The sequence below is a fragment of the Nicotiana tabacum genome, chromosome 13 (genome assembly GCF_000715075.1).
Source record: "Nicotiana tabacum cultivar K326 chromosome 13, ASM71507v2, whole genome shotgun sequence".
NCBI classification, from domain to species: domain Eukaryota; kingdom Viridiplantae; phylum Streptophyta; class Magnoliopsida; order Solanales; family Solanaceae; genus Nicotiana; species Nicotiana tabacum.
In genome coordinates, this window is record NC_134092.1 from 64,542,400 (window position 1) to 64,614,488 (window position 72,089).

Genomic DNA, 72,089 nt, shown 5'->3' on the forward strand with positions numbered 1-72,089 from the left:
AACTCTGACGCACTGAGATTCCTGGGTCCTACTGTTCGTTTTGCTATTGACATTGCAGTGTTGCTGAAATTATTCCTCTTGTTTACTTTTTTATTCATCTGTAACTGGTAAGCATCTATGACTCTTGTAATTTCATTTCTTTTCGTTTGAATTCCCTCTCTGCATATCTATGTCTCTGAGAATATTTATGAACCAACATGCCATTGCATGCTCTGAAGCTCTTCTTGAGGCTCTATACCTTCTAGTAGTCCAACTTGGCTATTTGTTGCCTTGATTCTACCTTCTTAAGCCTGCTTTCTAATGTATGTGCTCGAATGCTTATTATCGTTACTCATTCTGAGTTTGGTTTCTAGCCTTGTTCTGTACTCTTGTGATGAGTCGAGTCATGCCCAGAACTTGTTTTAATTCTCGAGTCATTCATGCGCAACTTAATACTAGAATCAACTCCTTATCATGTTATTAGCCCAGGCATGCTTGTTTACTGCCTTGTCTTATACCTTGTGATGAACCCATGTATGTGTTTCAGACCTTGTAAAGTCATTCTTGTCCAACCAGCTAAGTTCTTGATGTTGTACTGATTAGCTAGTGCCTGCTTTTCATGTCATTTAAGTTATGATGTATGCTTTGACTTATGCAATCCTGTTTGAGACCTTAGGGTAAACCTCATGTCTAGCCTCTTCCCCCATATGTGATTAAGCCTAGTGCAGGATAGTCCTGTTAACCTATATTAGACATATCCTTGCCCATTGTAAGACCTAGTAATATTTAAACCTTTGTGTATAATGTTAAAGTCTTCATGCCCGGCTGAGTGGATTGTTACAGGCTATGTTCATTAGCCTATTTTTATTGATCATATTTGCACCAGACCTTCATGCTAGAAATCTTACATGTCTGTCTGTGATTCTGTAAGATTCCCCTGTCAAGATTGTATTTAATTTGATCTTAGATCATATTATGTCTTGAAAGTCTATTTGGGATTGTCTGGTAGTTTTTGATGTTCCATCCTGTTTTTGAAATTTTAGCATATTATGTATAAAACTCCGTGTGATCCCATCTACATGCTCTGGTTCAAACAACTATTAGTTGTGGTCCTAAGAACTAAGTGTATGGACTTCAAGTAGTCTGATTAACATATGTACAATTTGTTATGTATGTGGTTAAGTTTGGCATTATCAGGTAAGTTAGTTTCCCCCTTCAGACTTGGTATGGGCCTGTGTTTGAGTCATGCAGCTGATACACTCTAATATCCTGGGGTGTCCTTATACCTGGGTTTACTATTTTGTGTGAAGAATGAGATCATTGAAGACCTCGAAGTTGCTGGGTTATTCCTCTTTGGGCCTTCTCTACTTATTGGGCTTGTACTCATTTTAGCTTGTAGTATTCAAGCATGTATTCTTTATTTTAGACCTCTAATAACTTGTAAAAGAATATTTGGGGTGTTAGTGAAATTGGGGAATGGGTGTTCTTTATTCTTACATAAGGGGTAGAGAACATGCCTATAGGGCTACATGCTTTATTTGCTATCTTGTTTAATTTGCTCTACTTCTGCACGCTAGTAGAAATCATGTCTATAGGAACTGTACATATCTTACCTAATTTGACCAATACTCACTACCTCAAACATGTTGGTAGTCACTATATTTGATTTCTATGTTATTAATGTGCATTTAGACAACATGCCTATAGGATGTATAACATATGCTTTGTCCACCTAGAAACCTTGCTTATAGGACTTCAAATAATCAATTGGTCAATTGCTTCTGTTACTTTTAGTGTACTGCCCTGCCTAGATGGCATGCCTATAGGATTAAAGTGTTTTAAAATCAAAAATAGTTGTCAATTATTAGAAATCCTGCCTATAGGATGCCGTTACTCGCATAAGAACTGCTATGGGATCAATGTTGTTAATACTAGACTCTCAAAGCTGTTTCATTGCCGAAGTTATGCCACTTCTAGAAATCATGCCTATAGGATAGTCTCACTCGCCTAAGACGCCTATTTATAAAATCAAAGATAATAATCCTGAGCCTGCAAACAGTTTACTGCCTCCTCGCCTAAGCCATTTAGAACAATAACGATGCATATACGATACTGGAAATTAGCATCACCTAAAAATTATGCCTATAGGACTTAACGGCTATAATGTCTCTTAATTCTAAAACTGTCCAGTTTTGCCCGCGTGCATTCCTTGCTTATGTGTGGAGGTGAACTTGAGCCGTTTGTTGTCTTTATGTGTAGTCCTATATATTTTTAATGTGCGATTAGTTTTATCATTTTGAGCAACCTAGGTAAAGGCTAGAACCACCCAAATAGAGGTCCAAAGCCTCCTGGACCACAGGTATGGGATGAGTATTGCACACATAGGATACGATTTAGAATTGAATCGGAGCGCCTTTTAGTAACAACTTCAACATAGTAATTGGGTAGCAGGAGATGATAGTCTATGCCCGCTGAATAATATGAGCAACCCCTAACTTAAGGGAGTTGCGAAGTATTATTTATGTTGCACGGGGTGATCCTTTAGGCTTAAAAACATAGGACCCCTCTTTCTTTATATACTTGTTATTTACGTTTAGTTACCTAAAGCATGCCCTACATCATACTCCAATCATACCTATTATAAATATAGAGGCTCTTGATGAGTGTCCGCGCTTTCCTGAAATCACCTTTTTTAATCGAAAAGGTTTATTTGCGGTAGACTAGTCGATCAGCGGTGCGGTCGATGGTCCTGTGCCTTTCCCTCTCAAGTTGTCCACTTGGGATTACTAGTCTAGACCCTTCTAGAAACCCCACTCCAATTTGAAATGTACATGCATCATGCTAAACCTAGTACGGTCGAAGTGTGATTGACGTAACAACCCGCTTAGATAAACCTTGTCCAAAGTCCGACGGAATTTCCACAATTCCAATGGACACTAAGCATATTATGTGCATTACTTGGAGAAAATGTGCCAACATGTGATTATTATTGCGTAAGTAGTCGAATTTGGAGGGGGAAAGGGCTAACTCTTATTTGTTTGCAGAAATGAAGCATGAAATCCCCAAGTTCGGTATGGTCCAGAACATCTCGCCTTTGCTACTTGACTGGTGGAAAGACCTTGCACCTTGTGACAAAAATCATGTGAGGAGAGTAGTTGGTGACCTGCCATCTTTGTTGAACATTCAACCAAATAGGGAACTAATCGAGGCTGCTACCATGTTCTGGGATGAGAAAAGAGCTACTTTTCGATTTAGCAATATAGAAATGACTCCTCTCCTAGAATAAATAGGTGGTTTCGCCAAGTTACCATGGGATAGTGCGGGACTACTGATGCCATAAAATCGTACTCCCCCCGATTTTCTAAAAATGTTGGGTTTTAAGAAGAATGATAAACTGCTCTATCTAAAGAAATCATACATCCCTTTTGATTTTCTCTACGAGCGTTATGGGCATAGTAAATCATATCGCCATCATCATGACAAACTAGTCATTACCTCTTTAGGATGGGTGCATCGCCTGGTTTATGTGTTCATTGTCTTCTTCTTGGGGTTGTTGATATTTTCAATGCAAGGAGGAAGGATTCATACTTGCTTAGCCATGGTCGCCAGGACCATATTGGATGGTATCGAAGGACAAACTTACACTATCATCCCCATGATCTTAGATGAGATGTATCGTACTCTAGATTGGTGCAAGCATGGGTTCGGACACTTTGAGGGTTGTAATATATCCATATGTACTACTATCTATCATGGTTAGAAGACGATGTAGCTGGGGACGTCAAAACAGGAGTCAATCTGAATGATAGGATCATAGATGAAGTAGCTAAGGCATAGGTGAAGTACAAAAGGCTACGCAAAAGGGTGTTCGAGTCCGAAGCTAAGCATCTGGAGCAGCACAAAGTAAATATGGAGGCAATAAGGGAATGGAAAGAGATTGCCACTAAATCAATAGAGAAGTTAGAATACTTGGAGCAAGGATTGATGGACTTAGAAAGGAAGATGAGGAAGAGACTATGGGATTGTCAGGGCATGGACGACGACGAAGGAGGAAAGCTGGCAAAAGCTTACTTATTGCCGGGCATGCGCAATCTAGGGAACATGATTGATGGGGTCAAGAGAGCCAAGCATGGAGAAGGTCCTTCAGGTACGAAGTAGATTAGGAGATGATGTTCTTTACTGCTTTCTAGCTTAGATCAGATTTCGATGCAATAAGGCCTAATGCCATTAGTGACTTCATTACTATTGTTGATTTAGTGAAAGTTTGTTTTTGCTTATTTTAGCATTAATGAAATGAAGGAAAGTTGGCATCAATTTTCTCCAAATCTATGTGTATCTTAGGCTTACCTCAAGCACAATGAGGTCCCCCAAATTAGGACGTGGATTATTGCATGACTTTGTGAAACATGTTTAAATATTGCAAATACTCTTTTATTTCACCTTACTAACTTGGTTACCTTTTATTTTTTTCTTTCTTTTGATTATTCCCATTCCCAAATGTTGGTTCATGCATACTAGCATCATCAAAATACCACACTAGATCCAGAGGTCCTCCACCTCCTCCTCCACCTAGCGACCAGAAAAGCAAACGCAAAGGGAAAATGGATGATTTAAGTGGTATCCAGAAAGATAATGCTGCTGTGGCAGAAAATGTTAAAACTTCAGTGGTAGAAGCACTTTGGGGCAGAATGATTTGGTCTTACGTTTCGAGCAGAAAATCCTAGAACTACAGGGCGAGTTTGAGCAAGTCCGAAATCTACAAAACCTTTTCCTTACCCTCAATGTTCCCGACATCAACCAGCAAAACCCGACTACCCAGAACCAAACACCGCCACAAAACACACAAAACCAGAATCCACCACCCATAGCTCCAAATCCTCCCGCACCACACCAGTATCATAATCTCGCACCTCCCCAAAACCTTAACCCACCACTAGTGCAAACCCCTCAACAACATCGCCATTATCAAACTCAATACCCGCAAACCATTACTTATCACACTCCCCAAAATGCAGGGCAACCTACTCCTAATCCACAAAACTCAACCAACGACCACACATATACCCAAGTTCCAGGAACTCATCAGAGCAATCCGATATATGTGGAAACCTTACACCATACCCTGCAGCAAACCCCATACATACCCGAACTGACTGAGAAGGAACTGCTCATTAAAAATATGACGGAGGAACTCAAGAAACTCACAGAAAGAGTCCAGAGCGTTGAAGGTGGGAAAGGCGTTGAAGGCTTGAATTACGAATCTGTGTATTCAGCCAGATGTTGAACTGCCAGAGGGTTACAAACCTCTAAAGTTCAAAATGTTCGAGGGCACTGGTATTCCGAAGGTGCATTTAAGAACATACTGTGACAAGCTTCTAGGAGTGGGTAAGAATGAACAAATCCGCATGAAACTGTTCATGTGAAGTCTTACAGGAGACGCCTAGTCTTGGTATATCAGTCAAAACCCGAAGAAGTGGGCAAATTAGGTAAGTATGGCATCAGACTTCATGGACAGATTCAGGTTCAACACAGAAAATGTACCAAATGTTTTCTATATTCAAAACCTCAAGAAGAAGCTGACAGAAACCTTCTGCGAGTATGATATTCGTTGGAGATGAGAGGCCACAAAGGTAAGGCCAGCACTCAAAGAAGAATAAATGAACAAGTTCTTTGTTAGAGCTCAAGATCCGAAGTATTATGAAAGATTGATGGTCATCGAGAATCACATGTTCTCAGACATTATCAAGTTTGGAAAGAGAATAGAAGAAGGAATCAAGAGCGGGATGGTGACTAATTTTGATGCGCTGCAAGCCATAAATAAAGCCTTGCAATCAGGAGGTATTTCAAAAAAGATAGAAGTGGGTGTCATGATGGTAGCCAAGGGCCCTAAGTCTCCCCTCACATACCAAACACCTCCACCTACATATCAACCCTCACTCCCAAAATACCAATACCCTACCACCGCCTACCCTACCTACAACATTCAACCTGCACATTACCATTCACCTCCACCCGCCCGCCAAAACTACCCAAAGCCACATCCAAATTTCGACAGCAGATCTCCTAGACATTACACCCTAATTGCTGAACCCATATCCAACCTATATGAGAGACCGAAGGCCGCTGGTTATGTCACCCCTATTCCTGCTGTTGTTGCGAAAAATCCTTCCCAATTGATCAACCCTAACAAAACTTGTGCTTATCATTCAGGAATGAAGGGTCATACCATTGAGGAATGACGCTCATTGAAAGACAAGATTCAGACGCTGATCGACACTACGGTTATACAAGCAAAGAAAGCTCCACCGAATGTCTGCAACAACCCTCTCCCAGATCATAGAGGTAAGGGAGTGAACGTGATAGAAATTGATGAGGAGTGGGATGAGGAAGGGACCATCGAACTCATTCGAGAGGGAGACGCTCCTAAAACATCTCTGGTCACCATCACGCCAGTTGTGGCACAAACTCAGGCGCCATTTGAAGTTGAGGTAGCTACACCCTTCACTGTAATGGTAGCTCCCACATTATCTTACAAGTCTGATATCGTCTCGTAGGATTATGTTGCGGAAGAAAGAAGAAAGGGAAAAGCCAAAATGGAAGAAACAGGTGCCACACAAGGTATGTCTAGAACTGGCAGAGTTTACACACCCAAGAATCTGGGAGGAACGAGCAAAGAAGCTTTACCTAAGATGTCCATTGTTGAGACTGGCACTGACGGCCTTTGGAAGAAGATACAAGCAAGGGAATACTCCGTTGTTGACCACTTGAACAAGACTCTCGCTCAGATATTTATCTTATCATTATTGCAAAACCCAGTCGCACACAAGAATGCCTTGATGAAAGTGTTGAGTGAAGCTTATGTACCCTCTGGCATTACTAGTGGAGAGATGGCTAACATGGTCGGACAGGTACTGGAGAGTCACAAAATTACTTTCCACGAAGATGAGTTACCACTAGAAGGGTTGAGTCACAACAAGGCGTTGCACATCATAGTGCAATTTGGGGACATGTTCATTGCCAGGGTCCTGATAGATGGAGGTTCAAGTCTAAGCATATGTCCACTAACAACTCTGAAGAGATTAGGTAAGGGTCTACACGAGATACGAATGGGAAGCATGAACGTGAAGTCATTTGACGGATCTCAGAGAGCCATTATTGGGGAAATCGACCTTGATCTGCAGATGGGTCTGACCTGGTTTGATGTTGAGTTCCAAATGCTAGATATATCTAAGACTTACAACCTGTTGTTGGGATGACCATGGATACATGCAGCTAGGGCAGTGAATTCTACTATGCACCAAGCTGTGAAGTTCGAATGGAATCATCAGGAGGTGATCATTCATAGAGATGGAAGCAACCCTATCTACACCAACCAAACCGTTCAAGTCATCGAAAATAGGAGGAAGTTGTGTGGAGAAACATATCACTGCATTGAGCGGGTGAACACAATTAAAGATGATCGATGGTGGAGCAAGAAGATAGAAAGCATATTGTTGTGGACGGGATATGAGCCGGGAAAGTGTCTTGGCAAAAAGCTTCAGGGGATCACTAAACCCGTACAACCACATTATCATGGCACGACCTTTGGACTCGGATATGAATATACCGTGCAATAGTATCAGAACTGGATACCACCATGGCGCACCCATTATTATCCACTGGAACAACCCGTACCACCTATGCACCAGACATTCTGTCAAGATGACATGATGTGGAGATTTGAAGAAGATGAGATTTTAGCCTGTATGAGGAAGCTATTTCTGGATAAAGAAGACATGGACTGCAGTGAGATTATTAAGGAGGAGGAGGAGGAGGAGGAAGACCTTACCATTCAGACAATAGAGGAGGGAGTTATTCCCAAGAACTGGACCGCGGCACCATCCCGGGCTCGCCGAGTTCCTGGGTAGCCTGGCAAATTAGCATGACTTATTTTCAAATTGTTTTGAGCATGTAAGACATTTTCAGTATTTTGTTTTGAAATAATTACTCGAGCCATCGAGTCGTACTTGTTGACATTTTAAAGTTTTATTAATGCATTATTGCTTTTCATATTTATTATTATCTTTGTACATTCTTTTCAGCATAATTATTACATATCCTGATGAACCTATGACTGTGACATGTAATGAGACAACGCAACATAAGAACAGTTATTCAAAAGATCTGGAAGATGATGTAATACCTGAGGAAATTATCAAAGAAGTAGAGAATTTTGAAAACAAACTGAAGTCTAATTTGGAGGAAACTGAGGCCATTAACTTAGGGGATTCTGAAAGGGTCAAGGAAACTCGTATAAGCATTCATCTATCACCGTCAGAGAAAGAAGAGTATATCAGGTTCCTAAAGGAATATGAGGATATCTTCGCATGGTCCTACGATGATATGACTGGGTTAAGCACATCCATAGTAGCTCATAAGCTACCCACCAATCCCATGTGTCCACTGGTGAAGCAGAAGCTCAGAAAGTTCAAGCCAGATATGAGTTTGAAGATAAACGAGGAGGTCACCAAACAAATTAAAGCCAAGGTTCTCTGAGTGGTCGAATACCAGACCTGGTTAACCAACATTGTGTAGGTCCCAAAGAAAGATGGGAAAGTTAGAGCGTGTGTCGATTATCGAGATCTGAACAGAGCAAGTCCTAAGGATGATTTTCCATTTCCTAACATACACATACTAATCGACAACTGCGCCAAGCATGAACTCCAATCCTTTGTGGATTGCATCGCAGGATATCATCAGATATGGATGGACGAAGAGGATGCTAAAAAGACTGCCTTTATCACACCATGGGGGGTATATTGTTACAAAATGATGCTATTTGGATTGAAGAATGCTGGGGCCACCTACATGAGAGCCATGACTACTATCTTACATGACATGATACACAAGGAAATAGAAGTGTACGTGGATGATCTTATCATCATGTCTAAAAGGAGTTCGGATTACATAGCATACCTGAAGAAATTTTTCGATCGGCTTCAAAAATACAATTTGAAGTTTAACCCTGCAAAATATGCCTTCGAAGTCCCTGCTGGAAAGTTGTTAGGTTTCATCGTCAACCGTCGAGGTACTGAGTTAGACCCGTCAAAAATCAAAGCTATCCAGGACTTCCATCGCCAAAGAATAAGAAAGATGTGATGAGTTTTCTAGCCGTTTTATAGAACAATCAACGGTGATATGTGAGCCAATCTTCAAAATGCTGAGGAAAGATGCTGCAACAAGCTGGACTGAAGAATGCCAGAAAGCCTTCAACAAAATCAAGGAGTATTTATCGAAACCGCCCGTGTTGGTGCCGCCATAACTAGAATGACCTCTGCTGCTTTATCTGCCTGTGTTGGATGGGGCCTTTGGCTGTGTTCTAGGGAAACATGATGAAACTGGGAGGAAAGAGCAGGCAATATATTATCTGACCAAGAAGTTCACGCCTTACGAGGCCTGATATTCTCTGTCGGAACGCACCTGCTGTGCTTTGACATGGATAGCACAGAAGTTGAGACGTTATTTCTGTGCATACACTACATATCTCATATCAAGGTTGGATCCACTAAAATACATCTTTCAGAAACCCGTGCCTATGGGTAAGTTAGCAAAGTGGCAGATACTACTGAGTGAGTTCGACATCATATACGTAACTCAGAAGGCAGTCAAAGGGCAAGCGTTGGCTATTCACTTGGCAGAAAATCCCGTAGACGGAGAATACGGACCATTGAAGAAATATTTTCCCGATGAAGAGGTTTCATTTGTAGGAGAAGACATTATCGAAGCATACGACAATTGGAGGATGTTCTTCGACGGAGCAGCAAACTTCAAGGAATTGGGCATCGGAGATGTCTTAATATCATAAACTGATCAACATTACCCGGTATCCGGAAAACTCAAGTTCTCGTGCACCAATAATATGGAAGAATACAAAGCCTGCATTTTGGGACTCAGGTTGGCCGTCGATATGAACATTCAGGAGTTGCTGGTAATCGAAGATTCTGATTTATTGGTGCATCAGGTTCTAGGAGAATGGGCTACCAAGAACACCAAAATATTACCATACTTGCATTGTGTACAAGAGTTGATCAAGAGGTTCACAGAGATAGAATTCAAACATGTTCCAAGGACTCAGGATGAGTTTGCAGATGCATTAGCCACCTTGTCTTCCATGATACAACATCCATACAAGAATTTCATCGATCCTATCCCAATAGGAATTTATAAGCAGCTAGCTTATTATGCTCATATTGAAGAAGAGTTTGACGGAAATCCATGGTTCCATGACATCAAGGAATACTTGGAAAAGGGAGAATATCCAAAGAATGCTACACACAATCAGAAGCGCACGCTCCGAAGATTGGCGAATCATTTCTTTCAAAGCGGAGGAATTTTGTATATAAGAACTCCTGATTTGGTATTATTGCGATGTGTCGATGCCAAAGAGGCATCTAGATTGCTCGAAGAAATACATACCGGAACTTGCGGAATCCACATGAAAGGTTTTGTTTTGGCCAAGAAGATATTAAGAGCAGGGTATTTTTGGATGACTATGGAAACAAACTGCATCAAATATGTTCAAAAGTGTCACCAATGCCAGATACATGCTGATATGATACGAGTACTGCCCAACGAACTCAATGCAATGAGTTCACCCTTGCCTTTCTCTGCTTGGAGCATGGATGTCATCGGACCAATCCAACCTACTGCTTCAAACGGACATAGGTTCATTTTGGTGGCTATAGACTACTTCACAAAATGGGTTGAAGCCATATCTTATAAGGCTGTAACTAAGAAGATCGTAGCAGATTTTGTTTGGGATCGCATTGTTTGTCGATTTGGGGTACCTAAATCAATCATTACTGACAACGTCGCCAATCTTAACAGTGACCTGATGAAAGCTATGTGTGAAACATTCAAGATTAAGCATCGGAACTCTATAGCATACAAGTCGCAAATGAATGGAGCCGTAGAGGCTACCACCAAGAACATAAAGAAGATATTAAGGAAAATGGTGGACAACTATAAGCAATGGTACAAAAAGCTACCGTTTCCTTTGCTCGGGTATCACACCACTGTTCGCACATCCACGGGGGCAACCCCCTACCTACTGGTCTATGGTACCGAGGCCGCTATCCCTATCAAAATGGAAATTCCTTCCTTAAGGATCATATAAGAGGCCGAGCTCAGTGACGCGGAATGGATACGGAATAGGTATAAACAACTAGCTCTCATTGATGGTAAAAGAATGAATGTAGTGTGTCACCTTCAACTCTACCAGAACAGAATGGCAAGAGCTTTCAATAAAAAGGTTAGGTCAGGGCAATTCACACCGGGGCAATTGGTGCTGAAACAAATCTTCCCACATCAGGATAAAGCAAAAGGGAAGTTCTCACCCAACTAGCAAGGCCCTTATATGGTTCATCGAGTACTGATAGGAAGAGCGCTTATACTTGCAGATATGGATAGAGAAATATGGCCAAGACATATCAATTCAGATGCAGTCAAGTGATATTATGTTTAAGAATATGTTTACACATTCTATTTAATGTAACCTGAACTACGCTTGACCTAATTCCCGTTTAAGAGGGGATACGTAGGCAGTCCTGTGGGTTCGTTCACATCATAATAAAAATACTCATTCCCCCTATGGTCAGAAACTGGGGCAAGATCTCGAGTTTGCCCGATCTCATCGTATTTAGGAGCACCAAGGAATGTATCGCAAAAAGTATGCATTTAAACTGGGGCAGAATTTTGAGGAGGATCCTCAAAATCCTAAGTTAAGGACGTTGCAATGTCTCAAAAGCGTGTCACTCATCGATTCGACAAAATTATTTGCTTTCATGCATTATCACATATTTTGAACAACTAAATTTTTATATATACGATTTATCACTAATGCATGTTTTTCAAAAATTTCATTTTTATAGTAGCCAGACATTACCCGGGGTGACTCAAATAGGACATCGAAACAGAAACAAATGCAAAGCAAGGAATCGAGAGCACAAACCAACCTTTCCCCTTCCAAATTCACAATTTTCCTTTGGATACAGGCACATGAAATATAACAAGGACGTCCGCAAATATATGCACATAACAAGATCACTATCTTCATATCGACAAAAGCCGCCAAGGACAAACGCGCCAAGCTAAGAAATACTTTGCCCTCTCACATTTAATCATTGCACTTCTTGCACAGGGCTAAGCACTACCCTCATTCCTTGCTTAAGGCTAAGAACTGCCTTTCTTTGCATGAGATCAAGCACCGTCTCCATTCTCCACATGAGGCTAAGCATTTCCTCCATACTGCACAAGGCTAAACATTGTCTTTCCTTGCATGAGACTAAGCACTATCTCCATTCCTTGCAGGAGGGTAAATGCTACCTCCATATTGCATAAGGCCAAGCACTACCTTTCCTTGCATGAGACTAAGCATTGTCTCCACTCTTTGCATCAGGCTAAGCATTGCCCTCATTTCATGCAAGACTAAGCCTTGCCTCCTCTCATTCTCGCATATAACTAAGCATTACCTGTTTCCTCTATCAAACAATCGATATCATCGCATACTTGCATTTCATAGGCTGAAACATCGCCACATTTTTTGAAGGCGTCATAGTTTGAAGGCACCATCCTCATAGCCTGAAGACACCATTCCATGGCCTGAGGATCTCTCGAAACTGCACATCATTATTCAAAGGCATCATAGTCCAAAGGCATCATCCTCATAGCCCAAGGATACCATTTCATGGCCTGCAAATCCCTTATAATACGCTTCATGGCCCAGGACGTCATGGTCTAAGGACATCATCCTCATCGTCCAAAGACAACTCTCATGGTCCGAAGGGAATTTGCATCATGTTCCAATTTTCACAATAACCCATATATACTCAGGTGCATCATGTTTTAATTTTTGTAGGTAACTCGGGAGGTAGCCGTTCTTCAAACAGGAGCAATTCTCGCTCTGGTTTCCATCCACAACGTTCACATCCTTCGATCACCTCAAACATAACCGATGATCAGCAATTGATTACCCTTTGTTCTATAACCATTCAAATATCTGCCTTATACATCTGTAACGTTAAATTTGCATTGATAGCCCCACCTGAAATTATCCGTTACTCACGACACTATCCTACTCAAAAGATCCTTTTTCGAAACACCCGACCACTCTTATAACAACTCCATTGGTTTATTTTGCTGTTGGATCCAGAACTACATACGACCTGATTTCCGTAACACCAGGGATATGTAGGCAACTCAAGAACCAAGGTTCGGCTCCCATTTTCTTAAAACACATCATTCCTCACTCACTTCGAACAAAATTGATCATCATTTTCTTTACCCGGAACACTTTCATCATTCCCGGATAAAGAGGGACAGCTGTTAATACCCAATTTTTCCCTTATATTTTTATAAATGTCATATATGCTTTAAAAATATCATTCCTGCATCATCACCAATTCACAAGAGTCATACAAATATTTTCTATAATTTTTAAAGCTTTAAAATTAATTTTCTTGCATTTAAATTATTTAAATATGTATCAATTACCCCTTTAAATTATTTATGTGATGCCTTAATCATCCTAATTTATTATTTGCATCTACATATGTGTTTCATAATATTTTTACTTCATTTATATAATTACATTTGTATTTTTAGCTATTTACACAATTTTTGCAAACAATAGCCTATATTCTATAAATAGTTGCATTTATTATATCAGTTATGCCAAAAATAGCATTCTATATTTTTGTAATTCTGAGTTATTAATTTTAAACGTTTATTTCATAAACAATAATTTTTTTTTATTATTAGACGTTTTAATAATTTTGTTTTAATTAATTTTATGTATTTTAAAATGTGGCCAAAATCAGGCCATTTTCTGACCGAATTAGCGGCCCAAACACCCACACCTTAGCCCAATAACCCCCAGAACCCAATCCAAACGACCCCCAAAGCCTCTTCGCCTAAGCCATTTAGAACAATAACGATGCATATACGATACTGGAAATCAGCATCACCTAGAAATTATGCCTATAGGACTTAACGACTATAATGTCTCTTAATTCTAATATTGTCCAGTTTTGCCCGCGTGCATTCCTTGCTTATGTGTGGAGGTGAACTTGAGCTATTTGCTGTCTTTATGTGAAGTCCCATATGTTTTGAATGCGCGATTAGTTTTATCATTTTGAGCAACCTAGGTAAAGTCTAGAACCACCCAAATAGAGGTCCAAAGCCTCCTGGACTATAGGTGTGGGACGGATAGAGCACACATAGGATATGATTTAGAATTGAATTAGAGCACCTTTAAGTAACAACTTCAACATAGTAATTGGGTAGCATGAGATGATAGTTTGTGCCCGCTGAATAATATGAGCAACCCCTACCTTAAGGGAGTTGCGAAGTATTATTTATGTTGCACAGGGTGATCCTTTAGGCTAAAAAATATAGGACCCCTTTCCATATATACTTGTTATTTACGTTTAGTTACCTAACATAGACCATTGTAGTTGTGTCCTTGCAATCATTAAAGATTTGTACCGATTCTCATATATTATGATAAGACTCTTCGACTTCTATATTTTCCTTTGTTTATTCGATCACCTAGCCTAATCACATAATCCACATAGTTTAAAATTCGGCCAGGACCCACAGTTGTGGACCTCGAAGAGTGCCTAACACCTTCTCTTTGAGGTAGTTTGAGCCCTTAAAAATCGTTAGGTGGCGGCTCTTCTCTTTTAAATACCTCCCTTTAAAAGAGTTGTCACATGTCAAAGCCCGCTTTCGCGAGAAAACGGGGCGTGACATCTGTTATGTTCGTTCATTGAATTTGCTCTCTTCCCAAGTTCCCTCGATTGACCTCTTTAGGAGTGTAGCATCTCCCAGACCTAGTCATACCATGGGCTGTAGCAGAGTCACTCATATTTGCCTTCTACTTTTACAGGTACGTCCATGGGATGGTTTTGTATTCTCGACTTTCTTCGTCTTTTATAACAATGCAGGTTGTCGTTAATAGGTCTGAACAGTCACTGTAGGTCTCACTTGTACTGTAATCATTGGAGCTCTTTGAGGAGGGATCCTGGTAGCTTCTGCATTTCCTATAGTGTCAATCGTTCCCTTTAGGTCATACTCTTCGTCCAATGTGATAATGTAACTCCCTGGTTTCGATGATTTGGCAGCGGATTGCGATTCACATTGGACGGCCCCAGAGTGCATTGGATGGTGCCGCTCTTGATCAGCATTTTAATCTCATTTTCAGCTTAAAACAATCTTCAATATCATGCCCAGGCACGTTGGAGAGGAACACACATCTTTTAGTTGCATCAAAATACTTGGAGGGGTATTTAGGAACCCTTCCTTCAACTGGATGTATCAATCCTGCTCTTCTCAATCTCTCCAACAATTGGGCCAGAGGCTCAGCAATCGGGGTATAATTTTTAGGACCCCTTTCTTTAAAGTTGGGACGAGGGCATAGTGCATAAGATGGTTAGCTTTAGTGAGTAGTGGTTTGGACAGGAGCATAAGGTCGTTGTGGGTTCGCGTTGTTGTTGGCTCGAGGAGGGTTGTATTGTCGTTGAGGATGATAATATGGCTGGGTGTTATATATTGTAGCGTAAGTTAGTGGTGGTGAATGATTGTTTGGGGAATAGGAAGTGTTTCCATGATTTGGGTTGGGTTGATAGTAAGGGACGATTGCTGAGACATCCTCTTTCTTCTTTTTTCCAATACTGATTGACCCTAATTGGATGGCTTTGCTGGCCACTTACAGTGCTGCCATAGATTGTACTTTACCAGATTTTATGCCATCTTCTAAGAAATCTCCCATCTTAACCAGCTCGGGGAATTTCTGTTCCATAATTCCCATCATCTTTTCAAAGTATATTCCTTCTAGGGCTCTGATGAAATACTTGGTTAATTCATTGTCGTCCTGCGAAGGTTGCGCCCTAGCGGCCTCTGACCTCCACCGACATGCATATTCTTGGAATGGATCGAATGGTTTTTTTTGCAGGTTCACTAGTGTAAATCGATCGGGGGTGATCTCTGTGTTGAATCGAAAATGATTCATGAAGTCCTCCGCCATATCTTGCCAAGTTCTCCAATTTCATGGATCATGTCGGGTATACCAGGTGATTGTTTTTCCCCTCAAGCTCCTTATAAATAACTTCATTCTTAGCTTCTCATTCCTCCCCAATCCGACCAGCTTGTCATAGTCTGCCCTCAAATGTGCATGGGGATCACCCAACGAATATATCGAACTTTGGGGGTTTATACCCTGCCGGCATATCCACATTCGGATGAATACACAAATCCTCGTAGTCCAAACTTGCACTTCCTCAGGCAACTTGGAGGTTCTTCATTTGCTTTCTCAAGACTTGCAATTGTTCAGATACTGACTCCACTTCCTTACACCTAGCCTCTCTTTCCATCTCGGCGCATTGGTTAATCTTATAAGGCACCCTGACCATGACAGGCACTGTAAAGGTAGGTTCAGAAATGGCATATACAGGGGGAACGTACCGCTCATAAGCGGCAGCGTGTGCGACAAGTATGTGCTGGTTAGTGGTAAAAGTGACTCCGTCACAAGGAGGGGTGTGAGTTGCATTGGTGGTGATAGGTGTGTTTTGTGGTGTTTAAACATATTATGGTACGTAGGGAATGTGGATAGGGGGATTTGGTGGGTTTGCGGAGGTTACTGGGGGTATGAATCGAGTGGTAGTAATTGAAGTTGGGGTGTTGTTGTTTTGGTGTGATGTGGAAGGAAAGTGGTCAGGAATCAAATCCAAAGAAGATAATCGAGGTGGTTGATGAAGCGTTATCACGGCCAAGTGCGCTAGTTCCCCGATATGCCATACTTCTTCCCTTAGAGATTCCATTTCCTGAGCCATCCTGGCCATGTTTTCATCATTCCTGGTGTCGTCCTTTTTCCCCGATCACCCTGAGCTGTCGTCTATGACCAGAGCATTTTCAGTTGGGTTTTCTGTAGCTGACATCTTTCCCTTTAACCTTGGATTATATGGTGGTTGTGCCAGTTTTGGTCGACACAAACCAACTTTCTTTTCTTTTCGGGGGTAATAATAAAGCAAAAGAAAAATAAAAAGAAACAAAAGAAAAAGGAACAAGAGTCAGTTTCTTCATTTATACAAGCATGAAATCACATAGAGCAATTAATTCATGCATTAAGGCTAGAGTATTTCCTAGAATTCGCAGGGACCTCTCATTGCTGGAGGTAGGCCTGAATCGCAGATATTTGATAGACATTTAGACTTAACAGATTTAGATCTGAAGCAATTTTGTTTTCATTGATAATTTGGACTGATATAAGTGGGAACAAAGATTACATCACTGTTTCACAGAACTGCTAGGGCTTGGACAACTTGCCCTTTTGGAAAGTAAAGAGAGAACTAGGGATAAAGGTACAAAGTGAGAAAGAAAGGTAAATAAACCAACTCTAATAACCATCCCCTGAGTCGTTTCCCATATCCTTCTCTTCTTCTTCTAGCTCTTCTTCCGGAGCCTCCTCCGGGTCTTCTTCAAACCCCTCCTCATCATCGTTGAACTCTGACCCATCCTCTGGATATTCTTCTAGCTCTGTGCTAGACTCTATTTGGATGCACTCCACTACTCAGTCATCGTCTTTAGTAGGTGGCAATATATCATCGACGAATCCTGGGACCACTTGGCGGTGCATCAAATTAGTCACAAGGTAATGTGGCAGGTTCTCATGATAAATTTGCAAAGCAATCACTGTGTCCTCCAACAGGCAATACCCTCTCTTCTTGCCGGGCCAACTCTTCTTCCTAGTTGTTTCAGACGTAATACTCAGGAGTGCACCACGAGTTTTGACCCATCGGCATTGTGACTAGGTCGTTCCGCTTTTCTTGGAAACTTCTTATCCTAGGGATTGGAATCTATCTGTTATACTCATCCTTGTATAATGTTGTCCTTGTCCACAGGGGCATATCTTGGATCATCCCAAACTACCTGAGGACCCGCAGGGGTGAATATGGTTGAATACCTTCAATTCCGATCAACTCAATGAAGTATTTCTAAGGAGAACTCAAAATTGCTCTTCTACCTAACCAGGATAGCTTCTAGTTGATCCACTCCCCACTCATATTGGTCAGCATTTCCCTCCACTCTTCTTGCCCATTTGGTGAGACCCAATGTTTCATTCTTTCGCTGTGGCTGCGGATCATATTGCTGACGCCTACAAAGTAGTCGATGGTGGCCTCTCGCTGGAAGAAATGTTCAACAGCCCAGATCTAAAGCAGCAAGTTACAACCTTTAAAGAAATCATACCCTTTTGCACAAGCGAACAAGCCCTCAGTATCTTAGCTAACACTATCGACATTAAAGTAGCTTGAAGATTGCCACGGAAGGTTGCCATAACCACAGGTAATAGGTTGATGTTGATTCGACCTCTTCTCTGCGGGAAGACCAATAGTCCCAATTGTGCCATGGTGAGCCCCACTTCATTTCGGGGTCATGTATCTTTTGTTTCTCATGTACTGTGTTTTGAGGTATAGCTGGGGCCTTGTTGCCGGTATTTTCATATTACTCTTCTATTGTACTTAGAGGCTCCGTAGACAGGTTGTGGGTTATGGTTGATATTGGGAATTGAACTAGAAATGTAGGTACTTGGAAATTATGATTTTCATTAATTCTATAAACTTGTAATATTTTGGAAATTATGAATAAAGCTGCTAATGTGAATGAAAAGGAAGTTGTTAATAAAATCTTTTTAGTGATTGATTAATGGAGTACATCTCCTCTTTATTCATGGATGAGTTTGGGTAGAAGAAAGTCTAATAGGCTTGCTCGGCCGGGTTCTCTCGGTTGAGCATCGATCGTGCTCCCTGAGTTTGGGGCGTGACAATTAGGCCTAGTGTATCGTCTTGGGGTGCACCTATTCTGTTTGTGAAGAAGAAGGATGGTACTATTCGGATGTGCATCGACTATAAGCAATCGAACAAAGTTACAATCAAGAACAAGTATCCTTTGCCGCATATTGATGATCTATTTGACAAGCTTCAGGGAGCGAGGGTGTTCTCTAAGATTGATTTGAGGTCTGGGTATCACCAGTTGAAGATTCGGGACTCGGATATTCTAAAGACGGCATTCAGAACCCGCTATGGTCACTATGAGTTCCTTGTGATGTCTTTCGGCTGACCAACGCCCCAGCAACATTCATGTATCTGATGAGCAGTGTATTTCAGTCGTATCTCGACTCGTTTGTCATAGTATTCATTGATGAGATATCCTGGTGTACTCACGTAGCTAGGAGGAGCATGCCCAACATTTGAGGATTGTACTACAGTGGTTGATGGAGGAGAAGCTTTATGCCAAGTTCTCCAAGTGTGAGTTTTGGCTTAGTCGGTGGCGTTCTTGGGGCACGTGATGTCCAATGAGGGAATTAAGGTGGATCCAAAGAAGATAGAGGCGGTTTAGAGTTTGCCCAGACCGTCTTCAGCTACTAAGATTCAGAGCTTTCTCGGCTTGATCGGATATTATTGCCGCTTTGTGGAGGGATTCTCATCTATTGCAGCGCCTTTGACCAAATTGACCCAGAAGGGTGCTCCATTCAGGTGGTCAGATGAGTGTGAGGAGAACTTTCAGAAGCTCAAGACTGCCTTGACTACAACTCCAGTTCTAATTTTGCCTTCACCTTCTGGCTTTTATACAGTGTATTGTGATGCTTCACGGAATGGTATTGGGTGTATCTTGATACAGGAGGATAGAGTGATTGCTTATGCTTTGCGCCAGTTGAAGCCCTATGAGAAGAACTACCATGTTCATGATTTGGAGTTGGTAGCCATCGTTCATGCATTAAAGATTTGGAGGCATTATCTCTATGGTGTGTCTTGTGAGGTATTTACGGGTTATCGAAGTCTCCAGCACTTGTTCAAACAGAAGGATTTAAATTTGAGGAAGCGGAGATGGTTGGAGCTGCTAAAGGACTATGATATCACCATTTTGTATCATCTCGGGAAGGCCAATGTGGTGCCTGATGCCTTGAGTAGAAAGGCGGTGAGTATGGGTAGCCTTGTATTTATTCCTGTTAGTGAGAGACCGCTTGCAGTTGATGTTCAGGCCTTGGCCAACCAGTTCGTGAGATTAGATGTTTCGGAGCCTAATCGGGTTCTAGCTTGTGTGGTTTTTTGGTCTTCCTTATATAATCGCATTAGAGAGCGCCAGTATGATGATCCCCATTTGCTTGTCCTTAAGGACACAGTTCAACACGGTGATGCTAAGAAGGTTATTGTTGACACTCAATTTTGACCCTCTGTATTTAAAAATTAAGCTCTACAAGCTTCCTTGTCAAAAAAAATAAAAATAAAAATATAGTTTTTGCACATTATTTAGCACTAATGTAATTTATTGATAATTACAACTATTTTTACAAAATATGGTAATTTTTATCGTTTTATTGCAATTAGTTAAATACTACACTTTTTGTGCGTTTTCCAAATTTTAAGCGATTTATTGATAATAGTCCTATTTTTCAAACATTAGGATATTCTATTAATTTATTGTCTTTGCAAAAATAAAATAATAATTACTACAATACCATTGTAGTAGTTACATTTTAAATAAATACTATGAGATTTTTTAATTAAAAAATTATATTTTATTTCGTAGCCAATCTATTTAATTACATCGAAGTCAGTAGAATTAATTTCAAAATACGGATCAAGTTCGGTTAAATTCAATATCCTGTTAACATCTGACGCGATAAGATATTGACACGACATGACACTGATGTAACATGACATTGATGTGATATGACGTGACATGACTTCCTTCACATTTTGACCACATATTTTTCTTTTACATTTTTACATTTTTTCTTTTCAAACTTAGTCACTAAGTTTTGCACCTAACCCCACATATTATATCTACCTATTGTACCCACTTACCACACACCCCATCATATTTTTGTCTCTTAAAAACCCTTAGCACTTTTATCTTTATCTCACCTCTCACTATGGAGAGAACTCAGCTGCCTGCCCTCTTCTCTCTATACTCGGGCGATTTTCGGCCACCACGCTGCCGTCAAATTTCATCACCGACGGCCAGCGACTCCTCCTTCCCCGCTTCCTGTTTCCCCGCTTCTCTTTATCTTTTTCTCTACTCGCTTAGGTTCTGCCGTCAATCATCACCGGTCGTTGCCGCTGGAGGTGGTGACCAGCCAGGCGGCGACCACTGTTTCTCTCACCTCCCTGTCAAACGCCGGTGACCCCATTAAAACTGGTCGATTTGAAGTTTGAGGCTTAAGATGTGTGCAGATCTGGCCGGATTTATTCCATCTCCGACGACTCGTGTTCCTTATCATTTTCTTGTGCTTATTCGATGGTTATTAGCTCAGATCCGGTTTCGTTTTGGAGAAATATGGATAGAACAGATTTTTCGGCGACCTTCGTGTACTGTTGTAGACCGTTTTGTTTTACTGGACTGGTCATCTTCATTTTAAATCTGCTATAGCTTTGATGTTTTTGTTATGTTCTTCTGATGACCTCTACTATTGTCTCTCGTTATTGTCAGATTTTCGATTTGAGGGATGTTGACTCTGTTACTGTTTTATTTTTAGCTTAATCTTGTGCCTATCACATTTTCTGGCTGCCTGCATATTTCCAGTGGATAACTTCGTTCCTTTACTGCGTTATGCTACTGCTGCTCTGTTGCTTGTATGCGTACTGTTGTTGCTATTTTGGGGACTGTTAATGTTGTCCAAAAGATAATTGGCTTAAGGCCATGGTCTCGTCTTGTTTGCTGCATCGTCGGAAATACGGTTCTGGTACTATCTTGAGGCCGTTTCTTGGAGTTGTTTTTAACTATGGGACTTTTCAATATTTCTTGCTCATTTGCTATAGCTTGCTGCTGCTTTTATTTCAGTTATTTTACAACACTACTAAAATTAACCATGGGCAGGCTTTGAATTTGGAAAAAGGAAAATACTTACCTTTGGCCTCATTGTTATACGGGAAAAGACATATGTTTAAGGCCCGTAAATGATATTCTGGTGGGGAATATTTCGTGATGGTAAACAATGTTGCAATGACTGGCCAATGAGAATTATTATTTTTGAGGTCAGGACGCCCCGAATGACCCTCCGGAATGAGCCCAAAATAACGAAAATAACGAAGTGATAATGATAAATGTCAGAAAAGAAAATTGACGAGAACACGAGCCAACCTATGGGAGGCAACACGGTTGGCCACCGAGGTTTCTACCGAGGCAGTTTTTACTCTCATATCTAGATGGATATCGGATATTACATGTATTTGAGCCTTTTATATTATTTGTTAAAACTATTTTCCCAAATTATTTTCCAAAAAAAAAAAAAAAATTTAAAGTAATCTTTCAAAAACCAAAAAATATTTTCTTAAATCATTTTCTAAAACAAATTCCAAAAACATTTTAAAATTATTTTCTAAAACAATTCCAAAAAACATTTCAATTTATTTCCAAAAAATAAAAACAATTTTTTACAAAAGTATTTTCAAGTAAAATCATTTCAAAAAAAATAAGTTTATTGTTTACTTTATGTTTTACTAACAATTTTATTTCTTTTCTCTTGCGAGGTACTATCACATGGAATCGCTTTCGGAATATGACACTGGAAGCCAAAAAGGACAAATGTTAAGCTTCTCGCTTCGTAACTTCAGTTCTTGGATGTACAAAATGCAAGTATAGTGAAATTATAGATATCGTATTTGTTAGTTTACTTTGATATTGTTTATTTGCTAAACACTTAGGGAATTGTATCTAGTTAATAATCAGAGTAACTAGCAATATTGTATGTCAAATAATTCTTGAAGTGTGTATGAGATGTTGAATATAATTTTATAATGTGATTAACTAATTTAGAATCGGTGTATACCTAACTAATTAGATTAGTCATATCCATAAAAATAAAAATATGTCATTTTCTTGCAAAAATAAAATAAATAATCTTGTCTTTGTCTTAAATTATATGAGTACCTTTCCGAGCCACTTTATATGTAAATTGTTCTTTAATTGATACACTTTCAATGACCATAATTGTAAAGAAATTGTAATTGAATTATTGCACTTCTGTTGAAAGACTTAGGCCTTGTAGTCATTTATGTTTGGCTCGTATGAGTTGCGTTTCAATACCTTGTGTGATGGCCCGAACGGTCGTTTTGAGAGAATTAGCCCAGAACCCCTATTTATTGCTTCCTCCATTTCATTTTTGGGTTTTGTGACTTGCCGAGAGGATTTGATTTTGGTTTCGGAGTGAAATGGGACACATAGTCCCTAAAATGGAAGCTTAAGTCATAAGGATTGACCGTAATTCAAACTCTGTGAAGACGACTCCGGAATGGAGTTTTGGCGGTTCCTATAGCTCAGTAGGGTGATTTTGGTCTTAGGAGCATGTTCGGATGTTGAATTTGAGGTCCGTCGTCAATTAGCGAAAGTTGAAAAATTGGATGATTTTTAGAAAGTTTGACCGGGAGTGGACTTTTTGATTTCGGGGTCGGATTCCAATTTCGAAAGTTGGAGTAAGTCTGTAATGTCAAAAGGGACTTGGTGCATGGCTGAAGCAGGACTCTGCTGGTGTAACCGCACCTGCGGAGCTTTGATCGCAGGTGCGGGCCGGGTTGCATAGATGCGAATGTTTGGACAGGCGGTTGTGGAGCGTAGGTGCGGAGGGTGTTCCACAGGTGTGTACTCGCACTTGCTCTTGGAGGGTCGCAGAAGCGGACACGGGAGTTTGAGGCTGGCCCGCGGAAGCGAGTTTTGTTGCGCAGAAGCGCGCCCGCAGATTGAAGGTTATGTAAGGCCTCATAAAATTTTTTCCTAAAAACTCGGGTTCCATGATGCCAAAGTATGCGTAAAGGTTAATAATAGTAGAAATTCTTCACGGCGAGCAAGCTCGCCATGGTTCGGACTTTTTGGATTGAACAGTGCGCTGGGAGTTGAAGGAAAATGTTGGGCAGAAGTACGCATTTTTGCGGCTGCAGAACTACTCTGTAGACCGCAGACTGGTCGCAGAGTGAGGCAGCTTTCTGGGGCATTTTTGATGCCCAATTTCGCGGCCATTATGCGACCGCATATCCGTTTCGCGGGCCGCATTCTTGTTGCATATCTCGCCTTGGGATTTTTCGGAGGAAGGTTCTGCGGTGCACTATGCGACCGCAGATCCGTTCTGCAGTGCATTATGCGACCACAGAACAGGTCTGCGAGCCGCATAATGACCGCATACCAGATTAGTTCCTTTCCAGTTCTGGTCCTCATTTTCGCGGTCATTTCACGAATCGCATAACTATTATGCGGTCGCATATACGATCGCAGAATCCGTTCCGGAGCTTCATTTATGAAAATTTTAAATCCGACCCTATTCCGTTAAAACACACCCCATAGACCATTTTGAGCACATTTCTGATATTTTAGAGTAAGAGGGAGAGTTCTTAGAGTGGGGGAGCAATCTTTAACCATTATCCATCAATATTTGCTCAATCATTGAGGATTAACAAAGGGAGTCTTCACCCTAAAGGTAAGAATCTATGTCCTAGTTCTCAATTTCGAAATTTTGCAAAAAATGGGTTAATTAGAGGAAATTATTGGGTGTGGAGGTTGTTATCTTGCATGCATGTATCCTTGAAGTATGTGGGAAGATTGTGAGCTAAAAATGGCAGAGAGTGGGTTGGGAAATGATGGAATCTTTCACAAGAAGGGGCTTAAAACATTGATGCACACCTAGTGTTTGCTAATATGCTCGAATGAGCTAAAACAATGTCCATCTTTCTTATTTTGGTCCAACTTGTTATATTTCTAAAATAGATTGAAGTAGCTAAGAATTCCGGATCATTTTAGAGTTTGAGAAGCTCAATTGAGGTATGTTGGCTAAACCCCCTTCTTCTTAGAATCGAACCCCACCATGTTCATGTAATTGGAGTAAGCCCTTGATTGTTATAGAATTGGCAATTTCTATGTGTTTGTGTTGAAGGATGTAAGTTTAATCTTTGTTCTAAATGCGTCATCATGTTATATTATTATGTGAGGATATGTTCAAAATGTGAAATATGTTCTAGCAAAGTTAAGACTTCATGTCATGACCAAAATAAAGGTTGTTATGCCAAACTGTATGAAAACCCTCTATGTGCCTAAGACTCCTAAATTGCTCATATGTGAATTTAACATCTTGAATGGTAAGCCTTATTGTCATTGATAATAATAATTTTGGAATGCGGAAAAGAACTTGAATTATGAAATACTGTCTAGCTCCAAGAATAACTTTATAATTGGGGCCACTCGCGCCATTGTATTGAAAGTATGGGAAAGAAATATGAATTGAGATGACTAATCGAATATGGGTGATGTCTCAAACGAGATGGCCTAGTCGATCGGGCCGAGATCGGACTCCGTGTAGTAACACGGTGGTATTGTAGATGAAATTGTGAAAATGGTTGATGTCTCAAATGAGATAGCCTAGCCGATCGGGCCGTGATCGGATGCCATGCCGCACACATAGTAGAACTGTGCTGAAAATTATAATAAAATTGTGGTAATGTCTCAAATGAGATGGCCCAGCCGATCGGGCCGAGATCGGACTCAGTGTAAGAATACAGAGGTATTGTGAATTGTGGAATATCGGTACTAAAGGTCACCCAACCTAATAATATGAAAATTGTCTTGAAAACGAATATGATCCTTAACTTATTGTTTTACTATTATTTGAAGCCCTTATTGAATTCTTGACTGTTCCTCTTGTATTATTATTCGTTCTATTGAGTTGGTGTTTAGCTTTACATACTAGTGCTATTCGACGGTACTAACGTCCCTTTTGCCGGGGACGCTGTATCTTTAAATAGATGCAGGTGGTTACATAGCAGATATCTCTAATCACAGATAGTGCTGCATCCTCTTCTCAGCGGACTAGGTGAGCCCCATTTCATTTCGGGGTTTGTATTGTACCTTTTGGTTATATTATGGTCACTTTTTGAGGTATAGCCGGGGCCTTGTTGTCGGCACCATCTTTACTCTCTTTTATATCTTTAGAGGCTCCGTAGACACTATGTGGGTTGTATATGGGTATTGGGAATATTAAACAAGTATATGTTGTATTGATCACTTGTTCCTCTCAGACTTTAAGAAATGTGTATTTTGAGACTTAAAGGCGCAATGACTAATGAAACGATTTAGGATTGTATGAATGAGCTTCCTACGATATAATTAATGAAATCACATCTTTTCTTGATCATGGGTTAATTGGGTAGAAAGTATCTAACAGGCTCATTCGGTTGAGCGTCGGTCGTGCCTCCTGAGGATGAGGCGTGACAAACTTGGTATCAGAGCCTAAAGTTTTTAAGTGTCCTAGGATGTCTCGGAGCCATGTCTGGTAGAGTCCTTCTTATCGGTGTGTTGTCGACCACATCTATAAGTTGGAGGCTACTTGGACATTTAGGAATAATACCCTTGTTTGATATTCTGGATCGTGCGATGAAACTAATTGTGCAACTGTTCCTTTCCTTTAAGTTTCAGTATATGGCACCTAAGAAAAGAGAAAGAACTGGCCATGGAGCCAACGCCGCCTTAGGAGTGGCAGTTGACCCTTTATTTGATGATGCGGGTGAACACCCGAGGGGTAAGGATAATACCCCGACTGTTACACTACTTGATTCTACTACACCGGCCCAGGCCATACCAGTTCCTACACCTACTGAAGGTGTGACGGTTCCTACACCTGATATTCCGATTCCACCTCCAGCCCTAGCTTCCGGCTCTGGTATTTTTGATGGGGATCTTAGGGGAGCTATTCAGATGCTGACTCAAATAGTGGCTTTTCATGCCTAAAGGTCGAATGTTGCACCACATTTTCTAGCCAAAAAGGGGATTCTAGTGGTTCCAGGGTGAACATGTTTCTGCAGTTGGATCCTTCGGTGTTCACGGGTACTAATCCCGAGGAGGACCAACAGGACTTCAGTGATGAGATGCATAAGACTCTCCGGGTTATGCGCGCTACTAAGACGGAGGGAATGGAGTTGGCCGCCTACCGCCTGAAAGGGGTTGCCTATTCTTGGTTTGAGCTGTGGAAGGACTCTCGGGAGGAGGGGAGCCCTCCAGCGAGATGGAGTGAGTTTTCTGATGCCTTTATAGACTATTTCTTGCCTGCCGATACTAGGGTAGCCCATGCCGCAGAGTTTGAGAATCTTAAGAAAGGGAGTAGGAGTGTGTGAGAGTATCACATAGAGTTCGTGCTCCTGTCAAAATATGCTATTCACATGTTTCCTACTATGGAGGCTAGAGTGCGCCGGTTTGTGCAGGGCCTTAACCCCTTAGTTATCAATGAGACCGCTACAGCTGCCTTGAATTCAGACATGAACTATGGGAAAATGGAAGCATTTGCTCAAGCTACAGAGGACCGCAAGTTGAAGAAAAGGAGGGAGAGAGGGTACCAGCAAGGCCCGGTCCGCGGGCAACTTTGGGGAGTCATTTGGTGGGGGGAGATCAGCTTCAGGGGAGGGTCATCAGGGCCAACCCACTCTCATGCTCAGTCTTCAGCTAGTGCAGCGCCAGCGGGGCACAGTCAGCAGCAGGGGAGTCATTTCAGGCCCAATCATGGCAGCAGGGGACCCCACCATTAGGGCCGATCAGTGGGAAGATGCACTCGGGGATTTGCTACATGGACTTATCTATATGTTACGGATGCGGATTGAGGGGTCATATTCAGAGGGAGTGCCGTTCATCCCGCCAGGGTGCGGACAGGGGCACAACACATCCATCCAGTTCTGCGGCTGCTACATCTTTAGCACCCCCTCCAGCTCGAGGCCCTCCGGCCCAAGCATGGCGTAGTGCAGCTAGGGGTGGTGCGCAGAGTTCAGGAGGACCCAGCCGATTCTATGCTATGAGCGGTCGCCAGAATGCAGAGGCTTCTCTAGATGTTGTCACGGGTACATTGACTGTCCAAACTCATGATGTATATACTCTTATTTATCCCGTTTCCACCTTGTCTTATGTTACCCCTTATGTTGCTATGGAATTTGGGATAGAACCGGAATAACTTCCTTAGCCGTTCTCTGTATCTACTCTGGTTGGCAAGTCTATTGTGGTCGCACAAGTTTATAGGAGTTGTGTTATCACGGTGCGTGGTCGGGACATCGTGGCCGATCTCATTAAATTGGGGATGGTTGATTTTGATGTAATTGTGGGAATGGATTGGCTTTATTCATGTTTTGCTAAGCTCGACTGCCAAACTAGAACTGTGAGGTTTGAATTTCCTACTGAACCAGTTGTTGAATGGAAGGGGGGTAATGTGATGCCAAAAGGTAGGTTTATTTCTTACCTTAAAGCCACAAAGAGGATCAACAAGGGGTGTATCTATCACTTGGTCCGGGTTACGGACACCGATGCTGAGGCACCTACACTCGAGTCAGTGCCAATTGTGAATGAATTTTTGGAGGTCTTTCCTGATGAGCTCTCTGGGATTCCGCCAGACAGGGAGATTGATTTTGGGATTGATATGATGCCAGGCATACAACCTATATCTATTCCTCCCTACAGGATGGCACCAGCAGAATTGAAGGAACTAAAGGAACAATTGAAGGATTTGTTAGAAAAGTGTTTCATCCGACCGAGTGTGTCGCCTTGGGGCGCACCGGTCCTTTTTGTAAGAAAGAAGGATGGGTCACTAAGAATGTGTATCGACTATCGACAACTTAATAAAGTCACAATCATAAACAAATACTTGCTACCAAGAATAGATGATTTGTTTGATTAGTTACAAGGTGCTAGATACTTCTCCAAAATTGATTTACGATTCGGGTATCACCAATTGAAGATCAGGGAGCAGGATATTCAGAAAACAGCTTTCAGAACACGGTATGGGCACTTTGAATTTCTGGTAATGTTTTTGGGCTAACAAAAGCCCCTGCAACTTTCATGGATCTTGTGAATCGGGTTTTCAAGCCTTTCCTCGACTCCTTTGTGATAGTGTTCATTGGCGATATTCTTGTGTATTCACGAGGTCGGAAGGACCATGCCGATCATCTCAGGGCAGTTTTGCAGACTCTTCATCAGCACCAATTGTATGCGAAGTTTTTAAAATGTGAATTTTGGCTAGAATCTGTCACATTCTTGGGTCATGTTGTCTCTAGAGAAGGAATCAAGGTTGATCCTCAAAAGATTCAGCAGTAAAGAATTAGCCCAGACCTACAATGCCAACCGAGATTCGCAGTTTTTTGGGCTTAGCAAGGTATTACAGGAAGTTTGTAGAGGGGTTCTCTACTCTTGCCTCTCCATTGACTAAATTGACTCAGAAGGCAGTTAAGTTCCAATGGTCCGATGCTTGTGAAAGGAGCTTCCAGGAGTTGAAATCGAAATTGACTACGCGCCGGTGTTGACCCTGCCAGAGGATACATGAGTGTTTGTGGTATATTGTGATGCTTCAAGAATTAGGCTTGGGTGTGTATTAATGCAACACGGCAAGGTTATAGCCTATGCTTCTAGGCAACTCAAAAATCATGAAATGTTTTTCCAACACATGACTTAGAACTGGCGGCAGTGGTTTTTGCATTGAAAATTTAGCATCACTCTTTGTATGGAGTCCATGTGGAGGTATTCACGGACTACAAGAGTCTTCAATATATTTTCAAACAAAAGGAGCTGAATCTGAGGCAAAGAATATGGCTTAAGTTACTCAAGGATTACGACATCGATATTCTATATCACCCGGGGAAAGCCAATGTTGTGGTGGATGCTCTTAGCCGAAAATCTATGGGTAGTTTAGCACACTTGGAGGTGTATCAAAGGCTATTGGCCAAGGAAGTCCATCGATTGGCTAGTTTGGGAGTTCGTCTTACGAACACTAATGAAGGAGGGGTAATTGTGCAAAATAGGGCTGAATCATCGCTTGTTGTGGAGGTCAAAGAGAAGCAATACAACGATCCATTGTTGGTACAGCTGAAGAAGGAGATTCAAAAAAGGAGATTCAAAAACATAAAACTATGGCTTTTACTCTTGGCATGGATGATGGTACACTAAGGTACCAAGGGCGACTATGTGTTCCAAATATAGATGGTCTCCGGAAAAGAATCATGACCGAGGCTCACGCTTCTAGGTATTCCGTGCATCCAGGTTCTACAAAGATGTATCATGATCTCAAGGAAGTCTGTTGGTGGAATGACATGAAAAGGAATGTGGCGGACTATGTGGCAAGGTGTCCGGACTGTCAACAAGTGAAGGCCGAACATCAACGGCCTGGTGGGTTGACACAGAACATAGAAATTCCAATGTGGAAGTGGGAGATGATCAATATGGATTTTGTGGTAGGATTACCACGCACTCCGTGCAAGTTTGACTCAATTTGGGTGATCGTGGACCGACTCACGAAATCAGCACACTTCTTGCTAGTTAAATCTACCGACACAACGGAACAATATGCTTAGTTGTATATCAAGGAAATAGTTGGGCTTCATGGCACTCCAGTTTCTATCATTTCCGATCGAGGGGCTCAGTTCACGGCCAAATTTTGGAAGAAATTTCAGCAAGGTTTGGGTACTCAGGTGAATCTTAGTATAGCTTTTCATCCACAGATCGCCGGGCAAGCAGAGCGGACTATTCAGACGCTAGAGGACATGTTGGGTGCTTGATTTCAAGGGTAGCTGGGATGATCATTTGCCACTCATAGAGTTTGCTTATAACAACAGCTTTCATGCAAGTATTCAGATGGTACCATTTGAGGCATTATATGGTAGGAGATGTAGATCTCCCATTGGGTGGTTCGAGATTGGGGAAGCAGAGTTGATAGGGCCAGACCTTGTACATCAGGCTATGGAAAAAGTTAAGATCATAAAGGAGCGGTTAAAAACTACTCAGAGTCGTCAAAAATCCTATTCGGATGTCTGTCGCAGAGACTTAGAGTTCAAAGAAGATGATTGGGTATTCTTGAAGGTTTCCCCCATAAAGGGTATTATGCGGTTTGGGAAAAAGGGAAAATTGAGTCTGAGGTATGTCGGGCCATACAAAATCACCCAAAGGATCGGTGAGGTAGCGTACAAGCTTGAGCTACCACCCGAGATGTCATTAGTGCTCCCGGTATTCCATGTGTCTATGTTGAAGAAGGTAGTTGGAGATCCGTCAGCTATTGTGCCGGTTGAGACCATTGAGGTTAATGAAGAATTATCATATGAAGAAATTCCAGTTGCTATTCTTGATAGACAAGTCCGAATATTGAGGAATAAAGAAATTGCCTCCGTGAAAGTCTTATGGTGAAACCAGCAGGTTGAAGAGGCCACTTGGGAGGCCGAGGAAGAGATGAAGAATAAGTATCCTTACTTATTTGAATAGCTGTGTAATCCTTTCTTTTTATGAACATGTCGCCTATGAATTTTGTATCACTTGTTCAGTTAATGTAAAAGTGTTACTTTTGATTATATATTGTTTACATGAGGCCACGGTTGGTATTGTTATGAGTTTGTTATGTCGTTAGGTTGTGCATATATTTGTAATATGTGTTTCTGGGGCTCTCTGACAGGTGGATAAGGCCTAGAAACAAAGGAAACTCTGGCGAAAGTTTTGAAAATTTGGGGAGTTAGTTAAATTTGGGGTTGCTGGTGTAGGGTATGAAAAAACAAAGTTGAATAAGGTGATAATAGCAGACCCTGATCCTCATTCGAGGATGAATGATCTTAATTGGGGGAGGATGTAAGGCCCCGTAAATTTTTTTCCTAAAAACTCGAGTTCCGTGATGCCAAAGTAGGAACAGTGTGCTGGGAGTTGAAGGAAAATGTTGGGTAGAAGTACGCATTTCTGCGGCCTATTCTGCAGTTGCAGAACCACTCTGCGGACCGCAGACTGGTCGTAGAGTGGGGCAGATTTCTGGGGCATTTTTGATGCCCAATTTTGCGAACATTATGCGATCGCATAACCGTTTCACGGGCCGCATTCTTGTCGCATATCCCGTTTGGGAATTTTTGGAGGGAGGTTCTGCGGTGCACTATGCGACCGCAGAACCGTTCTGTAGTGCATTATGCGATCGCAGAATAGGTCTGCGGGCCGCATAGTGACCACAGGCCAGATCAATTCCTTTCCAGTTCTGGCCCTATTTTCGCGGTCATTTCGCGTACCGCATAACCATTATGCGGTCGCATATGCGACCGCAGAACCCGTTCCAAAGCTTCATTTTTGGGGTTTTTAAGCCCGACCCTATTCCGTTAAAACACACCCCATAGACCATTTTGAGCACATTTCTGATATTTTAGAGTGAGAGGGAGAGTTCTTAGAGCGGGGGAGCAATCTTTAACCATTATCCATCAATTCTTGCTCAATCATTGAGGATTAACAAAGGGAGTCTTCACCCAAAAGGTAAGAATCTATGTCCCAACTCTCAATTTCGAAATTTTGCAAAAATGGGGTAATTAGAGTAGATATTATTGGGTGTGGGGTTTGTTGTCTTGCATGCATGTATCCTTGAAGTATGTGGGAAGGTTGTGAGCTAAAAATGGCAGAGAGTGGGTTGTGAAATAATGGAATCTTCCACAAGAAGGGGCTTAGAACATTGATGCGTGCACCTAGTGTTTGATAATATGTTCGAATGAGCTAAAACAATGTTCATTTTCCTAATTTCGGTCCAACTTGTTATATTTCTAAAATAGATTGAAGTAGCTAAGAATTCCGGATCATTTTAGAGTTTGAGAAGCTCAATTGAGGTATGTTGGCTAAACCCCCTTCTTCTTAGAATAGAACTCCACGGTGTTCCTGTAATTGGAGTAAACCATTGATCGTTATAGAATTGGTGATTTCTATGTGTTTGTGTTGAAGGATGTAAGTTCAATCTTTATTCTAAATGCTTCATCATGTTATCTTATTATGTGAGGATGTGTTCAAAATGTGGAATATGTGCTACCAAAGTTAAGACTTCATGTCAAGACCAAAATAAAGGTTGTTATGCCAAACGGTATGAAAAGCCTCTATGTGCCTAAGACTCCCAAATTGCTCATATGTGAATTTAACGTCTTGAATGGGTAGTCTTATTGTCGTTGATAATAATAATGTTGGAATGTGAAAAAGAACTTGAATTATGAAATACGGCCTAGCGCCAAGAATTACTTTATAATTGAGTCCACTCGTGCCATTGTATTGAAAGTATGGGAAAGAAATATGAATTGAGATGACTGATTGAATATGGGTGATATCTCAAATGAGATGACCTAGCCGATCGGGCCGAGATCGGACTCCGTATATGAACACGGTGGTATTGTGGATGAAATTATGAAAATGGTTGATGTCTCAAATGAGATGGCGTAGCCAATCGGGCCGTGATCGAATGCCATGCCGCACACATGGTGGCACTATACTGGAAATTATAATAAAATTGTGGTAATGTCTCAAATGAGATGGCGTAGCCGATCGGGCCGAGATCGGACTCCGTGTAAGAATACTGAGGTATTGTGAATTGTGGAATATCGGTACTAAAGGTCACCCAACCTAATAATATGGAAATTGTCTTGAAAACGTATATGATCCTTAACTTGTTGTTTTACTATTATTTGAAACCCTTATTGAATTCTTGACCGTTCCTCTTCTATTATTATTCGTTCTATTGAGTTGGCGTTTAGCTTTACATATTAGTGCTATTCAACGATACTAACGTCCCTTTTGCCGGGGGTGCTGTATTTTTAAATGGATCCAGGTGGCACATAGCAGACAACGTTAATCACAGATAGTGATGCATCCTCTTCTCAGCAGACTCGGCGAGACCCATTTCATTCCGGGGTCATGTATTGTACCTTTTGTTTATGTTATGGTCACTTTTTGAGGTATAGCCGGGGTCTTGTTGCCGGCACCATCTTTACTCTCTTTTGTATCTTTAGAGGCTCTGTAGACACTATGTGGGTTGTGTATGGGTGTTGGGAATGTTAAACAAGTATATGTTGTGTTGATCACTTGTTCCTCTCAGACTTTAAGAAATGTGTATTTTGATACTTAAATGCGCAATGACTAATGAAACAATTTAGGATTGTATAAATGAGCTTCCTACGGTATAATTAATGAAATCACCTTTTTTCTTGATCATGGGTTAATTGGGTAGAAAGTATCTAACAGGCTTGCTCGGCCGGGTTCACTCGGTTGAGCACCGATCGCGCCTCCCGATGATGGGGCGTGACAGGTTATGACCCCAGAAGCGGTTGGGAGGCTTAGTGGACTCCGCAGATGAGAGGGCCTGACCGCAAAAGCGGTGCCACAACAGCGGATAATATGACCGCAGAAGTGAGAAGCCTGGGCAGTATTTAAAACCGAAGGGCTTCGTGATTTTTGTCATTTTGGACTTTGCAAACTCGGTCAAGGGCGAATGTTGAGAGCATTTTCGAGGAATTTCTTGAGGTACTTCCCTTGTGCTTATTTTTGATCAATAATCTTGCTTCCCCATTTATTTTCCCACATAGTTAGTGTGTATTTAAGGTGGAAATTGGGAGTAAGAGGTTAGGGATTTGGTGAGTTGATTTGAGAAATTGAGTGGCGATTTGGTGTCGGATTTTGGTAATTTTATATGGGTGAACTCGTGGTCGAGTGGGTGTTCGTATTTTGTGACTTTTGCCCGATTCCGTGATGTGGGCCCGGGTCGACTTTTTTGGCCGAATTTTCGATTCTTTGCTAAAGTCGTAGATTTATTATTTAAATTAGTTTCTCGTAATTGTATTCATGATATGTAATTGCTTTTGGCTAGATTTGAGCCATTCAGAGTCGGAAAATCGAGGGAAAGGCATCCTTATCGATTGATTGAGCGAGATTTGAGGTAAGTCGCTTGTTTAACATTGTGTGGGGGAAAAATTCCCTTAGGATTGGTACTGTTGTAATAATTTGTGATATGTGTGCGCCGTGTACGTGAGGTGACGAGTGCGTACACGGGTTGATTATGGAAAATTATGTTCTTGCTGATTTGCCATCTTTTGAATTCGTTAACTGAGTTGTCTCCTTTTAAAATTTATTTACTGAGTTGCCTTAGCATATGTAGTTATCATGTTTAGCCTAGTATCGCATGTCTATGTGCCTTAACTCTTACTTGCAATTTGTGCAACATGCTTAGTTTTATTACCCGTTTTCCTTGATTTGGATTAAATCTTTAACTGTAAGATTCTTGCTGAACATTCGTGTTTTCCTTCGATTACCTGTTGTATATTTACTTTGGGACTACTAGACGGTTCCTCAGGAGATCCCCCTATACTGCATATTTACTTTGGGACTACGAGGCGTTTACTCGGGAGATCCCCCTGTACTGAATATTTACTTTGGGACTACGAGGCATTTATTGGGGAGATCCCGCTGTATTGCATATTTACTTTGGGGTTACGAGGCGGTACCTCGGGAGATCCCCCTGTCTTGCATATTTACTTTGGGACTACGAGGTGGTACCTCTGAAGATCCCCCTGTCATGCATATTTACATTTGGGACTACGAAGCGGTACCTCGGGAGTGCCCCTGTTGTTTACTTCTATTTACCGTGCTGATATTTTCTTAAACTTCTTGTTGTTAAAATTCTCAGTTATTTAAAAATATTATTACATCTTCTGCCTTATTTTTCTTTTAAACCAATAGAGTCCTGACATGGCCTCGTCACTACTCTACCGAGGTTAGGCTTGGCACTTACTGGGTACCGTTGTGGTGTACTCATACTACACTTCTGCATATTATTTTGTGCAGATCCAGGTTCTTCCCACCAGACGAGATACCAGTGAGTTGGACCGCACGTGGAGACTTCAAGTTACATCTGCCAGCATCCGCATACCTCGGAGCCCCACTCTATCCTTAATATGTTGTTTTTCCTTATTTTCTTTAGACTCTGATGTATAATGACACCTAGTATTTGCTTTTAGAAGCTTGTGACTTGTTTCCACAGGGTGTTGGGAGTTGTAATTCTTGAATGGCAGTTTTATAATTATTTCAGGTTTTGAGAATTGGGCTTCAGTTTTATATTATGTATTTTACCTAGACTTAGAGATTAGGTGACATCAGGATATCTTACGGAGGGTGAAATGGGGTCGTGACAAGTTGGTATCAGATGTCTAGGTTCATAGGTGTTAGGAGTCACAAGCAGGTTTAGTAGAGTCTTGCAGATCGGTACGGAGACGTCTGTACTTATCTTCGGGAGGCTATGGAACTGTTAGGAAAAGTTTCACTTTCTTTAATTCCTTATCGTGCGAGATTTTGACTTCGGACTCTAAACTTCTGTCTTTCTATTCTATCACAGACGGTGAGGACACGTACAGCTGGATCGGATGATCAGAAACCCGCGCCCCCTACTAGAGCCGTGAGAGGCTGGGGCCGGGGTAGAGGTCGAGGACGTCTACGTGGTGCAGCCAGAGAACCCGCACTAGCTACCACAGAGGAGCCACCATTAGCTCCAGTTGGAGGGCAGGCACCTGAGATGCCTGTTACTATACCAGCCCTCTAGGAGACTCTGGCCCAGTTCCTGAGCATGTTCAGTACCTTGGCTCAGGCAAGATTGATACAACTTGCTCCTGCCACATCTTAGACTGGGGGAGGAGCACAGACTCCTGTCACCGGTACCCCAGAGCAGCGGGTTCAGGTCGACCAGGTTCTAAAGATACTACCGATGCAGCCGGTAGCTCTAGTTCAGCCCGAGGTTAGGCCAGTAGCTTCTGAGGCAGAGCAACTCAGGCTCGAGAGGTACAAGAAGTACCACCCTCCTACTTTCAGTGGCTTGGTGTCAAAAGATGACCAGGATTTTATTGAGGAGTTCCACCATATCCTCCGTACTATAGGTGTTGCGGAGACTAGTGGGATTTCTTTCATTACATTCCAGCATAGAGGAGTGGCCTATTAGTGGTGGCACACATACGAGTTGGATAGTCCGGCTGAGGTAGCTTCACTCACTTAGACTCAGTTCTCAGATATGTTCTTGAGGGAGTATGTTCCCTAGAGTCTCAGAGATGCTTGGCGCGCAGATTTTGAGCAGTTGCGCCAAGGTTCTATGACCGTGGTAGAGTATGCGGTCCGATTCAGTGATTTGGCTAGGCATGCACCAGCCTTGGTTGCTACTGTTCGAGAGCGGGTTCGTCGGTTTATTGAGGGGCTCAACCCCAGCATCAAATTGAGCATGGCCCGAGAGTTAGAGATGGATATTGCATATCAGCAGGTAGTGGGGATTGCTAGGAGGTTAGAGGGCATACTAACTCAGGATAGAGAGGAGAGAGAGGCCAAGAGGTCTCGAGAGTCTGGCACTTACAGTGGTACTCGTGCCCCAGCTACAGCTCGTTTGGGCAGAGGTTATATGGGTCGTCCTATTCATTCAGCACTTCTAGCCGCCAGCAGTGCTCCGACCACTACTAGGCCCCAGGATCCTTCTTATGTACCGCCAGTGTCTAGTATGCCTCCTTTATGGGGTGCTTCCAGTGGTCAGTCCAGTCGATCAGGCCCGAGCCAGTCGCAGTAGCCATGTCCTGTGAGAGCTTGTTTTAAGTGTGGCGACACTCGTCATTTGGTGAGGGATTGCCCCAGATTTAGGAGGGGTGAACCTCCACAATTATCTCAGGCACCGCGTGCTCCACCTGGTCCTCAAGCTATGATTGCAGCACCAGCTACCTCCCCACCTGCACAACCAGCTAGAGGTGGAGGTCGGACATGTAGAGTTCACCCTAGAGGGGGAGGCCTGGACAAATATTATGCCCTTCCTGCTACGACAGAGGCAGTTGCATCAGATTCTGTTATTACAGGTATTGTTCCGGTCTGTCATAGAGATGCATCAGTCTTATTTGATCCAGGCTCTACTTATTCCTATGTGTCATCTTATTTTGCTTCGTATTTGGGTGTATCCCGTGATTCTCTAAGTTTACTTGTTTGTATATCTACACCTGTGGGTGATTCCATTATTGTTGACCGTGTGTATCGGTCATGTTTGATTGTTTTTAGTGGTTTTGAGACCAGAGCCAATTTATTATTTCTTAGTATGGTAGATTTCGATGTTATTTTGGGCATGGACTGGTTGTCGCCCTATCACGCTATCCTTGATTGTCATTCCAAGATGGTGACATTGGCTATGCCAGGTCTACCATGACTTGAGTGGAGAGGTACCTTGGATCATGTTCCTAGCAGGGTTATTTCATTTCTTAAAGCTCAACGAATGGTTAAGAAGGGGTGTGATGCCTATCTGGCGTATGTGAGAGATGTTAGTGTTGACACTTCTACCATTGAGTCTGTTCTGATAGTGAAGGACTATTCAGATGTATTCCCAATGGATCTTTTGGGCATGCCGCCCGATAGGGATATTGACTTTGGCATTGATTTGTTACCGGGCACTCAGCCCATTTCTATTACACCTTATCGTATGGCCCAGTAGAGTTGAAAGAAATAAAGGAACAGTTGCAAGAGTTGCTCAATAAGGGCTTCATTCGGGCCAGTGTATCGCCTTGGGTTGCTCCTGTCTTTTTTGTGAAGAAGAAGGATGGTTCTATGCGAATGTGTATTGATTATCGCCAGTTGAACAAGGTTACGGTGAATAACAAGTATCCATTGCCACGTATTGATGACCTATTTGATCAGGTTCAGGGTGCCTGAGTGTTCTCTAAGATCGACTTGCATTCAGGCTATCATCATTTGAAGATTCGGGAGCTAGATATCCCGAAGACTGCTTTCAGGACTCGGTATGGTCATTACGAGTTCTTTGTGATGTCTTTTGGTCTGACCAACGCCCTAGAAGTATTCATGCACTTGATGAACTGTGTATTTTAACCCTATCTTGACTCCTTCATCATTGTGTTTATTAATGACATTCTGGTGTACTCCCGGAGTCGGGAGGATCATGAGCAGCACATGAGGACTGTGCTTCAGACCGTGAGAGAGAAGAAGTTGTAAGTAAAATTTTTGAAGTATGAATTCTGGCTAGATTCAGTGGCATTTTTGGGTCATGTAGTATCGAGTGAGGGGACAAAGGTAGACCCGAAGAAGATTGAAGCAGTGCAGAGTTGGTCCAGACCATCCTCAGCTACGAAGATCCAGAGTTTTCTTGGATTAGCGGGGTATTACAGTTGATTTGTAGAGGGTTTCTCGTCTATTGCAACACCTATGACCAGATTGACCCAGAAGGGTGCTCCGTTCAGGTGGACCGATGATTGTGAAGAGAGATTTCAAAGGCTCAAGGCTGCTTTGACTACAGCCCAGTGTTTGTTATGCCTACTAGATCGGGGTCCTATACGCTGTATTGTGATGCGTCGTGCATTGGTCTCGGTGCGGTGTTGATGCAGGACGGTAGGGTGATTGCCTACGCGTCTAGACAGTTGAAGGTGCAAAATTTGAGATCAATCGGACTTGATTTGGTAGGTTTCGGCATCGGATGTAGAAGTTTGAAGTTTTAAAGTTTATTAGGCTTGAATCGATGCGCGATTTTTGTTTTTAGCATTGTTTGATGTGATTTAAAGGCTCGACTAAGTTCGTATGATATTTTAGGACTTGTTAATATGTTTGGTTAAGGTCCCAGGGGCCTCGAGTGGATTCGGTATGGCTAACGGATCGAAAAAGGGACTTGGTGCATGGCTGAAGCAGGACTCTGCTGGTGTAACCACACCTGCGGAGCTTTGATCGCAGGTGCGAGCTAACAGGTGCGGGCCGGGTTGTGCAGATGCGAAGGTTTGGACTGGGGGTTGTGGAGCGCAGATGCAGAGGGTGTTCCGTAGGTGCAGACTCGCACCTGCGCTTGGAGGGTCGCAGAAGCGGACGCGAGAGTTTGAGGCTGGTTCACAGAAGCGGGTTTTGTTGCGCAGAAACAGGGTTATGACCGCACGGCTTAGTGGCCTCCTCAGATGCGAGGGCCGGACCGCAAAAGCGTTGTCGTAGAAGTGGCTAATGTGACCGCAAAAGCTAGAAGCGTGGACAGTGTTTAAAACCGAAGGGCTTCGTGATTTTTGTCATTTTGGACTTTGCAAACTCGGTCTAGGGCAATATTTGAGAGAATTTTCGAGGGATTTCTTGAGGTAAGTCCCTTGTGCTTATTTTTTATCAATAATCTTGCTTCCCAATTTATTCTCCCACCTAGTTAGTGTGTATTTAAAGTGGAAATTAGGAGTTGGAGGTTAGGGATTTTGTGAGTTGATTTAAGGAATTGAGTGGAGATTTGGTGTTGGATTTTGATAATTTTGGTATGGGTGAACTTGTGGTTGAGTGAGTGTTCATATTTTGTGACTTTTGCCCGATTTCGTGATATAGGCCCAAGTCAACTTTTTGGGCCGAATTTTTGATTCTTTGCTAAAGTCGTAGATTTTTTATTTAAATTAGTTTCTCGTAATTGTATTCATGATATATAATTTCTTTTGGCTAGATTTGGGCCATTCGGAGTCGAAAAATCAAGGGAAAGGCATCCTTATTGATTGATTGAGCGAGATTTAAGGTAAGTAACTTGTCTAACCTTGTTGGGAGGGGAGGGAAATCCCCTTTAGGATTGGTACTGTTGTAACAATTTGTGATATGTGAGCGCCGTGTACGCGAGGTGACGAGTGCGTACACGGGCTCATTATGGAAAATTATGTTCTTGCTTATTTTACATCTTTTGAATTCCTTAACTGAGTTGTCTTCTTTTAAAGTTCATTTACTGAGTTGCCTTAGCATATGTAGTGATCATGTTTAGCCTAGTATCGTATGTCTACATGCCTTAACTCTTACTTGTAATTTGTGCAACATGCTTAGTTTTATTACCTGTTTTCCTTGATTTGGATTAAATCCTTAACTGTAAGATTCTTGCTGAAAATTCGTATTTTCCTTCGATTACCTGCTGCATATTTACTTTGGGACTACGAGGCTATTCCTCGGGAGATCCTCCTGTATTGCATATTTACTTTGGGACTACGAGGCGTTTACTCGGGAGATCCTCATGTACTGTATATTTACTTTGGGACTACGAGGCATTTACTCGGGAGATCCCGTTGTACTGCATATTTAATTTGGGTCTACGAGGCGGTACCTCGGGAGATCCCTCTATCTTGCATATTTACTTTGGGACTACGAGGCGGTACCACGGGAGATCCCCCTGTCGTGCATATTTACATTTGGGATTATAAGGTGGTACCTCGGGAGTGCGCCTGTTGTTTACTTTTATTTATCGTGCTGATATTTTCTAAAACTTCTTGTTGTTTAAATTCTCAGTTATTTTAAAATATTATTACATTTTCTGCCTTATTTTTCTTTTAAACCAGTAGGGCCCTGACCTGACCTCGTCACTACTCTACCGAGGTTAGGCTTGGCACTTACTGGGTACCGTTGTAGTGTACTCATACTACACTTCTGCACATTATTTTTTGCTGATCCAGGTTCTTCCCACCATACGAGATACCAGTGAGTTGGACCGCACGTGAAAACTTCAAGGTAAGTTTGCCAGCGTCCGCAGACCTCGGAGTCCCCCTCTATCCTTACTATGTTATGTTTCCTTATTTTTTTTAGACTCTGATGTATAGAGACACCTAGTATTTGCTCTTAGAAGCTTGTGACTTGTTTTCACCGGGTTTTGGAAGTAGTAATTATTAAATGGCAGTTTTATAATTATTTCATGTTTTGAGAATTGAGCTTCAGTTTTTTATTATGTATTTTCGCAGATCAGTTAGGCTAACCTAGTCTTAGAGATTAGGTGCTATCACGACATCCTACGGAGGGTGAAATGTGGTCGTGACACCTTGGCTCTAAAGGTGGCCCTTTGGTTATTCATTGAAATGATAACTCATTTTTGGCGCAAATGTTTCTTTATATTGGTGTGATGATTTTCTATGTGATAAACATGTCAACATATTTTCTTATACCACATTCATTCTTTATTCAACAAATTTATTCTTTCACCCTATTCGTTGTATACTGAGGTTTTTTAAAGATTATTCTTTTCTACCTTTTGTTAATCATTTAGAGTAAATTTCTATTTCTCACACTTGGTTTTTTTCACTTCAAATAGTTAATTCTTGTACATAAGTTAATTTCTTTCAAGCATATTTTAATTAATATTCATTTAGTCAATTTACACATATTCCACTTATTACTACATATCCTCTCACATTTTCATTCCTTTAGCAACTTCTTATACTTGTTCATTTATTTTAAAACGAAATTTTTTTATACTTCATTTATTAAATTAAAGTGTAAGACATAGTGTTTGCATATCATCTAACTTTGTTTTGTTTATTGTTATTGTTCTTTATTACATTTTATACTTTAGCTAAATGCAAACATTATCCCATCTTCACGTAACTCATTCGGTAAATACCAAATTCTTCTCTTTAAATCTTGTGCACCGATTTCAAAGAATGTAAATTATTTTGTACACTTTGATTTATTGTACACTTTGTTCATTTACTTTTACTACATGTGCATGTGTACATAAATATCCTACTATTTTCATGTTGATTGTCCTCTATTTAATATAACTTTTTAATTATTCTTGTGAATATTAAACCAACTGTTTCTTATCCTATTTATTACACAAAACTACTCAAAAAATAATTCTCTCCTCTTCTTAGTCAATCACTTTAAATATAAGTTTCCTTTTCCTACTCTTTAGCCTCGCACTTAAAATAATTCATCCTTAGATATAAATTACATTCTTTCAAGTGCATTTTTTAGCTAAAATTTTTCTAGTTAATTTATAAAATACATCACTTGTTACTACATATTTGCTTTGCTTTTTATCAATTTATAAAAATATAATTCTCATACACTTCATTTTCCTTTTGTAAATAATTTATCATACATAGACATTTATCTTTCATTATGTGACGTTCTTGTTCAATCACTTTTCATTCAAGCTACTCTACCGTTCTTTGTACATATCAAATTAATCATTCTTTTGAATCTTCCCTCGCTTATTTGATTGAGCCCACAGGAACCACATTTTTGTGGATTTTGAGGGATGCATAACACCTTCCCCTCGAGATAACTTGAACCCTTACTCAGAATCTCAACGGTTTCGCACACCATAATTTAGTGTACATTATTTAGTATAGTATAGGTATTCTAGTATATCATAAATACTAGGTGGCGACTCTAAATAATAATTAACCTTGTAGAGTACTATAAGTTGTACATTATTTTATCTTGCAAAATAGGGTGTAACAACATGGCGACTCTGCTGGGGATACTTCAAGTTCTAACCACAACGGATTTGATCAATTATTTGAGGGATTACAGGTTCTCCGATACTCCAATTTCTATTCTTTCTATCACATTTTTCAAGTCATATATTCTCTGCTTCATGTTGTATATTCTTTGTTTCAAGTTGTATACTCTTTGCTTGAAGTTGTATATTCTTTGCTTCAAGTGGTATATTTTTTATCGCATGCTCCAAGTAGTGTATTGTTTGTCATGCGTTTCAAGCGATATATTATTGTTATGCGTTTCAAGCAGTATATTCTTTGTCATATGCTTTAAAATGGTATATTATTTGTCATCCGCTTCAAGCGGTACATTCTCTGTCATGCTCATGTTGTAAATGCTTCCCACATGTCTATATTGTATATTTTGTTACATATGACTGTGTTGTATATTCTTTGTCACATGCTTTTGGTGTCGCCTTATCAAATTGTCATCACTTTTCTATCGATACTTGGTCGTACATAATCACACATAAGTCACGCGAGGGTTGTCTTTTTACCCCTCCAAACCTTCTTTCAAAACTCCTTAGTTTCAGAGATTGACAGACGAGATTAACTACGTACCATCTCGCAGTTGTCCTTAACTTACGTCCGAACCTAGGTAAATCGACTCTTAGAATTCCTAGGTCACTGTGCACATAATCTTGCAGCTTGCTTTAGCTGAATTAATCCTTGCATATCCTTTACTTGATACATATTCTTTGTATATTTGTTATACATTCTTTGCCTGCCATTGTTATGTTTTCTTTATCCGTTACATGTATATTCTATTTGTCATCCATTGTTAGGTTCTCTTTGTCTGACTAAACTTTGGTTGACTTGTGTTGAACCTTGACCTTTCAAATGCACATTCCTACTTCGGTCTTCAAGACCATCCCCCTAATCATACCATCATATGGACTCAATCGTCCTTTTAAAAGATACGTCAATCTAGCTTGGTACATCTTCCACTGATTTGACGTATTCTTCTCAATCATATCTCACACTTTCACTGATTTCAGTTATTTGAGACAGATCCATGCGCTATGCTACCATCTCTCTCTTATTCAGGAGTTATGAGTCTCCACCCACCCACCCAAGAATTCATTGACACTCTCTTCTTCTCAAGGAACAGTCACCCATTCATGATAACCATACAAATCTCATAGTTCTAGTAGCTGGTTCGAACTACGTTTTGACCTGATTATTGCTTCGGCAAGATACGTAGGCAGCCCTACATAAGGGTTTAGTCTCCCCACTATTTCGAATTAATTTCCTCAGCCTTGGAAAAATGGGACAGTTCTCTTGAAACATTACAATGATGCTCTCAACCCAGAAATCTTCGAAAGCGTCAACCAAACTCCACCCAACCAAAGTCAAGTCTAAAGAAAATATAATGATTGATAAATAAATCACAGTCTTTTTTTACATTATTCTCTACAAAAAGCTACAAAACAATAAAAAAAAAAATACAGAAGACAAAAGAGTCAAGTTTTATTAATGGTAGAGTCAGGTTTTATCGTAACAGAACTAAGCCTGGCCTGACTTCCTACGGGGGGATACGTAGGCAACCCACATAGGGTTCGGTCCCACTCTTGTAATGAAAAACCAAAAAATTATTTTTATATATTCGGAACTATGCCGTGACTTAATTTCATTTGGTAGGAATACGTAGGCAATCCATATCGGATTCAATCACCTTTTGCGAATGAACTATGCTTTGGCCTGATTCCATTGGGATACGTAGACAGTCTAAGTCAGACCCGGCCATGTCATTTCAAGATTCTATCATTTTTTTCATCCATTGCCTGCTTGAGTCATTGATGATAGAACCCTTTCATCAATTTTCCTATATAGAAATAAGGCATAATGGCCTCCGAGCCACCTAAACTTGCACCAAATTATCAACCCGATAAATGAACTTAAAAGTTTTCCATTTTAACACTTCAACTTAATCATTTTTATATTAATAAATCACTTTGACTATTGACCATGCTTATGTGGCGATGACATAGCTGATGTGGCCTAGCTACGTGCAAATCACGTTTGTAAGGCGCGTAACTATGCTAGTTTTTATTTTTTTAAAAATAACTAAAACTATAAACAATAAATAAACAAAGGAAATGTTTCCTTCTGTTCCTTTCCTCCCATTAATGCCGTTCCCTCCACCTCCCCTAATTCCCCTTTAATTTCTCCTCTTCTTCTTTTTCACGATTAATTTTCTTTTTCTTATGATGAAAATTTTGTGCAACTTTTCGATTTTTCAGGGATTGTGATTTTGATTGGTCTTAGTAGTTAAAGATAAAAAAGTGATGATTATCAAAGGTGATTTTTGATGAGGTCACTAGTGGATTTTTTCGAAGCGGATTGATTGTACTTCTCTTAGTTGCAAATTTGGATGTTGGGGTTTTGAGAGTTGAATTCTATCGGAATTGCCATATATCTTATGCAATTCCCCAATTTCTTTCGCCCCCACGATTCTAGCAGGTATAGCGAATAGGAATAGAAAAAAAAAGTTAAAATATTAAGAAATTGATATTTTTTTTATTGATTTGGTAGTTTTAGAATGAAGAAGGATGGAGTTCATAGTTGATTTGAGGGGATTTTAGAGTAGATGAGGATGATATCTATGGTGGATGAAACGTATGGTGATGGTGGGGCTTCCATGGTGTAGAGGAAGAGAAAGATTTTTTTAAATTTTTTTTAATAAATTCTTGAAAAAAGACAGGGACCTATAAATTACACTTGTCAAACAAAATAGGTTAAGAATATGGCATGTCAATTGTGTCATAGCGATTGAGGAACACACTCACCTGGAGGTATTTATTAGTACTCATTCTGTCAAGTATAAGTATTCAAATGGGAAACTTCTAAGTTCATTTACCGGGTTGGCAATTGGGTATAAGTTTAGGTGGCCCAGAGGCTATGCGCCCTCCTGAACAATGGGCATTGTCAATCTTCCACGCACATTCCTGAACAATGGCCATTCTCATTTCAACGTCAATCTTCCAGGCTCCCTCCTGAACAATGGGCATTTTATTTCAAGTTCAAATCTTATAGGTGCCTACCTTATAATACGGGTATTTCATATTTAAATGCTCCGATATCATTTCGGACCGGTACATAGTCCTAATTTTCTTCAAAAATAAAAGTGCTCCTATCACTTCGGACCGGTATCTAGCCTGAATCCCTTTCGAATTAGAGTTCCAACCTGGGACCCTATTTCTTTCAAAATCACATCATTCTCGCATCGTATACGCGGGCATTATTAAAACAAATCACAATCCATCAATCTCAAATCAATGGAAACATAGTCCACACATCGTCTACTCTTATGATCGAAGACGTGACGCAGCGTGGAATTATCTTCTGGCAATAAACTAGGGCAGATTTTGAGGGTGAACGTCGAGCTTTCCTACAACAATCGACGGCATGTCCCAAGTATCGTTTTTACGTCCCATTGATATGGGGTATGTAGGCAATCCGAACCCCGAACGTCATTCATGACTTAACATACACATTGACATATAGGCATAGAGATGTATTTTCTTCATGCCATTTGAAAATGAAACATTTACCTGTTGAAAGTTTTGGGAAAATCGCAATTTTACAAACTTACTCATATTTTGGTGATTTTGGTAAAGGATTTGGGTTTTTACTGATATACTTGAAAAGCATGCCTATTTTTCAGAATTGTGAACGAGCTGAGCAATATATCTATGATTTACTTCTTTTATTACTTTTATTATGCTGTTATGAACTGTTATTGGCTATTGGTGTTGGACTCCGACCTTTGTTCCAACTCATCACTACTTTCAACCTAAGGTTAGGTTTGTTACTTATTGAGGCCGAGAGACTGGAGAGATTGATGATTGAGTGAGGCTGAGGGCGTGATCGTGAGGATATTGATGGGATCGGGTTGCACACTGCAGCAGGCATTATTGATTTATGATGGGATCGGGCCACGCCATATCAGTTATTATTGATTCATGCCATGATTGGCTTATTATAGCACTTGGGCTGGATCTTCCCCTCCAGAGTCTGCAAATCCAAAGTGAGTGCAGGTACCTACTGAGTGCGAGTGCCGAGAGTGAGTGCCGAGTGATTGGGTGGACTGAGTGACTGTGAGGACTGAGTAGATTGATACTCTAAGAGTGTGCATATAGTTTTATCACTGATTTGCATTGCATTCGATATGCACACTTGACACACAGGCATAAAGATGCATTTTCCTCATGTTGTACGATATTGCGTCATTCACATACACATTGACATGTAGGCACAGAGATGTATTTTCCTCATGCCATTTGAAAATGAAACATTTACCTGTTGAAAGGTTTGGGAAAATCGAAGTTTTACAAACTTACTCATATTTTGGTGATTTCGGTAAAAGATTTGGATTTTCACTGATATACTTGAAAAACATGCCTATTTTTCGGAATTGTGAACGAGCTGAGCAATATATCTATGATTTACTTCTTTTATCACTTTTATTATGCTATTATGAACTGTTGTTGGCTATTGGTGTCGGACTCCGACCTTTGTTCCAAATCGTCACTACTTTCAACCTAAGGTTAGGTTTGTTACTTATTGAGTATATGGGGTCGATTGTACTCAAACTGTCACGACCCAAAATCCATTAAAGGTTGTGATGGCACCGGACACCTCTATCAGGCAAGCCAAAAATAAATACTTAATTTGGTTCTCATTTTAGTATTTTTGAAATCATATCTTCCTTCAATTAGATAGTAAAATATGGAATTTACAGTGTAAATAATAATACTTTTAACAATTTTAACACAGGACAACCCAAATCACCCCAAAACCCGGTGTCACACGTGCATGAGCCTCAACTACGAATGTAAAATAAAATACAACATATGTCCAGAATACAAATTCGGACAGGCGAAATATAAATACTCTGAAGGAGACTCTGCTGGTTGCGGACTCGTAATCGTGGAATGCAGCTTACCTAAGTCCCCACAATAACCGCGCCTCTGCGCCCACAAGGCCACTAGACATATATGCACCTGCACAAAAATATACAGCAAGTGTAGTATGAGTATGTAAATCAACGCGTAGCCAGTAAGTATCCCGCCTAACCCTGAAGAAGTAGTGACGAGGGGTCGACTTTGACACTTACTATGGGCTATAAATAATATGTCAATGATATAATTAAGCATTGTTTACTTATTTCATAATATTGAGCTTACAGTCGTTCTACTTAATCCATGCTTAGAAGCACATAATAATTTGATTGACCTATGAGGTTAATTCCCTCTTACAAGGTTAGAAAGGAGACTTACCTCGCTCCGCAATTTCATAACCGGCTCCAAAGCCACTCCAACAACTCAAACCAATGAATGTCGATCCAAAACTAGTCAAATAAGATGCAACCCAATCAAAATATACTCTACTATTCATAATTAATCAATTTATAACAATTTCTAACTCCGCTCAAAAAATCGCTAAAATCACCCTCGGGGCCACGTGTCCGGATTCCAAAAGTATTCGAAGATAAATATTACCCATAACCTCACGAACCCAAATATATGATTTTTTTCCAATTCCATGCCCAAATTCGTGGTCAAAATTCAAAAATGCCAATTTCTAGGTTTTTCTTCAAAACCCCAAATTTCTAAAAATTTCCATGTCTAAATCCTTATACAAACCATGTATTTAACTTATAATAAGTGGGAATCATTTACCTTGACATAGATGATGAAAATCTCTCTTCCAAGAGCTCCAAAAATCGCCCAACCAAATAAAAAATGGAGGAAAAATGGCCAAATCTCGTTTTTAAAACAATCTGCCCAGGCCAGGCCCTTCTTCGCGTTCGTGATCAAAGCCTCGCGTTCGCGAAGGCTGCAGACACCAATGCTTCGCATTCGCGAAGGCCAAACTACTCCAGCCCCCACTGTGCTTTTCTTCTTCGCATTTGCGACCCCTGTGTCGTGTTCGCGTAAGCCAAACAGCCTCAGGCCTAGATCCTCACTTCCTTCTACGCGTTTGCGGCTGCCCAATCGCATTCGCGTAGGTCCATCAAGCCCTTCACCGTGTTCGTGTCTCCCACATCACGTTCGCGATGGGAAAAATTCAGCAGCTCCAAAAGTTCCACTTCACGAACGCGGGACTCCCTTCGCGTTCGCGATGAAGGAAACCAGATACCAGGAACAGAAGTTCCAAAACAACTCGAATTGATCTGAAACCACCCCGAAACTCACCCGAGGTCCCCGGGACCCCGTCTAATCACACCAACCAGTCCCATAATATAACACGGACCTTCTCGAGGCCTCAAATCAAATCAAACAACATGAAAATAATGAATCGCACCCCAATTCATACTTAATGAACTTTAGGACTTCAAACTTCTACATTCGATGCCGAAACCCATTCAATCACGTCTGATTGACCTCAAAATTTTGCACACAAGTCATAATTGACATTACAGACCTACTCCAACTTCCGGAATCGGAATCCGACCCCGATATCAAAAAGTTCACTCCCGGCCAAACTTCTCAAAAACCTTCAAATTTCCAACTTTCGCCAAATGACCCCGAAATGATCTACGGACCTCCAAATCCACATCCGGACGTGCTCCCAATACCATAATCACCATACGGAGCTATTCCCAGACTTGGAATCCCAAATGGACATCGATAACATTGAAATACACTTCAACCCAAATTTATGAAATACTTCCAAAATACCAACTTCTACAATAGGCGCCGAAACGTTCCAGGTTTATCCAAAACTCGATCTGGACATAAGCCCAGGTCCAAAATCATCATACAAACCTGTTAGAACCTTTGAATCCTGATTTCGAGGTCGTTTACTCAAAAATCACACCTTAGTAAATTATTCCAACTTAAAGCTTCCGAAATGAGAATTTTCTTTCTAAACCAACTCCGGATTTCTTGAAATTCAATTCCGACCACACGTACAATTCATAATACCTAAAGTGAAGCTGCCCAGGGCTTCAAACCGTTGAACGACGCACTAGGGCTCAAAATGACCGGTCGGATCATTACAAATTTATTCTCATCGTCCTGTTTAACATTTGTTCAAAACCAATCATATTCAACAATGTCACAACCCAAAATCCAACTAGTCGTAATGCAACCTAACACAACCCGCTAGGTAAGCCAATTAACCACTATCCAATTTAATGAGATTTGTTGAGACAAATGAATGATAAAATAACTGAACCTTTATACATTTTCCAAGGACTAGTAGTACAAATCATGAGCTTTTAAGATTTAGAATTTACAAAGTTGGTATGAAATAAAGTACATCATATGTTTGAAATATACATGAACAGATTAAAATTCTAAAGCTACCACGATCAAGAGGTAGCTATGACCGGAATGCAGGTACATCTTCAAATCCAACTCCCGCCGTGCAAAGGAACATCAACACCCAACATCTGCACACAAGGTGCAGAATTGTAACATGGTATCAGAGACCTAGGTTCACTTAGGTCTCACGAGTCATGAGCAAGTCTAGTAGAGTCTTGCGGATCGGTACGGAGATGTCTGTACTTATCTTCGAGAGGCTACAGGACTGTTAGGAGCACTTCCCTTCTTGATTCCTCATCGTGCGATTTGGTTCCTTTGAGGCTTATGCCTTCATTTCCTTCCTATTCAATCTTATGCGACTTGAAGCACTTGTTATAAATTGGGAATCAGGGAATTTTAATGAAACTACAGATGTGGTGCGGGATGTTTCTCCCTGCTTATTTGATTGGGCTACTGTCGTCGCCTTGCCGAAGAATGTTCTGCCATTTCAGCTCAGTATCTGTTGTACGTAAGTTGTTGAGATTTGGCATTGATTGTTATGACAATTCGTGCATTGCTATTGCACCGTGTTTGTGTAATGGTAGGATGCTTGTATATGCATCGAAGCAGTGAATGACTTGGAAGGAGGTTTACTCAGTGCATGATTCAGAGATCCAATATTTTATTTCCGGCGAAGGAAAGGCAATCGGACTATGAATGTTCAGGTTTTGGTTAACGAGACTTGGTATTTCGAGCATGGTGGAATTTTCATCTGTGATGTGGTGTTGTTGCCCTGGATTGAATGTGTTAAGTTTGACGGTGTTATGGTCTTCATCAATTTGCCTCCGGGGCAGGGTAGTGTGAAATATGGGGAAGCGGCTGTCAGAGATCGCAGTGTGTTATGGTTCAGGACTTAATCGATGGTCTGGGTGTTGAGGTCTCAAGGAAGATGATCTTCGAGGAGGTTTAAAGTTGGTAGCGATCTATTATTTCAAGTCCTACAGAGATAGATGTTGAGTTAAGGCAACAACTGAGCAGCGAAGGATAATGAAGGACATGTGGGAGGTGTCTTGCGGTGGTTAAATTTATAGAAGGCCAAGTGTGAGAAATAGAAGTCGGGTAGTTGCTTAAAGGAGAGGGTTTGACCAAAGTGGGAGAGTGCTAGAGAAGAATACTTATTTCATGATATTGAGCTTACAGTCGTTCTACGTAATCCATGCTTAATTATATCATTGACATATTATTTATAGCCCATAGTAAGTGTCGAAGTCGACCCCTCGTCGCTACTTCTTCGAGGTTAGGCGGGTTACTTACTGGGTACACGTTGATTTACATACTCATACTATACTTGCTGCACATTTTTGTGCAGGTGCATATATGTCTAGTGGCCTTGTGGGCGCAGAGGTGTGGTTATTGCGGGGAATTAGGTGAGCTGCATTCCACGATTATGATTCGGCAGCAGCAGAGTCTCCTTCAGAGTATTTATATTTCGCCTATCCGAATTGGTATTCTGGACATATGTTGTATTTTATTTTACATTCTTAGTTGAGGCTCATGCACTTGTGATACCGGATTTTGGGGTGATTTGGGTTGTCCTGTGTTGAAATTGTTAAAAATATTATTATTTACACTGTAAATTCCATCTTTTACTCTTTAATTGAAGGAAATATGATTTCAAAAATATTAAAATGACAACCAAATTACGTATTTATTTTTGGCTTGCCTGACAGCGATGTCCGGCGCCATCACAACCTTTAATGGATTTTGGGTCATGACAACATGGTATCAGAGACCTAGGTTCACTTAGGTCTCACGAGTCATGAGCAAGTCTAGTAGATTCTTGCGGATCGGTACGAATACGTCTGTACTTATCTTCGAGAGGCTACAAGTCTGTTAGGAGCTTTTCCCTTCTTAATTCCTCATCATGCGATTTGATTCCTTTGAGGCTTATGCCTTCATTTCCTTCCTATTCAATCTTATGCGACGTGAAGCGCTTGTTATAAATTGGGAATCGAGGAATTTTAATGATACTACAGATGTGGTGCGGGATGTTTCTCCTTGCTTATTTGATTGGGCTACTGTCGTCGCCTTGCAGAGGAATGTTCTGTTGTTTCAGTTCAGTATTAGTTGTACCTAAGTTATTGAGATTTGGCATTGATTGTTATGATAATTCGTGCGTTGCTATTGCACCGTGTTTGTGTAATGGTAGGATGCTTGTCTATGCATCGAAGCAGTGAATGACTTGGAAGGAGGTTTACTCAGTCCATGATTTAGAGATCCAGTATTTTATTTCCGGCGAAGGAAAGGCAATCGGACTATGAATGTTCAGGTTTGGGTTGACGGAGTAATGAGACTTGGTATTTTGAGCATGGTGGAATTTTCATCAATGATGTGGTGTCGTCGCCCTGGATTGAATGTGTTAAATTTGCCGGTGTTATGGTCTTCATCAATTTGCCTCCAGGCAGGGTAGTGTGAAATAGTGCCGGGGAAGTGGCTGTCAGAGATCGTAGTGTGTGGTGGTTCAGGACTTAATCGGTGGTCTGGGTGTTGAGGGCTCAAGGAAGATGATCTTCGAGGAGGTTTAAAGTTGGTAGCGATCTATTAGTTCAAGTGCTACAGAGATAGATATTGAGTTAAGGCTACAACTGGGCAGCGAAGGATAAGGAAGGACATGTGGGAGGTGTCTTGCGATGGTTAAATTTCTAGAAGGCCAAGTGTGAGAAACAAAAGTCGGGTAGTTGCTTAAAGGAGAGGGTTTGACCAAAGTGGAAGAGTGGTAGAGAAGCATACGGGTTCTGTGGTGGGATAGCCGCACGCCTTGGGGGAAGTTAGAGTGATTTGGGATTCATGGTGGACAGTGACTAGGTCTACGCACTTGATTTGGAATATTGGCTGCTATATTGAGGAAGATTTGGTGCGACAAGAAGAAGTTGCTTGATATGAAGAAGGATACAACATGACTTTGGATTGGAATGTTTCGTCGCACATTTAGTTGATTTCAATGGGGAGTGAACGGGCTTGTACAGCTGGTGAATGAGAACAAGCTTAGGATGGTTTAAGGATTTCATTGTAATGGTACTCAGTGCGGCGTCGTTGAAAGTTGTCGACGAAGCCTCTACGAAGAATTTTACTGGCTATCCGGTTAGAGGTCGAATATGTAAATGCGGCTAGTGATTCAAAGCGTTCATGAAATGGTTAATAGGAAGATTTTGAGGAATTTGGCGGGTCGATTGCACGAGGTCATGTCAGTAAGGAAGAAGCGATTTTGGTAGGTTCCAAGGTCATGTAATGGTAGCTTCAAGCTTAAGTGGGAGAGCTCCACCGCCTACGATTGGATTGCATGGTTGTCTACTTGTGAGATTTCTCGTTATCGGCATATTGATGGGTTGCTACGACTAAGGAAAGAGAACATCAGTGGTTATTTGAGCCAAGGATCTGAGGAATGTGTGTTATATTTTATCGGTTCATGTTTAGGTTTTGGGAAGACTTAGAGTCTATGCTTCATGTGGATATGATGTACAAGGAAAGAAATTCAGCCGGTTCCTTCTTTGAGAGAGTGTCCATGTGCTAGCAAGGCCTTGGAGTTGGTTATTGTTACACCCCATGTTTTCGTACGTGAAAGTATGCCATAAGTAAATTGATGGAAGCTCAGAAATGAGATGTTACATCCCGTATTTTCGTATGTTGAGTATTGTCTTCTTCCAGTCAAGAGAGCAGAGATCCTATATTTATAGTATTACATTATTTTTATTACCATCGTGCTATTATCGATGGGCAGGCCCCTATTGGGCAACCAATGATCAGATGGTAAGTTGTATACCGAGCCTACTGTGGCCGAACGCCTATGAGCGAGCCCAGCATGGATGAGATACAAAGCCTAGTATGGCCGAGCGCCTATGAGCGAGCCTACTATGGCAGAGCAGTTATATATATACCGAGTCTTATAAGGCCGGACAACTATTTTACTTACTATATTGAGAGAGTTGAGTTAGTATCAGTAGGTGAGTATATCTTCTAATTATCTTTAACTCCAGTTACTTTCAGTTATTATATTATCAGTTCAGTTTCAACTTTCAATATATTGCCTTACATACTCGGTACATTATTTGTACTGACATCCCTTTTGCCTGGGGACGTTGCATTTCATGGCCATAGGTCTCGATAGACAGGTTGAGAGTCCTCCAAGTAGGTGATCAGCTCAGCGGACGATGTTGGCGCACTCCATTTGCTCCGGAGTTGCTTGTTTGGTCAGTATGATTTAGATGTGTATTGTTTGGTATGGCGGAGCTCTGTCCCTACCCTTATGACAATTACCTATTCTTAGAGGCTTGTAGACAGATGTCATGTACGTAAAAGATTGTATGGCCTTGTCGGCCTATGTTCAGTGTACGAGTAATTATTTTGGTGTTACAGACCCATATCTCTTATGTATAAGTTGGTATTACATGTTGTATTCTTCTTATCTCACGGCAGCCTCTCCGGCTCAGTTATCTATGATAGTATGATACGAAAAGATACATTATGTTGGTACTCGGTTGAGTAAGGTACCGGTGCCCGTCGCAGCCCATCGGTTTGGGTCGTGACAAAAGTGGTATTAGAGTAGTTCTGTCCTAGGGAGTCTACAAGCCGTGTCTAGTAGAGTCTTGTTTATGGGTGTGTTGTGCACCACACTTATAAGCAGGAGGCTACAGGGCATTTAGGACTGTCACTCTTTCTTCTTACTCTAGATCATGTGGTAGAGCTCAGTTGTAAGAACTCAATTTCCTAAACTCTATCTTATTCATAATACGACGATGCCTACATCTAGAAAGACGGTTGGTAAGAGATTGCATGTGGCTGTGAAAGAGTTAAGTGAGAGGGACTCGATTTTGCATAATGCTTATGATGAGTAAATGTAAGGTCTTCAGTAGATCATGTGTGTACTAAGACGTGTAAGCCTTTTGATGAGGAGCCTTAAGGTAGGAATATCTATCCACCCATATGGTGAAAGGCAATGAGAGATTCAGAAGATAGATATAAGTTTCAACAAGTAAAAGAAGCAAGGTGAAGAAGGGTACGAGGCATCCAGCTAATGAAGATTATTAGTATTTACAATTAAGGCAGATGAATATAAGCCTTTTGAGTTACCTTCAATAATAACAGAGTTATGTATAATTTGCCACACCCATCTCAGTTATACCCTATTGGGGGCTAACAGGTGTAGTTTAAGAAAAGGATGGGATACCAGGATCCGGCTAGGGATAGAGTAACCCAAAATGGTGAATGGATTGTTTGTGTTAGTTGGCATTTCTGAAGGATATTACAATGTTGCTTATAAGATCTCCTTGTGAGACACTCAGATGGTGCACTCTAGAATATTGCAATTAGATGTGAATACTAGCGTGATCAAAAATTCAGAAGATAGGCACTAAAAGCCTGGAAGGGATAAATATTATCTTAGTGTGGCTCGCGTCCCTAGTATAGCGAGAACATTAAGCAACCCGAAGAGCCACTGGATGGAGCAAAGGGGAGCTAAGAACAAAAGGATGTCTTATTTGCGTTTTCAGAATAAAGTGATAGACATGAATGTTAGCTGGAAATAAGAAAAGAGTTAATGAAGCATTATCAGCAAGATATGATACATGGATGACAACGGTAGATCAAAAGATGACAGTATTACAGAGTCTATAGTTAAGTGAAGTAAAAGACGAGAGGTGACAAGCCTTGAGACAACAAAAAAGTATAGGCCATAAAGTCATATCCTCATTTCGAGAAATAAGTTTGTGACCCCAACGCTACTACCAGAAGGAAAAGTTAGACCCCAGAGTAATAGAAATCAGTATGGACTGATGAACAAGGTAAACTCAACATGAACTAGGGACTGAGTAATAGTCGACATCATGAGAATTTCAGAGATTGCGTCTCGATGATAATAGAATGGCGGATAGAAGAATACCTTTTAAAGGTAATTCAGGAAGACGCTTCCCTAAAGCAAGAAAGGTGAGCAAAGTTAAGCTTAAGGGACTGTATGTGCCGGTTACACAAAGTGTCACCCTCGCGAGTGAGGAATTTCGTTATCCTTGGTACAGAAGGATTACCGCGAGACAAGTAAGGATCATCAATGATGTGAAAAGATGCCAAAGATAAAAAGGTAAAACATCTATACGTAGATCATCGTAGCACTAAATCTTAGTGCTCCCCTAAAGGGGGGAATATGGTGTGATGTGGCATTAAGTCAAAATTAAGTGGTTCTAATAACTATGGAATGGTAAAGGAAGAATGCGATAAAAATGAGAAAGGGATGAAATTGCACTTATTCAAATCCTACAGATATGCTACGATTCCAGAACATTATGCAAGCATGACGTGAAGGAAAGGAATTATGGGTTACTTCCCGAGATGTTATTGATAGATAAGGAGCCAGTGCGAGACGTAAGTTAAGACAAATGAAATAACCCAAGAAAGATTACATGGTATATTGATATGAGAATGGGCCAACGAATAGTTAGTAGTTGATTCAGGAAGAGCCTAGTTATGGCTAGATAAGAGAATACAGAAAAATCAATAAATGCAAGATAAACAGAGCGAACACCAATATGGGGAATTCAGTCTCATAGATATGACATGGTGACCTTGAGAAATATTCAGATAGGAGTTTGGGTAGTTAAAGATACCGTATGAGTGTCATGGAAATAAAAGAGAGTCCCACTGGGAAGACAGTCAAAACTTCAGTTCAGGAGCAACCCTACAAGCACAAGTGCATGGAAATAAGTAACTACGGATAATTATAGGCGAGGAAGAACATAAAATATTCCGTCAAGTATACAGTGTAATAAGCTCGCAGCTTTACAAGAGTCAGAGGGTCCTCCCTAAGTACCACAACGAAAGACTAGTTGAGGAAATAAGGAAGAAGGCTTCAACCTAAGCATAGTAACTTGAAGAAGAAATGGTCTTGTAATAGCAGTCTCACTACAACATTGTATGCACTCCATAAGAAAGTGGCACCTATCGGAGCTAATGAGCGGGAAATGAAACCAAAAATAATATTCGAGACCATGTGAGTTGCACAAAAATTCCGGCATACGTGGGAACTAAGATAAGCTAAGTATACACGCAACAGAGGGCAGAAAGACCAGGAAAAGTAATAGTTTACGTTTAAAGGAAGCTCAGAAGGAACAAAAGGATTATGCACTTAAGATTTCGGAGTGATATCCATGCATCATATATGTTGATATTCATACAGCCGTAGAAGACTCCGGTATACGTTAAAAGAAGGAATTAAGCCTAGGGCATAGACAAAGGATTGAATTGTCAGAAGATTGTGTCATGGATATTCCATAGCGCTCATGAAAGGCTAAAGTAATAACTAATACTAGGAGCCATAAATCGGAAGATAGCTTAAGCCAACATAAAGGTTGATCAGAAGGAAGAGGAAACTAAAGAGTTACATCAACCAAGTAAATCAGGAGTCTGATTATTGGACACAGAAAATTATAGAAATCGTGATTAAAAACATTGCAGAATCACCCTTAATATCAGAGGTACAAGAGAGATAGTACAACAACCATATTCCATAATGGCTCGACGAGAAAGCTAGTTACAAGAGTACCAGCCTCATAAGAAGTCAGTATGAAGCTCCCACCAGATTGTGCATGCACTAGAGGTGCAAGTATTATAATAGAGCTTCAAGTCGTGGATGTTAATTATACCTATGTGGAAGGGAGGTCATAAAAGAGATAGAAGATGTGAGGCGAGATTTTAAGGTAAGTAAGGTAAAGGTGAACAACATACGAGATACTCAAATGCAGAAGGTTGTGAATAGTCCACACTTCAGATAGAAGGCCAGAAGTGCTAAGACTCAGTATCCAGGAATGAGAATGGCATCATCAGTAGCATATTTTCCGGCCTATGGTTTCTATTTATTGAAAGGTCTAGTTAAAAGAGTGAAGAAGAGTTAGAGACGATGTGATGTCTCGCTTGATGTTCCAGAATAACACGAGGAAATCAATGGTGCAAGCAAGTTGAAGGTAGGTTGCAAGTAGTATAAATAGATACATGTAGGTCGCAAGCTAAAGTATGGTAAAGCGACAAGGTTTTAGGAAGGCAGGAGTAAGGATAAGAAAGGGCGAGTGAGAAGGTAACGAGAATGGATAAGTCCTCAGGATTAAGCCCATGAAAAAAAGAGAGCTAATGATTTTTCTAAGTTATAGAAAGCTCAGTATAGCCTGAGTGAACTCAAAAGAGTCTAAGACTAGTAGCATTTAGAAGAGATGGAATGCTGCCCTGGAAGTAGAATGGGGGTGTAATTGTGATAAATGAAAGATAATGTTTGGGCCTTCGATTGAGTAATGATTTCATGAATTGTATAGGATTAAAATACTCACGTGAGAAAAATCACATTGGGATGCTATGAAATATGGTTATGAAAGTATAGTATCTCCCCCAGGTGGATCAGGAAAATCACTTCAAATGTTCCACGATGCAGCGTAAACCCTAGTGGCAATATATTACGTAAGAAGTTTCAAGTTATCAATGGAAGGTTGTAGATCAACATTAAGGTAAATTAACAATGGACGGGTAAAAGCTGCAAAGTACGAGATGAGATTAGGCCATCAGTATTAAGATGAACATTAATGAAGAATCATTAAAAGACTTAGCTTTATGCATATATGTCACGCCCCAACCTCGGGGAGCGCGATCGGCACTCAACCGAGTGAACCCGGTTGAGCAAGCCTAGTAAACCTTTCCTACCCGACTCATTCATGATCCAAAAAGGGAACGCGTCACCATTTGTAAAACAGGGGAGAGATCAGTTATATAAATATATAAACATTGCTAGTTCATTTTTCATTATATGCATTATGCCATAGTTAAGTTTCCAAAATTCAAATCAATCCAACGACCGCCCCAACATACATACATGACCCACAAAAACATCTACGGAGCCTCTAAGGATACAAAAGAGCAACATGACAATGCCGGCAACAAGGCCCCGGCTATACCTCAAAATGTGAAAACTTATACAAAAGAAGGACTACATGACCCCTGGGAGAAATGGGGCTCACCAAAACTGCTGTGAGGAGAGAAAGAGAGCACCACTATCTGCGATGGAACCATCTACATCCATTCAAAGATATAGCGCCCCTAACAAAAGGGACGTTATTACTGTCGAATAGTACTAGTATATAAGGCAAACACTAATCTTAGTAGAATGAACAGTGAAACAAAGAGAAGGCAGTCATAATAATCAATAAGTACTTCATAGAAATACAAAGAAAAAACCAAGTAAGGTTCACATAGTTTCCAATTCAATCTTTCCATCTTTTTAGATTAATAATCTTTAGTGCCAAAGCCACAACTCATAATGCCATCGTGTTTTTATACGGAGTCCGGTCTCGGCCCGACCGGCTAAGCCATCCCAAGTGAGACATATCCATATCCACAATGTAAATGAATAGTTCCAACACAAATGCCACCATGTGTACGTCATGGCGTCCGATCTCGGCCCGATCGGCTAAGCCATCTCACTTGAGACATAACCTCTTCCAATTGTTCACTCAATTCACATCTCTTTCCTATCTTTCATTACATGGCACAAATATCCTCATTTATTAAATAGTTCTTGGCACTTGGGCACATTTTACAATTCAAGTCTTTCCCTTTTTATTCAATCAAATAACGTCATCATTCGTGTCGATAAGTACCATCATATAAGGCATTTCACACATAAGGGAAGGAGCTTGGAAAATCATAGTCACGTTCTCAAATAGCATGATGATATGGTAAACATCTAAAACAATTAGGGAACATGAATCTTCCACCCCAACACACTAAGGCAAACAATTCTAGTATGATCAAGTCGGAACTTACACAAAATATTCGGACACCAGGAGTTCGATTTTAGGAAGAAGAGAGTTAGCCATACATACCTCAATTGCACTTCTTTAGACTCTACAATTTTTCGAAACCCTTAGCAACCTCAATCTATTTGAGCAATATATAAATTGAATCCAAAATTAGGAAAACATTCATGGTTCTAGTTCACTTCTTATTTTTCCTACTCTCTTTATCACATGCATGCAAGATAAACAACCCTCACACCCATGGACCATCTTATTAATACCCCATTATAGCTATGTTTGAAATTAAGAGTTGGGGTAATGAAGTCTTACCTTCTTGGATGAATAAATTGAGTGCTCTACTTGAGTATTTCCAAGCTTTGAGTGATGGATAAAGATTGATTGATGAAAATTAGTTCCTCCCTCAAGAACCCTCTCTCTCTCTCTCTCACACTAGAAATATCAGAAATGAGCTCAAAATAGACTAAATGGGGTGTTTTAACGGAATGGGGGTCGATTTTTAAATTAAGAAAAATGGTGCCCCGACACAGGTCCGCGGTCGCATATGCGACCGCATAATGGTTATGCGGTTCGCAAAGTGACCGCATAAATGGACCTCAGGGGCCTGAACTTACGGCCTTGGTATGCGACTAGTATGCAGTCCGCATACTCGTTCTGCGGTCGCATAATGCACCACAGAACTCCCTCCGCAAAAACTCAAGAGGGATTATGCGATCGATATGCGGTACGCATATCAATTATGCGGTTGCATAATCGACCGTAAAAATGACCTCAAGTTGGCCAAACTTACTGCTTCACTCTGCGGCCATTATGCGGTCTACAGAGTGAATATGCGGCCGCATAATAGGCTGCAGAAATGCGTTCTTCTGCGAAATATTTTCCTCTCAGTCCGTAGGGTACTGTTCAATCCAAAAAGTCCGAACTGCGGCTCGCAAGCTTGCTGCAAAGAATTTTCTACTATAGTAACGCAGGAATCTAACTTGGCACCACGAAACCCCAAGTTTTTGGTTTAAATCTTTTGCGGGTCCTTACATCCTCCCCCACTTAAGATCATTCGTCCTCGAATAAGGATCAAGGTTTGCTTAACACAGTTTCAGTTGCACCACATAACATCATCCCAAGATTTGCCTAACTTCCTAACTTTCTGAAAATTTCGCCAGAGTTTCCTTTGTATTTAGGCCTATCCACCTATCAGAGAGCTTCCGAAACACACCTTAGCAACATATATAGAATTAAATGACACAGTAGAATGCAAAATAACCTCAACGGAAGCCTCATAGGGGACATATAACTAGAATGGAGTGTCTTTATATTAGCCGAACAAGTGATACAAAACTTAAGGGGAACAACTTTATAGAGCTATTACATGGCTATTCAAATAAATGAGGGTACTTCTTTTTCATTTCATTCTCGGCTTCCCAAGTAGCTGCTTTGACTTGCTGGTTTCGCCATAATACCTTTACGAATGCAATTTCTTTGTTCCTCAACTTCCAGACCTGTCTATCAAGGATAGCAACCAGAATCTCTTCATATGTCAGCTCTTCACTGATCTTGATGGTCTCAACCAGCACAATACCAGACGGATCTCCAACTACCTTCTTCAACATGGACATATGGAATACCGGGTGCACTAATGACAGCTCAGGTGGTAGCTCAAGCTTGTACTCCACCTGACCTATCCTTTAAATGACTCCATACGGCCCGACATACCTCGGACTTAATTTTCCTTTCTTTCCAAACCGCATGATCCCCTTCATGGGAGATACCTTCAAGAATACCCAATCATCTTCCTTGAATTCTAAGTCTCTGCGACGAACATCCGGATAGGATTTTTGACGACTCTGAGCAATTTTCAACCGCTCTTTTATGATCTTAACCTTTTCCATATCCTGATGCACAAGGTCTGGTCCTATTAGTTCATCTTCTCTAACCTCGTACCACCCAACCGGTGATCTACATCTTCTACTATACAAGGCCTCAAACGACGCCATTTGAATACTGGCATAGAAGCTGATGTTATAAGCAAATTCTATGAGCGGCAAATGATCATCCCAGCTACCCTTGAAGTCAAGCACACATGCACGCAACATGTCCTCAAGCGTCTGAATAGTCCGCTCTGCTTGTCCGTCAGTTTGTGGATGGAAAGCCATGCTAAGATTTACCTGCGTACCCAAACCTTGCTGAAATTTCTTCCAAAAATTAGCTGTGAACTGGGCCCCTCATACGGAAATGATGGAAACTGGAGTGCCATGAAGCCCGACTATTTCTTTGATATACAATTGAGCATATTGTTCCGCAGTGTCGGTGGATTTAACTGGCAAGAATTGTGTTGATTTTGTGAGTCAATCCACGATCACCCAAATTGAGTCAAACTTACGCGGAGTGTGACGTAACCCTACCATAAAATCCATATTGATCATTTCCCATTTTCACATTGGAATTTCCATACTCTGTGCTAACCCACCGGGCCTTTGATGCTCGGCCTTCACTTATTGACAGTTTGAACATTGTGCCACAAAGTCCGCCACACCCCTCTTCATGTCATTCCACCAGTAAACTTCCTTGAGATCATGATACATTTTTGTAGAACCTGGGTGCACGGAATATCTAGAAGTATGAGATTCTGCCATGATTCTTTCCCGAAGACCATCTACATTTGGAACACATAATCGTCCTTGGTACCGTAATGTACTGTCATCCATGCCAAGAGAAAAAGACGTAGTCTTATGTTTATGAATCCCCTCATTCAGCTGCACCAACACTGGATCATTGTATTGATTCTCCCTGACCTCCGTCACAAGCGATGATTCTGCTCTATTTCGCACAATCACTCCCCCTTCATTAGAGTCCACAAGACGAACTCCCAAACTGGTCAACTGGTGAACCTCCCGGGCTAAGGGCCTTTGACATGCCTCCAAGTGAGCCAAACTACCCATAGACTTCCGACTAAGAGCATCCGACACCACATTAGCTTTCCCTGGATGATACAAAATGTTGATGTCATAATCTTTGAGCAATTCAAGCCACCTTCTCTACCTTAAGTTCAATTCCTTCTGTTTGAAGATGTATTGAAGACTCTTGTGGTCCGTAAATACATCTATATGGACTCCATACAAATAATGACACCAAAGTTTTAATGCAAAAACCACCACCGCAAGCTCTAAGTCATAAGTTGGATAATTCTTTTCATGATTCTTAAGTTGCCTTGAAGCATATGCTATAACCTTACCCTGTTGCATTAATACATACCCAAGATCGATCCTTGAAGCATCACAATACACCACAAACCCCTCGGTACCCTCTGGCATGGTCAATATCGGCACCGAAGTCAATCTGGATTTCAATTCCTGGAAGTTCCTTTCACAAGCATCGGACCACTGTAACTTAACCGTCTTCTGTGTCAAATTAGTCAATGGGGAGGCAAGAGTGGAGAACCCCTCCACGAACCTCCTATAATACCCGGCCAAACCCAAGAAACTGTGAATCTCTGTTGGAGTAGTAGGTCTAGGCCAATTTTTAACCGCTGCAATCTTTTGAGGGTCAACCTTAATTCCTTCTCCGGAGATGACATGACCCAGGAATGTAGCAGATTCAAGCCAAAATTCATATTTCGAGAACTTTGCATTCAATTGGTGTTGATGAAGAGCTTGCAGAACTGCCTTGAGGTGATCGGCATGATCCTCTCGACATCGTGAATACACAAGGATGTCGTCAACGAATACTATCACAAAGGAGTCGAGGAACAGCTTGAAGACTCGATTCATAAGATCCATGAAGGCAGTCGGGGCATTTGTTAGCCCGAAAGACATTACCAAAAATTCAAAGTGCTCATACCGAGTTCTAAAAGCTGTTTCAGAATATCCTGCTCCCTTACCTTCAATTGATGGTACCCGGACCGCAAATCAATTTTGGAGAAGAACTTAGCACCTTGTAATTGATCAAACAAATCATCTATTCTAGGCAATGGGTATTTGTTTTTGATTGTGACTTTGTTGAGTTGCCGGTAATCAATACACATCCGCAGCGATCCATCTTTCTTCCTGACAAAGAGAACCGGTGCGCCCCAAGGCGACACACTCGGTCGGATGAAACCTTTCTCTAGCAAATCCCTTAGTTGTTCCTTTAGCTCTTTTAATTTTGTCGGCGCCATTATATAAGGTGGAATGGATATAGGCTGCGTGCCCAGCATCACGTCAATCCCAAAATCAATCTCCCTGTCTGGAGGAATTCCAGGGAGCTCATCTAGAAATATATCGGGGAATTCATTCACAATTGGTATAGATTCAAGGGTAGGCACCTCAGTAGTGGTGTCCATAACTCTAACCAAATGGTAAATATACCCATTCCTGATCATCTTTGTGGCCTTAAGGTAAGAAATAAACCTACCTTTTGGCATACCATTATTCCCCTCCCATTCAACAACTGGCTCGTTAGGAAACTCAAGCCTCATGATTCTGGCTCGGCAATCGAGTTTGGAAAAACATGAATAAAGCCAATCCATTCCCATTATTACGTCAAAATCAATCATCCCTAGTTCAATAAGATCGGCCATGGTATCTCGACCACGCACCGTGACAACACAATCCCTATAAACCCGTGCGGTCATAATAGACTCGCCAACCGGAGTAGATACAGAGAACGGATCATGAAGCTGTTCCGGTTCTATCCCAAAGCTCGTAGCAACATAAGGAGTAACATAGGACAAAGAAGATTCGGGATCAATAAGGGCATACACATCATGAGATTAAATAGTCAATATACCTGTGACGACATCTGGGGAAGCCTCCGCACTCTGTCGACCACTCATAGTATAGAATTGGCTAGGTCCTCCAGAATTCTGTGCACCACCCCTAGCTGTACTACACCCTGCGGGTGCTGAAGAGCCTCGAGCTAGAGGGTGTACTAAAGATGTGGCAGCTGTAGGACTGGATGACTGAGCTGTGCCCCTGCCTGCACCCTGACGGGATGCACGACACTACCTCTGAATATGGCCTCTCATTCCGCATCCGTAACATACTGGCATGTCCAGGTAGCAGACTCCCGAATGTATCCTCCCACACTTAGGGCATAGGGCCCTCTGCTGTTGCTGGAATCTCCCTCCTGATCGGCCCTGATGGTGGGACCCCCTGCTGCCCTGACCGGGCCTAAAGCGACTCCCTTACTGCTGACCATGCCCTGATGGCGGGGCACTAGCTGAAGACTGAGCATAAGACTGGGATGGCCCTGATGATCCTCCCCGAAAAGCTGATCTCCCACCTCCGAATGAATCCCCAAGGTTGCCCGCTGATCGGGCCCTACTACTACTTTCCCGTTCCATCCTGAGCTTTAACTTTCGAGCCTCCGTAGCTTGGGCAAATGCCACCATCCTTCCATAGTTCATGTCAGAATTTAGAATAGCTGTGGCAGCCTCATTAATAACCAAAGGGCTAAGGCCCTGCACAAATCGACACACCCTAGTCTCCATAGTCGGCATCATATGAGCAACATACTTTGACAGGCGCACAAACTCCATGTGATATTCCCACACACTATTACTACCCTATTTAAGGGTCTCAAACTCCACAGCATGGGCTGCCTTAGTCTCGGCATGCAAGAAATGGTCTATGAAGGCATCCACAAACTCACTCCATCCAGCCGGAGGGCTCCCCTCATCGCGGGAATCCTCCCACACCTCAAACCAGGAATATGCAACCCCTTTCAGATGATAGGAGGCAAACTCTACTCCCTCTGTCTCCGTAGCACGCATAACTCGGAGAGTCTTATGCATCTCATCAATAAAATCCTGAGGGTCTGCCGCGGGATTAGTACCAGTGAACACTGGAGGGTCTAACTGAAGGAACCTGTTAACCCTAGAACCGAAAGAATCTCCTTGCAAGCTAAATAAGGTGGGTACAACATTTGACCTCTGAGCCTGGGAAGCTACTAACTGAGTCAACATCTGAATAGCTCCCCTAAGATCCCCATCGAAAATACCAGGACCAGGAGCTGGGGCTGGAGGCGGAACAGGTATACCGACGGGAGGGATTGTAGCATCCTCCGCGGGTGTAGGAACTGGGGTAGTCTGTTCTGGAGTAGACGAATCAGGCAGTGTGATAGTAGGGGGATTATCCTTACCCGCATTATCAAGCAAGGGATCAACAACCACTCCTGGGGTGGTATTGGATTCTTAGCCAATTCTCGTTCTCTTCTTAGGTGCCATTTACTGAAAGTTAGAATAATGCACGAGTTAGGGGAAAACAACCTTACGTTCCGCTATATCGCACGATATAGAAGAACAATAAAGGGTATCATTCTTAAATGTCCAAGTAGCCCCCTAAATATAGATATGGTCGACAACACACCGATAAGAAGGGCTCTAGTAGACATGGCTCCGAGACATCCTAGGACACTTTAAAACCTTAGGCTTTGATACCAAGTTTGTCATGCCCCAACCTCGAGGAGCGCGACCGGTGCTCAACCGAGTGAACCCGGTCGAGCAAGCCTAGTAAACCTTTCCTACCCGACTCATTCATGATCCAAAAAGGGAATACGTCACCATTTGTAAAACAGGGGAGAGATCAGTTATATAAATATATAAACGTTGCTAGTTCATTTTTCATTATATGCATTATGCCATAGTTAAGTTTCCAAAATTCAACTCAATCCAACGACCGCCCAAACATATATACATGACCCACAAAAACATCTACGAAGCCTCTAAGGATACAAAAGAGCAACATGACAATGCCGGCAACAAGGCCCCAGCTATACCTCAAAATGTGAAAACTTATACAAAAGAAGGACTACATGACCCCTGGGAGAAATGGGGCTCACCAAAACTGTTGTGAGGAGAGAAAGAGAGAACCACTATCTGCGATCGGCACTATCTGCGATAGAACCACCTACATCCATTCAAAGATGTAGCGCCCCCGACAAAAGGGATGTTAGTACTGTCAAATAGTACTAGTATGTAAGGCAAACACTAATCTTAGTAGAATGAACAGTGAAACAAAGAGAAGGCAGTCATAATAATCAATAAGTACTTCATAGAAATACAAAGAAAACACCAAGTAAAGTTCACATAGTTTCCAATTCAATCTTTCCATCTTTTTAGATTAATAATCTTTAGTGCCAAAGCCACAACTCATAATGCCACCATGTTTTTACACAGAGTCCGGTCTTGGCCCGACTGGCTAAGCCATCCCAAGTGAGACATATCCATATCCACAATGTAAATCAATAGTTCTAACACAAATGCCACCATGTGTACGGCATGGCGTCCGATCTCGGCCCGATCGACTAAGCCATCTCACTTGAGACATAACCTCTTCCAATTGTTCACTCAATTCACATCTCTTTCCCATCTTTCATTACATGGCACAAATAGCCTCATTTATTAAACAGTTCTTGGCACTTGGGAACATTTTACAATTCAAGTCATTCCCTTTTTATTCAATCAAATAACGTCATCAATCGGGTCGATAAGTACCATCATATAAGGTATTTCACACATAAGGGAAGGAGCTTGGAAAATCATAGTCACGTTCTCAAATAGCATGATGATATGGTAAACATCTAAAACAATTAGGGAACATGAATCTTCCAACCCAACACACTAAGGCAAACAATTCTAGTATGATCAAGTCGAAACTTACACCAAATATTCGGACACCAGGAGTTCGATTCTAGGAAGAAAAGAGTTAGCCATACATACCTCAATTGCGCTTCTTTAGACACTACAATTTTTCGGAACCCTTAGCAACCTCAATCTATTTAAGCAATATACAAATTGAACTCGAAATTAGGAAAACATTCATGGTTCTAGTTCACTTCTTATTTTCCCACACTCTTTATCACATGCATGCAAGATAAACAACCCTCACACCCATGGACCATCTTATTAATACCCCATTATAGCTATGCTTGAAATTAAGAGCTAGGGTGATGATGTCTTACCTTTTTGGATGGATAAATTGAGTGCTCTACTGTAGTATTTCCAAGCTTTGAGTGATGGATGAAGATTGATTGATGAAAATTAGTTCCTCCCTCTAGAACCCTCTCTCTCTCACACTAGAAATATCAGAAATGAGCTCAAAATAGACTAAATGGGGTGTTTTAACGGAATGGGGGTCGGGTTTTAAATTAAGAAAAATGGTGCCCCGACACAGGTCTGCGGTCGCATAATGGTTATGCAGTTCACAAAGTGACTGCATAAATAGCCCTCAGGGGCCTGAACTTACGGCCTAGGTATGCGACTATTATGCGGTCCGCATACTCATTCTACGGTCGCATAATGCACCACATAACTCCCTCCACAAAAACTCAAGAGGGATTATGCGATCGATATGCGGTCCGCATATCAATTATGCTGTCGCATAATCGACCGCAAAAATGACCTCAAGTTGGCCAAACTTGCTGCTTCACTCTGCGGCAATTATACGGTCCGCAGAGTGATTATGCAGCCGCATAATGGGCTGTAGAAATGCTTTCTTCTAAGAAATATTTTCATCTCAGTCCGTAGGGTACTGTTTAATCCAAAAAGTCCGAATTGCAGCTCGCAAGCTCGTTGCGAAGAAATTTATACTATAGTAACGTAGGATTCTAACTTGGCACCACGAAACCCCAAGTTTTTGGTTTAAATTTTTTATGGGTCCTTACAATATAGGATAAGCAACGAGAGTAACCTGGAGTTTGGTAGCAGACCTTAGTAACGATAAATCGAAGTAAGAATTATGGTATAGTATGGACTACTTAGATGAAGTAAAGCTAATGACGCCCAGAGGGACAGCTTGACATAATTTTATATATGAACACAAAGTGAAGCCTAAAGATTGGCTAAAAGATGGAGGAAATAAAAGGAGAGAAGAGTCGCATAGGCGCACTTACAAAGTCAGAGTCGTACAGGCTGCATGATAGAAGCTAGCAACAGTTACAGTATTGGGAGGATTCCAACCACAAGACGTGGTATGAGAAAGAGTCCAAAAGGGGGGAATGCCCTGGCCTTTGGGATTCATTCACAGCACAGTTGCCTAGATGGCAAGAGGAGTACTAAAGTATTCGCAAGAGCTATAGGTTATGATAACGATAAGTGCATCAGTCAACATTCGAGGACGAATGTTCCAAAGGGGGGATGATGTTACACCCCATGTTTTCGTACGTGAAAGTACGTCATAAGTAAATTGATGGAAGCTCGGAAATGAGATGTTACATCCCGCACTTTCGTATGTTAAAGTTTCGTCGTAAGTTAATCAACGTAAGTTCGGGAATGATATTATTTTGGGATTATAAGTATTAAGCTATTTCAAATAAGTGATAAGTGAATTCGTTAAGGTGAGAGGGCAAGCAAATTGAAGAAAATAAGTTTCGTCGAAATTTGGCAATTTGGGATAAAATACGATGCAAGCTATAATACCCCGTATTTATGGACTAGTGCCATACAAGGTACCACATGACCATGATAGTAAGATGTATAAGGTATATTAAAAGTGAGTAATATTTTAAGTAAGTGGGAATAATTCTTGCTTATGTGGATAATTGGGTAATTATAGATTTTGAAGTGGGATATTAACTTGTAAATTGGATATTTTTGGATAATTACTAAGGGGACAACCTTCACATGGGTTTATGAAGACTTGGCAGCAAATTAAAGTCAATTTAATGGCTCTTATATGTATGTGAAAGGTAGCATTTTAAGAGATTATAGGTGGCTAAAGTAAGCCTTATAAGTGGGGCCCACACCATTATAAAAAGGGGACCTTTCTAATTCATTTCATTCATTTAAGAAAGAATGTCATACGGATTTGCTTTGGCAAAGAAAATTGCTTCAATAAAATTCAAGCAAAGATTTCTTAGCAACTTAGCAACGTGGGATTTTGAAATTTTAAGGGAGTACGGCGCAATCTTTCTCAAGAATATAATACGGATTTTTCCCTACTCCGATCTTACCGTCACGGGTTTTGTCGCAAATGTCGTGTGTTAGAAGGATTGTCAAGAGAATCAGTTCAGGTATGTTAAGGCTAAGCCATTCCTTCATTTTGGTATGATCTCGTAATTACATGTGTTTGATAACGAGGCATAAAGAGAAGTTCATACTCCCAAATATATATACATTATCCTAGTCTCATAAATTACAGTATTCTCTATATCGGGACTTTATATTTAATTGAGTATTGTCTTCTTCCAATCAAGAGAGCAGAGAACCTATATTTATAGTATTACAATATTTTCATTACCATCGAGCTATAATCGATGGGAAGGCCCCTATTGGGCAACCTATGATCAGATGGTAAGTTATATATCGAGACTACTATGGCCGAGCGTCTATGAGCGAGCCCAGCATAGCCGAGATATAGAGCCTAGTATGGCCGAGCGCCTATGAGCGAGCCTACTACGGCAGAGCAGTTATATATATACCGAGTCTTATAAAGCCGGACAACTATTTTACTTACTATATTGAGAGAGTTGAGTCAGTATCAGCAGGTGAGTATATCTTCAGACTATCTTTGATTCTAGTTACTTTCAGTTATTATATTATCAGTTCAGTTTCAGCTTTCAGTATATAGACTTACATACTCGGTACATTATTTGTAATGATGTCCCTTTTGCCTGGAGACGCTGTGTTTCATGCCTGCAGGTCTCGATAGACAGGTCGAGAGTCCTCTAAGTAGGTGATCAGCTCAGCGAAAGATGCTGGTGCACTCCATTTGCTCCGGAGTTGGTTGTTTGGTCAGTATGATTTAGATGTGTATTGTTTGGTATGGCGGGGCTCTGTCCCTACCCTTATGACAATTATGTATACTTAGAGGCTTTTAGACAGATGTCATGTACGTAAAAGATTGTATGGCCTTGTCGGCCGATGTTCAGTGTATGAGTGGTTATTTTAGTCTTATAGGACCATATGTCTTAGGTATAAGTCGGTATTACATGTTGTATTCTACCTATCTCACGGCAGCCTCTCCGGCTTAGTTATCTATGATAGTATGATATGAAAAGATACGTTATGTTGGTACTCGGTTGAGTAACGTACCCGGTGCCAGTCGTGGCCCATCGGTTTGGGTCGTGAAAGTTATATTGGGGACCAAGCCAGAGTGTGGTTAAAGTGCGGTGCCTCAGGATTTTTTGTCCGCAGTATGGTTAGATATCGAGCTTTTGCAGTGGATTATGAAAGGGTTCGGGAGTGTTCTCCATTATCTTCGGTCTGCGATGTAGCGTTGGAGGAATGAGGGAAAGTAACTTCGAATTCATAGAGGGATTATCAGAATGGGTGTATCAGTTGAAGATGCGAATATGCGCGCAAGGAGGGTATGCGATGGTTCGTGGGTTTTGAGACAACATGGTCTCGTAAAATGAGGTCATTTAGGATAAGTGCGGATTTGGGTTCGTTATGTTTTGAATGGAACCATTATTATTCCTAAGGCAAGTGCAGGGTAAATTAGAAGAAGTCGGATCAATTAGTAATGGTTGAACTGGCATGATGGTGGCAATGATCAGTTCCTTCAGCATGTTGAGTTATACATGTGGTTGGTGGTTGTACACTTGGGCTTGAGCGCCACCACAACTTGGTTGATTTGAGAGGTATTTGATTCATATGGATTTGTTGTATAAAAGGGATTTCCGGAAGAGTTATGGTAGTTGAAATCATGACATGAGGTTGTATTATCTGCGGTTTGGGAATTTGGTTGCATGTTGCATTGGTTCTTCTGAAATGAGCTAAGTAAAAGATTTTTATATGATGAAGTGTTTATTCTATTAGTGGATCAGGGGTTATTATGGAATTCTGGTACTCTCACGTATTGGCATGTTAGGTGCAGTGAGCGGCATGGGAATTGGAGGTTGAGGACCAAGGTTGCACTTGAATGTCAACAAGGATGTCAAGAGCTCGGATAAGCAGGGAAGAATTTAGATATTTAGAGTGAGCTGGTGTTGTCTTTAGCGTCTCCTGAGATCGGTGTCCT

General features: G+C 41.2%; 1 long non-coding RNA gene across 1 annotated transcript; it reads left to right on the forward strand.

Annotated features, from left to right (window-relative positions):
- Positions 1–20,862: 20,862 nt before the first annotated feature.
- LOC142167845 (uncharacterized) lies at positions 20,863–35,864 on the forward strand. The gene is made up of 4 exons (XR_012698023.1): positions 20,863–25,867; positions 33,617–34,308; positions 34,652–34,720; positions 35,626–35,864. It is a non-coding gene; the product is annotated as an uncharacterized LOC142167845 (long non-coding RNA).
- Positions 35,865–72,089: the final 36,225 nt, after the last annotated feature.